Source organism: Vipera ursinii, assembly GCF_947247035.1.
Source record: "Vipera ursinii genome assembly, chromosome: 11".
NCBI classification, from domain to species: domain Eukaryota; kingdom Metazoa; phylum Chordata; class Lepidosauria; order Squamata; family Viperidae; genus Vipera; species Vipera ursinii.
This window is the reverse complement of record NC_139524.1, coordinates 18792798-18855977: the sequence shown is the minus strand read 5'-3', so window position 1 is coordinate 18855977 and position 63180 is coordinate 18792798. Positions and strand designations below refer to the sequence as shown.

Genomic DNA, 63180 nt, shown 5'->3' with positions numbered 1-63180 from the left:
AATTTCCAAGCTATAAAGAAATTTCAGCCGGACCTTGGGCAATGTTTGAGAGAGACGTAAAGAAGGGAAGGAACAAGGAAGTAACCGGATATTAAGGAGGGGCTTGGAAAAGATATTACATCTTCTAGAGATGGAGGAAAAGGTGAGAAAAAAACTCAAAATAATCCCCCTTGATTTTGTTTGGTATAAGCCAAGAACTTACCAAGGAGAGAAGCAACCTAGAACTAAGGAGAAATTTCCTGACAGTGAGAACAATCAACCGGTGGAACGGCTTGTCTTCAGAAGTTGTGGGTGCTCCATCACTGGAGGCTTTTAAGAAGAGACTAGACAGCCATTTGTCTGAAATGGTATAGGGTCTCCTGTTTGAGCAGGCGGTTGGACTAAAAAACCTCCAAGGTCCCTTCCAAATCTGATGATATTCTATGGTCTAAGGCGAGATGGAGAGAAACATGGACAGGGTTTCAAGAATCTGTTAACAAAGACCATTCTTGGACTCCCTAAAATCTGCTTTTTGGGCTGATTATCTCAGGAAGGGTTGTATAATTTCTGAGACAACCAAGAGAGAAGCAGGGGTTGTCCACTCTCCAATGAGCAACCTTTTATAACCTTTGCTTAACAAAAGTGGTCTTGTTTGGCCAACTTGCTTCCCTAGAGCCGTGGTTCTCAACCTCAGCCACTTGAAGACATCTGGACTTCAGCTCCCAGAATCCCCCAGTCAGCCATGGACTTCAGCTCCCAGAATTCCAAAGTCAACCATTCGCTTTCTGCAAATGGACGTGTAGCTTAAGTAGGCTTGCCAAAAACCAAGCCTTTGGATTTTGTTAGCTGTACATTTGGGACCATATTGATTTTGCAGCTGCTGCGTGTGTAAAATGGGCTCAGCCTTGGGTCCCCACCCCCCGCTGTAAAGGCAGCTCGTGGTGGAAAATATAAAAAACCTTGTTGCTGCGCCCGTTTCGCAATTTGTATGCTTGGGGTTGAATTCTACAAAGTGAAAGACTTTGAAACTATTGATAATCTGGCTGGGTTTGCCTGTCTCCTTTCGTTTCATGTATTTACATTCCCTTTATCCCAGTCAAAGAAAAGAGGCTGAATTTAATTTGAAGCAGAGTTCACCAAAGTACATTCTGAACTGGAATGGCGAGCATTATTTTCATATTTATCTTAAATAGCCCAAAGAAAAGACAACACTTTGGGGAAATAGGACACGGCAACTGTCTATTCAAAACAGTTGGGGGTATCCTGGACTTACAAGTGTTTGTTTAGTGACTGTTCAAAGTTACAACGGCACTGAAAAAGGGACTTATGACCTCTGTTCACACTTACAACCATTGCAGCATTGCCAGGATCACATGATTACAAAATTCAGCCCCTTGGCAACTGTCTCGTGTTTATGACGGTTGCAGCATCCTGGGGTCATGTGATCACGTTTTGCGACCTTTTGACAAGCAGCATCCACTTCACGACCGGGTTCCTAACTAAATAATTGCAGCAACCACTTAACAACTGTAGTGATTCACCTCACAACTGTGGCAGGGAAGGTCATAAAATGGGATCAGAACTCACTTAACAAATCTCTCACTTAGCAAAAAATTTGGGGCTCGTAAGTCAAGGACTGCCTGTCCCTGCGTTCATGAATTAACCTCTTCTGAAGCTACATGTCCACTGTAGCTTCCCCCCCCAAAAAAATTAGGCAGGTAGTCCTTGACTTAGGATTTGTCCTCGCACTTATGACCGTTGCAGCGCCCCCGTGATTCTCTGATCGAACCTCAAGCGCTTGGCGAGTGGCATGGGTCAGGTGGCACCCTTTGGTACTTTCCCAGCTGGCTTCTGACAGGAAAAATCAATGTGGGAAAGGCAGATTCGCTTAATGGCCCTGTGATTTGCTCAATGACCGTGACGGACAAAGGTCGTAAAATTGGATGGGACTCACTTAACAACCTCAGTCTGGAGATAGCATGTGGAAATATATATATATATAATGTGCAATCAGCCCAGGTTCGAATCTCAGAAGGGTATGGCTGACTGATGAAAACAAATAAGTTTGAAATGCACATCAGTCTCCCTTTAATTCTTTGTTAGCAATCTAAAATTTACACACACACACACACACACACACACACATATATATATATATATGTGTGTGTGTGTGTGTGTGTGTGTGTGTGTAAATATATATATATATATATGTGTGTATGTGTGTATATTTGGTCTCCTGGGGAATTTCAACATTTGCCTGTAAAAACTGGATGAATTGCATGTGTGGTTGAAGCTGGTCTGACAAAGCCCAGATCTTGGCTCACAACCATGTCAGGAATGCGGTTTTGCTGTAAAAAAAAATCTCATAAAAGGGCAGGGAAGGGGGTGGACTGCAGCAGTTTGTGGATGGCTGTGGCCATTGGACCCTTAACTTAGGTGAGATCTTGACATCCTTTACGTGGTTATTTTACTCTCCACCTCCCTGTGTGGAGTAAGGTGGAAAAAACAGGATTTCTATATATCAGAAGAAAACCAAACAGAAAAAAAAAAGATTCTTCCTGGAAAATTTGAGATGAAAAACAGGATGTTCTATATCCGGTGAAGGCTCATTAGGAAATGAATTTCTCCCATTTCTGCTTGGGCCGCATGAAAAAGCAAGGCTGAAATCCTTCTTCCCCACCTCACTCCGTACGGTCTTCTCCAGCTGGGTGGCTTGTCAAATGGATCAGGTTCCAGCTTCCGTAACGGTGGTTAGTGTAGCCCAGCCACGTCGGCAGGGGGAGTTGAAAAAGACCACCTAGGACTAAGACGATCATTCATTTTCTATTCTACCAGTGGTAGATGAAATTATATAGCCATACGTTCTGTCTCTGGCCCGTATTTTAGGCTTGCTGCTAGTCCAGGAGAAGTCAACTCTGATGCCAAGATGATGCCATGTGTTGATCTAGGATTATTTGCAGTTATCCAGGATATTTCCTGGAGTTATCCAGGAATTACTCAAGGACATTATTAACTTTATAAACCAGCCTGTGTATTCCCCTTGTCGGATAGAAATAAGCTAGAATCAGTGTTTCTCAACCTTGACACTGGGTGAACTTCAACTCCCAGAATTCCCCTGGCTGGGGAATTCTGGGAGCTGAAGTCCACCCAGCTTCAAGCTGCCAAGGTTGAGAAACACTGGGGTGAAAATAAACACTTTGGCTTCAAAGCTGTATCCCTGAGTTCAAAGACAGATTCCAGATGTTTCCAGCTGTAAAATCTGAAGGTCAGACAGATAGCTTTGCTCAGCTTTACAAGGCGCCTTCTCCCCCCTCCCCAAGAATTTTCCACATACCCACAATTTTTAAAAATAACCGGCTTTATTTTGATGTCCTTTACAAAGTTGGCCAAATTGCTCAATTAGCATGAAGCAACATGGGAACATGGAGATGTTTTTCCAAAATGTTTGGGCATCTCTTTAAACTGACCCGTGGAAATCTGTGCTTCTCATTAACTTTTGGGATGTGTGTGTGTGCACCTTGAGGGTCTCTTTGTGCTCCTGAAATATTGCTAGCATTCCTTGAGGATTTGTGGAAGACCAAAGCAGAGGATGTCATGTTCTGGAGGATTTCTTGGCAGTGGAGAAAAGGATGAAGGGATGCTTAGTGCTGAAAAGTGAACCACGGAGAAAACATCCGATGGGTCCACCTCAATTACAGCATGATCCAAACACTCATCAATCCAGCCCGCTCCTTCATATAGGTGCTGGCTATAACTTGTGGGCAAAGATCATCCAGATGTTGCTTAAGTCCTTACAGTCAAAGAAAGCCTACCTTCTCAAGGTGGAGTAGTCCACTGTAGGAGAATATTTATCCTTCAGATGTATCTCCTCATTATCTTTCTTTGCACACATTGCCCAATTAAGGGAGATAACCCATGTTCTGGATTGACACAAGGCTGAGTATCCATCACCTGGTTGGCTCTGCATGAAGTACTCAACCACCCCAAATCATACAGTCACACTTAAAACAAAACAAACGCATCATACTTGCAACCATATGACAACAGTCCATGTCAACTATGTTGTGTGTATGTAGCTTCTGCTTCTCTGTTTTTTTTTTCACCCTTGAGAAGACCTCTGCTTCCACTGCTCTAGGACGGCCCATCAGGTGTTTGTAGATGACTTTCATGGATGCTGGCTTCCCTACTTGGCTTTTCTGCATGCAAAATGTACTCCCCACCCCACTCAAGACTATTTAAAACAGAGAACCTCTCCGAAGCTGTAATTGTAATATTGTAATCTACTGCTAGGATATTGTATATTGTAATCTACTGCTCCTATTCAGAGACTTGTTCAGAAGAAGAAAAATCTGGATTTCTTTCCTTCTTTTTAGGCTTGGGGGAAGTCGTAACACAGCTGTGAATCGCCGTAGGATAACCAATTTATAAATAAACACAGATATAATATTTGCAAAATGATGAAATTGCATTAAATATGCATCCCCTTCAAAATAAGGGCTGAGCATTTAATTATGCCACAGCTGTTGATTCACGGAAAAGCAGAAGTAAGCTTGTTGTATAGGTAGATGGAATAGTTTTTTCCTTCCTTCCTTCCTTCCTTCCTTCCTTCCTTCCTTCCTTCCTTCCTTCCTTCCTTCCTTCCTTCCTTCCTTCCTTCCCTCCCTCCCTCCCTCCCTCCCTCCGTCTCACTAGCTTAGTCTAACATCTTATTTCCTTCCTTCCTTCCTTCCTTCCTTCCTTCCTTCCTCCCTCCCTCCCTCCCTCCCTCCCTCCCTCCCTCCCTCCTTCCTTCCTTCCTTCCTTCCTTCCTTCCTTCCTTCCCCTTGTTTTTTTTTCTTATTTGGGGATTCTTATTTCTAATTCCAGATTTCAACCACGGCCTTTCCTTAGATTTTTTAGATCTGTGGAGAAACCTATTTCTCCCTCTGAAACCAGAGTTAGAATCTCTTTAGGCTTCATACTGGGAGAAACAACATTTGTACTTCTAGCTAACTTCTACAAACAACTTTTCAAAAAGTTTCCATGTGGGGAATTCCTGTCAGGAGTTGGAGCAAGTGATTCAGAATGACAGAAATGTAATCTAGAACTGTGCCATGTTTGGCTTGTTGGAACAAGACACTCGAGCGCGCTTATTCTCTTGTGGGATCAACTGACATTTAATCACCTAAATACAAAAAAAAAGTTTCTCAAAGAGAAAGAAAAAATATATATCCTGACAGTCTTTTGAGAACTTTTAAGCTGTCTGCATGTTTTAACTCTTGTTTTAGGAAGTGCCCTGTTTTGTTAATTCCTAAGATCCAGGATGATGAACATCTCTGTGCATAAAGAAGCCTGTGAATTCTGCATAAAACCCATTTTCACTTCCATGATCTTCCAAAAGCTGGGATTTTGCCCAAGTGTACATGCTGCTTTTAGCCGCGTTTCTTCCCTTTTCTATTTTGCCTCTTTTACTTTTGCAATTGTTCCACTTTCCCATACATTTATGATGGCCTTTGCTAGTCAACAAATCTTGCCACAAACCTCTTCCACCAGCTTCTGGATATCACAACTGGTTTTCTTTCGAGTTCTCTAATTTCAGCTGCAGACCCCCAAGGACTCTGTGGCGTCCATAAAGACAGAAAAATAGATCTTTAAAAAAGCTTTAGTTCTCCTAAAGAGTATCAGTAGTTTATGTCACCCTCTGAAGCAGGGATGGGCAACTATGGCTCCTTTACAACCTGTGGACTTCAACTCCCAGAATTCCTGAGCCAGCCATGGCTGGCTAAAGGATCCTCAGAGTTGACGTCCACAGGTCATAGAGGGACCATAAGTGCCCACCCCTATTCCAAAGGCATCATTCCCACTGAATAAATATCTTGGAAAGCACCAAAGCTTCCTACTCTTAAAATTTTTTGGTCTCTTCTACATAACTGCAGATAGAAGAGAAAAGATGGCAGGAAATGAAACTTCAAAAAATGGTGGCACTCTGCAGAGAGACTGATGGCCCGTTTAGTGTTTGATTCCAGTACTTAAACCCAATATTGGCTGTTTTTCAAAGCTGGGTTAGATGTCCTACAGTACTGGAGCAATTCTGGATCCTGTTCTCTTCCCGGCCCTGATCCTTTTGAGTTGGATCCTGGTTCTTTGGCCTCCAAGGTGTTGATGGTGGTCAGAGGTATGCTTTGACTAGGATCAGTCTTACGGAAGGTTTCTTGGTCCACCACGGTTCCATTCTTGTATTTGGGGGGTGTCCCCTGGACATTGTGCTTGCCAGTCTTGTTCCGTTTGTGGAGATAGAAGAGTAGAGGTAGGATCAATGCCAGGAGCAGAAGAATGAGACAAATGGGGAGGATGATGCTGAACATATTGGCTTCAATGAAACCCAGCAGAGAGCTCTTTTCTGTCTCAGATGTTGCTCCTTGGCCTGACCTGGTTGTTGGGAGGACCTGGGACTTGTTGGAATGAGAGTGGGGCATTTTGGATTCATAAGGCATGGTTGTAAAAGTCTGGAAGGGTGAAGTTATGCTCTGTGGGGTTGAGCTATGGCTGCTTTCCTGGGGACCTGGCATATTGATCAAGGTGGCCTTATAAGGGGTTGAGGAGTTGAAAGTCTCAGTGGTGTACACCATCCAGCCCAAGGCCGGGGGAACACCTTTCGCAACCAGTTCAAATTGAAAGCGGTCCTCTTGGAGATTTGACCCCGAATCCTCTGTCTCCCATATTTCTAACCCAACTAGCCCTTTCTCAAGATCATCTTGAGTGAAAGCATTGATGGAGACAGGCTGATCCTTGTTGTCTCTGGAGACTTTCACCAAACTGCTCCCTTGAGGTGCTTGGAGAATTCTGAACTCAGGGAGGCTGTTTGTCCTGTTGGCCAGATCGTGTGCATCAAGGATATTGGTATTGAGCTGGATAGTGGTTCCTCTTGGCCAAAGGATCTCCTGCTGGGTTTTGACCAAGGCCTTGACTGTTACATTCACAACCCCTGAGATATTGATTGCTCCTGATGTGGCAAGGAATTGAAATTCATCTTTGGAAGAAACCAAATGTGTGAAAGTAAAGATCACATCCCCATTGTCCACCTGTCGTTGTGAAAAACTTCTCACGGGCTTTCGATTGACTTCCACCTGCCCATACTCTGGGTCTCTGATGAGCTCATAGAGGGTATTTTGCCCTCCTTGGTCTAAAGAGCCTAGAAGATGTTTGTGAGACAGTGAAGCCATGTTCAGGTCTTGGGGTATTTCCAAGATGGTCTGATTGGTTGCCCATATGGTTGCTGGAAGAACTATGATTTTCAGAAAAGTGGAAATGGGTTTATGGAGTCCATCTGACACAACAAGCTCCAGGATTCCAGTAGAACTTGTTCTATTGGCAATAAACATTAGGTATCCTGCATTAATATCTGCTTGTGTGAATTCGGTTATAGGTACCGACATATTATGGGCCTTAGCTACCGATCCAGTTGAAGATCCAGAACTAATGTGGTATTGGATTTCTTCAGGGAAATTATCTGGATCTATGACATTCAAATGTTCTTGGGAGATCACTGCGGAGGAACCTTGGAGAACTTGTAGGACTTTTGTTTGGCTGACCAGTTTTGGTGGAATTTCATTACTGTCTCTCACTGTGATATTGAACACCTCAGAAATCATAATTTCATCTCCGTTTTGTGGGGGCTGAATAGATTTCACCGTGTTGTGTCGGAGCCAAGCATCAAATCTGAAATAATCATTCAGGAATCCAGGACCATTGTGGAAATATTCCAATCCACCTGCAGCAAGGTCAGATTGCAGAAAATAAGGGTGTCTCTTATTAACTGGACCATCTGGAAGAGAAAGGGTCCCATATGTGGGCAATTTGGTCACCAGAAAGACCACGTCATAGGAGGCTCTTGTTGGTTCCACTTCTTTAGTTAGAAGGTTGGATGCATCAAGTAATGAGACGTTGATGGCTGCACTTTGAGCTTCTGGGACAGTGAGGCCTGAAAGAGAGAAGAAAAGGAGAAACAAGAGGCGGTCATCTTCCTGAAACATGCCATTGGTTCAAAACAAGGAGGCAATGTAGAAGCTGCTGTGGAAGAAAGAGAGAATGGACAAGGGAAGGAGAAATGGAAAAAGCGAAGAGAAGGAAGAAAGGCAGATTAAGTACAGCTCAAGAAAGTAGCATCAGAAGGTGCCAGAGGTCCACCTGACCTGTACTTAATCTGCCTTTCTTCATTGCCTTCGATTTATGACTGGTCCTTGGCGACTTTTTGAAGTTTTGATGGATCTCTCTGGGGGCACATCAGGAGCCACTTCCAAAGTTTCAATGGCTGGCCCCTCCTGAGGTCATGTGAGTGGGCAGGCTCATTAGGCCACACGTTGAGGACTTCTATAACCCCCTTGTATTCAAATAACAACAGAACATTTCTTTCCCTTTCTCCAGGGCTTCTGTTCCTGCCACCTGCTCTCATTTCTCAGAAGAAGCGCTGCTAGAAACGGATCGATCTCTTTCATTCTGCTCCAGTCCTGTTTCACAACCGCCTCTTCTCAGTGTCTACATTTTTAAAGGCATGAATATTTGCACATAAGCCTTGAACTTCTTTCTCCTCTCCTCCACACCCACGTTATCCTAAACTCTGACTTTTGTACGCATGCCTTCCCCATTTCATTTTTGTACCCACCCAGAAGTTGAGATCTTTTGTTACCAAAAACAAAGGAAAAAATGGAGAATTGCGCAATTGGTTGGATAACTGTGTTCTGATTCATGGATCAGCCCAATCGCAGCAGAATAACTCCGCTCCCTTAAAAACCTTCCAGTCTCCTAGCAGCCACCGATCTGCTTTCTGAGCATGTCTCCTCGTCTCTGCTTCCTACCTTTATTTCTCCACAGCTGAGAGTTGCTCTGAGGACAGCTGGCCTCGAACGATATCACCACACCAAAGACAAATAGGTCTGTGGTCACCGAGGGAGAAGCAATTTGGAAGTGGAAATTATCTTCACGGATCCAGAAAGGTTCTGGTGGCATCTCATGGTGGTATGCAATGATTCCAGCATCTACCTGTTTGCCAAAGACAAAACATTCATTAAAGTGAAAAGACTCAAGAACATTAGTTTGATTGGATCCTCTTATTCTCTGGACCTTTGGGTTCTAGGTCGGTCTACTTGTATCCATGCAAAAGGAGACTTCCCCAGTTGGATTTCTCTAGATATGATGGACATCAACTCCTACAAAACCAAGTCAGCATAAATAATTTTTTTTCTGGCTGGGGGCTGGTGAGAGATGAAGTACATAAGAACATCTAGTTGGAGAAAGTTAATATGTAGGCTGCCTCATCACTCCAACCAAATCCTCCTCTTTTTATCCTTCTATTTCCCCCATGGAAGCGCTGATGGTCTGTAACCACCAGTTATGCTCTTTCATGTCCCCCCTGATGTTGTTTTTCCAAGTGGGGAGAGATCAGATCCTTGTTATGATGTTTGTCCTCCACTACTTAATGTTGGTGCACTCAGGTTATAGTAAACTGACTTTACCCCCCTGAAAAAGTGAATGAATTTTGTGTTCCTTTTCTTCTCCCATTTTTTGCTCCTTGTTCCAAAAACCTCTCAGGAAGAATATTGTAGACCCAGTTTCCACGTGATTAAAAGGAAACAGATTCATACCACATCTGGTCCTCTCTCAAACCAGGAAGAAATGAAAATGATTTCTGCCAACCCAAAAGATTACTTCTTTTAACCCTTCCTCTAGAGTTGAAGGTCAAAGCACATAATTAAGATTGGTGTCCTATGTCACACAAAAAAGACCCAAACATTTTAACCTCAGCTTGGGTGAAATTTCTCAGCTCTTCCCCCTTGTTCTTCTGGCTATTCAAGAGCTTGCCAAACTCTGGAGGTTGCCGTATGATGTAAAATAAAGACTTTTCAGCTTCTTCTTGATTGGTCACTGCCTTCAGGTTCTGACTTCTGAGTGGCTGAGAAGATCCTTGAAAAGTAAAAGACAGGGAGAACCGTCCCTTAGGATGCCACACAATGAAAACGTTGCTTATCTATGAAAGAATCGGAAAAGATTTCTCCAGGTTCTAAAGGCTTGATGTATTCCGTATGCACATCACGTTCACCTTCACAGCGCTTCCATGCGTTGACAACACATGAATGCACAAGTGACTTGCATGCAAAGGAGAGGAAATTTAGTTTAACGGTAGAGCTGGGGACACAATGGAGGGGACATCAGGAGACAGATGTTCCAGGAAGGGTTTCATAGCAAAGCTGGTGACATAACTTAGTCATAACTTAGACTAGCCTAACCTTTCACAAAGAATAATGTTGTCTCTGAAACTGAAGACATCAGTAGACATCTTACCTGGGCACACCATCAGATCTTGCTTATTTTTAAGACTGATGATGAGTTTCTTTTGGGCTTTCACAGCAAAGAAGTGTCCCGGAGACATGTTCTCACCATCAGATAGATCAAAGGAAAACCCTCCCTCCAGAGGTCCTAGAGACGACAACCAAAAAGGAGCTTAGAACACAAGGACACACGGTACGGTCATTCATACCCTAACTTCTTGACCTCTTCTACTTTTGGATATTGGACACTGCAAGTGGGGCCTGTAGAAAAACGTTGGTGTGCAGTTTTACTTCTTGGTAGGACTAATTCTGCTTAGGCTCTCCTGTTGGGATACTCCAATGCCCTGCTTGCTTTTCTTTTTCATTTGATGTTCACCCACCACTTTTTCATGGGTACCTGTTTTGCCTGGTGATCTCTAAAACAATCTGCTCTTTAATCTGCACTTTTATTGGGGATTTCTGATTGATTGTGCTGTCTGCAAAAGTTAGGATTTCCTTATCTTGTCCTGTCCACGTAGAAAGTGGCACCCCCTGCTGAATTTACTGTGGAAGTAGGCATAATGCATGTTTTGGATTGCAAGCTTCCCTTGGACATAGTTTTCACTCCCGAGGTGGCCTTGGGCTGGTCTGCAAATTAAGGATTTAAAAATCAGTATGTCTCAGCAGGTGGAAAGAGCTGGCTAATCTCGTGTAGGCTTGGAAACCAAGCAGGACTGACCTTGGGTAAGACTGAAGTGGGAAATTAAACATAGACTCGACTGGAAATTTGAAGACCAACCCAGGAGAAGGCAAAGAGAATCCAACCCTACCCTGGTTGTTCTTTGACATTACTCTGCTTTTAGATATCTCCCATAGGGAATTGAGAAATATTTCTTTCATCTCATATCTTGGTCTGGAGAAAGGTCTCAAATACAATCTTGGCATCTTTGGGGAGGACTGGGTGGGTGGGTGGGTGGGTGGAACCCATATCTGAAACTCGGAAGAACTGACGAGGCTGAGCTAGTTAATTCAACCATCTGACTTGGCCGAAGTTAAGAGTTCTTTACTTTGTCATCTCTGCTCCCAAACCTCCTGCTCTCCTCCGCTCTACCACGGACCTTCATGGATGAACTGAACGAGATGGCTGTTTATCTGGGCCTGGGTGAACCTCTGGACTGGACTGTCAGGTGATGATTCCAACACCACTTTCCCATTGACCGGGGTCCTGATGGAATAGATGACTTCTTCTAGAGGGGTGTCTTCATCTTTACTCTGGAGAATTTCTGGGGTAATCTCGGCAGTGCCCCCTTCTTCGACCTTGCAGAAAAGATGCGAAAACACCGGAGTCAGTCACCAACCCAGCTTTGAGTCTGAATAGGATATGGATGAGGTTAAGAAATGCTTCAGTTGAGGAGAACTCAGAAACATCCACCTCTGACCTCGAAAACTCATTTCACGTTTGTTTGTTTCAATTTGTTTTGCTCGCGGGCGCTAAGCAAGAGCCGCAGTTTTGGAATAAATCCTGAGTTGCTACAAGTCCTTGAAAGCCAAACAATCTTTTTTAAAAAAGAATCACAGGAAAATTCTGGCCCCTGCGTGATCTTGTTGAGCATCTGTTCAACAGTGAGATCATACAGAATGAGGACATCGCCTTCGGTCATTTTGGATTTATTCTTTCTTAATAACATCTTCCCCCTCAATTTTGTTCTCCACAACATCCTGTCTCTCAAAATAAAACTAAACAACAACAACAAAAAACCCTCCATGTGGACTTTGTCCGCCTTCCTCTGCCATAAGGTCTTTTGTGCTGGCCCAGTGGAAAATGTCCTTCAGGAGTTGGCCTTTGACACCACTTATCCTGATCTGCTTGGAGAAGGAGAAGAAGGAGCAGTTTCATCACTGGAAGCTTTCAAGAAGAGACTCCATCTGTCAGAAATGGTGTAGGGCAGGGGTAGGCAACCTTGGCTCTTTTATGACTCATGGACTTCAACTCCCAGAATTCCTGTGCCAGCTATGCTGGCTCAGGAGTTCTGGGAATTGAAGTCCATGATTTATAAAAGAGCCAAGGTTGCCTACCCTGGGTGTAGGGTCTCCAGCTTGGGTGGTGGTGGACTAGATGACCTACAAGGTCCCTTCCAACTCTATTATTCTAATTCTAATTCCATCTTTCCTGCCAATGGCTCTCTGGAATTTTGCATCCCAGATTTGGTGTTTTTAAAATTCTTCAAGGGATTAATTCCGGGATCTGTTTAGAGCAGAACTGACTGAAGGGTTCTTGGCAGTCATCAATACCTAGGGACTCTGCTGGCCAGCCTTTGCCTGCAATCATTATTCCTCATTTGGATTCACACAAAGCTCTTTGCTAAGTCATCACAACACTAGATGTTCCATTCTTTATTAACCCCAGAAGGAAGGATGAGATCTAGAGAGTTAAAACTGGAAGGGAAGAAATTCCTGATGGTAGGATTGGACTGGCTGCAACACACCTCCTAATAAATAAGAAATTCCCAGAACCTCCAATCAAGAAGCAACGCTCTAGTGATTGAAAACTGCCTGCCTTTGAGTGAATGTTTTCTTTTTTCCTCTTTTATATTTAAAAAACCCCACACATAACTTGGCCATAACTTCTCTTGCAAGTTGGAAATTGTTGCATGGATTTCTACTGCCATCTTGTGACCAGCGTCTTACACTGCCAGGCAAAAGATGGCAAAAGGAATGAGATGGTATTTGGGCACTCCTTTGCAGGGGATGTTGATTCACTTATTGACCGCTTTGGTTAGTGATGGATATTCTGGTCCTAATTGTGGTCGAACATTAAGGACACCTGTAGGGAGAGCCTTACTAAACTGAAAGATGTTCAGTCTTGGTAAAATGATACCCATTGGGTCATAAAGAGCTGGAGACAACTGAACAACTGAAAATAATCCACAATAAATATATTTTTTAGAGTTAGACTACTTCCCCTGGTTAGACCAAGACTTGTAGGTGTCTCCATGACCATCTGAAGCTTCTACTTAATAGCTATAAGTAGAATAATACTTTTGGGGACAACCCATTTGAATAACCTCAAAATTCCACCCACCATTCCTGAAGTAAATACCTGCAGTTGTGTGTTGACCGTTAGCACTGGTGCCTCATCGTTGACTGGAGAGATGCTAATGGAGATGGTCTTGGGTTGGCTCTGTTGATTAACTTCAGAAACATTGGCAATGACTGTGAATCTGTCAGTCAAGGACTCACTTCCATCGTGCATGTACTTGATGAGCTGATTCTCCACCTAAATGCAAGGAGGACGTTATGACAAGATTCCTGGCTCAAATTCTACCCCTCTCACATTTATTTCAAACACACGATGGGGAAATTAAATCTCAAAGAAATTGGCTCTCCATCAAATCTGAAACCTGGGTCCACCAAGATGTTTGTGCAAGCCAATATTCCTTGATGTCTAATTGTCACAGAGAGTACAAAGATATAGAAGGATCGTTCAGTGCCATGGAGGGTTGGGGAATCTAGAAACCCAGAGATGTGGTTTATTAGATGAACAATAATGGGTGTGCGCTGTTTGAACCAATGGACAGTGTTTAATTTGGTAGCTCTGTTTGCATAACCTGCTTAGCAGGTCGTGTTGAGTCACGAGGAAAACGGGATCAGTTGACCCAGCCAATTAATCTTAAAGAGATTAGACATTATCCCAAATAGCATAGGAAGAGGATGTCACAAAGAGGGCCGGCAAAAGGCAACTTTTTATATACCAAGTCTGCATCCAGCAAAGGTGCGTGTCCATATTCCACATAATGGATGACTATCACCTATGCATTTCACATTTCCTCTAAAAGGTGTCCATATGATTGGACAAAAAATGACAGCTGTTTTTTAAATTAAAAGAGAAATGCCCTTTTATTTTCCTGGTGGAGATAGTTTCCTTTTGCACACAATGATAGAATTGCAGATCTGCAGATTGGAGAACTAGGGTAGTCCTTGATTTATGACTGTAATGGAGCCTGCCCATTATAGACGTAAGTTACAAAGACCTAAAGAATTAGGGTTTATCCATTCAGCTTGAGCTTCTCAAATGTGATAGTAAATCCTGCATTATTTCTAAGCCAGCAGAAGTGTTTCAAGAGGCCTGGAATGAATGAATGAATGAATGAATAAATAAATGTATTTATTTCAAATAAAAAAAACTTGAAGAGATTGTGTTGCTTCCTACCTCATCCCAGGAGAAAACATTTAAGCTGCCTTCTTCAGGTCTTTCCATATTCTGGAAAGTGCCATGTTCTGGTATCTCCACAACCACAAATTCTACATCAAAAGATGAGGAGTAAGTGGTGGGAATATTCAGGATATCCATGGAAAGCACCTGGCTGTGTCCTTCAGTCACTGTGAAATTGTGAACCTCCAAAGGGACTGAAATGGGAAGAATCTCTAGGTCCACCACTACCCCTTTCAGAGCATCTACTCCATCAGCAGTAACATCAACCATGAACTGATCACTCTGAATCTCAGGGCTGGAATGGAGGAAGAGGACTTTGCCTTCATTTACATCTTCCTGGGTGAAGGTATGGATGGGATCCAGGCTTGGAGGTTCATCTGAAGCATGGTTTTCAGACAAAGCCACCAGAAATCCTGAGTTGGGAGAGTTGACGATTGTGTAGATGATGTTTTGGGGTTCAATTTCGTCATGCTCGACCTGCAAATTGGATGAAGAAGGAACAGTTTAACATTTCTTGGTTTCACACTGATCACATCTGATGGTTCTTCTTGATAATAAGGGGGACTCATGAATGGAACCAATTGCTCTCATGGTAAGCTTAATAGTAAACATCTGAATCTCTTAATGTAATAAACTCTGGTGAGCTTAGGTGGCCTCCAAGAACTTCCAGCACTTCTACAACTACACATATTACAAGATCGCTATCTAAATTTCCTTAAACAATGAGTCTTAAAGACCCCTTAATTCTCAAATTCACAGAATGTTCCTAGTCCTCTTGCTTGTTATTTTAAGGACTATTTTTTAGTCTCAAAGGTGCTTTTCAAAGGGCCACTGGACTGTGTTTTTTTCCTCGAGGGAGAAAACATTTCGTTTCTCATCCAAGGAGCTTCATCAGTTCTGACTGTATGGTGGGGAGGATGGAAGGATGGAAACAGAACTGATGAAGCTTCTCGGATGAGAAGCGAAACATCTTCTTTCTCGAGGAAAAAACACAGTCCGGTTTCCTTTTGAAAAAGCAGCCTTGAGACAAATATAACTTGGATGCCTGGATCTCCTTATAGAGTTTTTGTTTTTAGTCTTGAAGGAAGGAAGAGTAAATATGGAAACCAAAAAAGTTAGGGCAAGTATAGCTTACCAGCAAGTAATCATTTTTAATTGCCATTGCTTCTCCTTGGAGGATGTGTATCTTCTCGTTGTGAACAAGATTTAGTGGGTCAGGGTGGGAATCTGCTAATATGGTAACTTTCAGTGTCTCCTCCACAGACACCTGGTTTGCTTCAACAGAAAAGTGAACAGTATCTTGAGAATCTCTGCTCCCATTGTGATGATAAATAATATCTCCTGCCAGGAGATCCCTTTTTGTAAAAGATGTTATTTCTTGGCCATCTCGTAGCAACATTCCCCACAAGGGTGGGGCCAGGATACGGAAGAGGATGTCTTGGTCATTCCTGATGTCCATGTTGGTTTCCATTCTGAGGACAGAGGAGTCAATGGCCTCTTGGCTACCTTGGTGAACAACCAAGCCAGTATGGTTGATCTTGAGGTAAGGGTCTGAAGCTTGCACTTCCAGAAGTGTTGTGATCTGGTGTAGACCATCAGAAACCTGGAACTGAATCCAGCCCCGGTCAGCTCCTGAGTGGACAAAAAGGATTTTTTTCTTCCTCAAGTCATCTTGAGTGAAACGATACAGTTGGCTACTTCTATCGTCTGCGGCAATGATGCTACCAAAAAGAATATCTTTTCTTACCAACACCAACTGTGTGTCTGAGAAGCCCGAATCTTCATCGATAAAGGCGATGTCTTCTGTGGTCATCAGGCGCTGACCTTTACGAACTACATTGAAGACCTTGTTGACCACCTGAACGGGGGTGTGGTCATTGACAGGCTGAATGGAGACCCTGAAGACACCTCTCACCTCCTCAGCCTCCGAGTCAAAGCTTCCTTCCACCTGCTTGATGGCTACAAATGGGATGTCATCTTCTAGAGTCTCGGAATCATCATGCTGGTAGACAAGGCGACCTTGCAGGATGTCTTCATTGGTGAATGTTGCTATTGTCTCCTCCCTGGTTGACCCAGGCTCAGGGGTTCTCCAGAGAAGCTTACCATGGTTGGGACCATCAATCACCTCATATATGTAGTTCATGCTGTTGGCACTCTTGACAAACAAGTAGTCCTTGGTAATGATGGCCTGTCCTCCTTCTAAAATGGACAAAAGGACATTAGTCAAGACAGGGGTATCTGGATCTCCCCCTATCTCTATTTTGTAAGTATATACAGGGGAATAGTGGGGTTTAGCCATGACGCGGAACTGGAATACATCTTCTGTTTCCTTGGAATCTCTAACAGTTGCAACGTAACTCAGTTGTCCTCTCTGCAAATCTTCCTGGGTAAAACTCAAGCCCTCAGCCAGCCGGGTGTCCTGAAGTTCAAGATTTCCCTTTTTTGGAGTCTGAAGGATCACATAGTGGAAAGTCACTTGGTTAGAACCTGCTTCTTCCAAAACTGCCTCCAATTCAGCAAATGTGATGTTTTTCTCTTTCTCGTTTTTCATCCGGAGGGGGATCATGGTTTTCATCCTGATGGCAGCCCTTTTAATTCTGATGGGGAAGCTGTTGTTGTTCAGGATCTTCTGGCCCACCTGGATGGTGAACTGCAGCTTCTCAATCGTGTCTTCTACTCGATGTTCGTCATCTGTGCTAGCGTAGCGGACGCGTCCTTGATCAATATCCTGCTGGTAAAAAGATTCTGTCTTCTTCCACTCTCCACTCAACCCTCCTTGCTTCTGGATCTCACCATACTGGAGAGAGGAGGTCAAGTGATACAACACAGGCACTTTTTGCTGGACTGCATTAAGATCCACAGAAAGGTTGGCTTTGGTTATTGAAACCCTGTCCCCCTGTAGGACAAAGAGTCCTGTGTTGTTGTGGACTTGGATATCTGGCTCCACTGCTTCTATCCTCAAGGTGGCCACCGGGCTCATCACCATGCCATCGGTCACTTGGATGGTAAGAGTGGATACAGGCCCATCTTGATGGACATAGACCACGTGGCCTGCTTCCAGGTCTCTACAGGAAAACTCTTCAATTGGGACTCCAGGGTGGGAGTCGTACTCCAGATATCCTTCTTCCATTCTTATCCCACCAAGCACTTGGAATTGCAAGCTGTCACAGGGGGTGTCGTCATCATGGGCTTGAAGGATGGCTGGGTGGAGATGTTTGCGTGTATGTTGCAGGATGACCATGTGATCTCCACTTGGAAAAACCACTTTGGGAGCATCATTGACTGGGTTGATCTTAATGGGCAGCAAATATATCTGGCCTTGCCATAAGCACTCTGGAATATCTCCTCTGGCAGTTACAGTCACCTCCAAGAGCAGCTGATCCATGGGGCCCTCAGAGCCATCATGAACATACTTGACTTTCCGATTCACAATGTCCAAGAGAGTGAACTTGCCTCTGCTCCTGACTTTGGAGAGGTTTAATTCCAGCTGCCCATGTCTTGGGTCTGTAGTGACACTGAAGAGCACTTGAGATTGCCTGATGTTCGCATGGTTGAGGTCAATGGTCGGCTGAGTGTGCCACCACTCCAAAAAAGCTGTGCCCCCTTCAGCAACTACCAGGGGACTGATGTGCAATAGTTTGGTGAAATTGGTAAAGACTGGTGGCAAGCTAGGATCTGGGCGACAGGGCTCCATAACAGGGCCTTGCCAACTGTCTAGAGGAGAGCTTGTGGTGGCCTCATCCTGTTCATATACGTTCTCATAATCTGAGTACTGGTCTGATTTTCCACAGCCAGCATTTATGTCCTTAGTGACAAGAGCATCTTGTAGGCTCATCCTTTCCTCATTAATCCTCAAGTCCTCTATACAACCCACAAAGGAGTTATTGAAGAAGCTGTCTGCGGGTATAAAGCCCAGTCCACGGCCTTTCATTCTGCTGGCAGCCTTCTCATTCAAACCACCAAGAAAAAGAGGTCCTTGAAGATCAAAGTAGCCATGGATCCCCTTGCTTGAGGTCTGTGAGACATAGTAGTCAACCAGGATCTCAAATTTTCTATTGTCCATGTAGACCTTGACGTAGTGATCCTGCTCGTTGCTGAGGTAGATGTTGTTGTGAAGCAGCACCAGGCCATTCCCCTTCTCCACCACACCTCTTAAGTGTCCATCAACGATCTCCAGGTAGAAGAAATCCTTTTCCACCCCTGACTGGTAAAGCAAAGGGGCCTGTCTGACACTTGTGGTGATCACAAACTCTATGGTTCCTCCATTCCTTGCCTCCCATCCAGGAAATGTGATATAAGAGTTTGATCCTAAGAAGCCCAAAGGAACCTCAGGACCAGCAGAGAATTGTTCACTGCATCCCTCACGGGTGCCATGGGATGCTTTGATGCCAGTGCTGGTTGCCAGTGCAGAGAGGACATCATGATCATTAAATGTCAGAGTATGGAGACAGCCCCGGAATGACAAACTCACTCCAGCGAGATATGGCAATTCCAGGTTTCCTGTACCTGCCACGTAGAGCCCATAATCAATGTCCAGTTCTTGAAGAGGTTCTGGAATGTCTGTGGAGGTATTAAAGAGGCCATCCACAATCAATATCATCTTGTCATCTGTCACCAGGAGATCAACATCATGAGTCACAAGATTGTTGAATTGCAGTTCTGCTGGGGATCTGACAGACAGTTCTCCGGAGCCCAGGTCCATTCTGGCCTGCACAAAGAGAAGACAAAAGACATCATAAACACATTGGACAGTCAGATCCCATCTTCTGAAGGGTGAGGAGAACTTTGCCTTTGCTAGCTGCCTTGACGAGGGTGAGATGACTTCACCCTTGCGGAATGGTACAACCAAGAAGGAATAGTCTTGGTTCAAACTCCTTTCCGCATTAAATTTATACCATTCCTTTCCAAAGAAAGAAACAAAAAACATTGTCCTCCTTCTGACATTCAAAATTTAGACATTTTCCTCTCCTGCTGATGGAAGTAAAGCTCTGTTCTTCCTCCAGCTTAATCCCATAATTGCATCCCTGCTCCCAAGGGCTTCTATTCCTTCTATTCCTCCCCTGCCTTTATAGCTCTAAGCAATGGGGATGGCAGCAGAGTGGACCTAGGTATATTGTCCCCTGGGCTAGACTAGAAGACCTCCAAGATTCCTCCCAACTTTATTATTCTATGTTCTAAAAATTCTTTTTACCCCCTTTCCTCAATCGGGGAAATATTTTGCTGACCTGTAGGACACCAGCACGAAGCTCTAGAAGAAGGTAGTCCTTTTGCCCAGCAGCCAAGAAGAGGAGGGCACTACGATAGCTGGTGAGGAACTGCACGTGAAGATGGATGGTGCTGTAGGTGTGGATCAAGGGGATCTCCACATGGCCATCTCCAAAAAAAGACACTGAAAAAGAAGCAGCGTTGAGGAAGATGTTCATCACCCCGAGAATTTCTTGCAAAAAAAAAAAAACACCAACCAGATGGATTGGACAATTTAAATTTTTTTTTGATAGATTCAGTGAGGCATTTGGGAACGTTTCCTGCAAATGCTACAGAGAACTGATTTTGCAAAGTGGTTGGCTGTGGGAAAATCAAGAAAACCTTCAAGGAGTAAACATTGTAGTACCAATTACAGACATTAGATGGGGGGATAACTCCATATCATCTAATGAAGACCAGTTTCTTGAACACTCGCTGGTCCATCTGAACTCCAGGTCTAGGTTAGCTGCTGATGGAACCTATTTATTAGTTGATTGGATTTACAGTTTACAAAACCCGCTTCTTGCTTAATTTGTGACGGAGCTCAATTTTCAAGACCTGAACAGAAGGACAGACCTGCAACACAACCCAAGGAAGACACTACAGGTTGAGCAACACTAACCAAAGAATCGTCACACACCATGCATTTGGGCAGGAGTGGAGAACGTCTTTTTTCTGAGGACCATATACTTGGGATTAAAAACAGTCTAGAAGACCAAAAGAAATCTATCAAATGGGAGAGTTGCATGCTCCAAAAATGGTGGGCTTTCTTTGGAAGAATCTGTCACGTCAAGAATGAATCTTGAAAGCTTTGTGATCATCAGCGTCAGTTTGCGGGAGACGTGGGTCTGTCTGTTCTTCTAGCGGGATGACCAATCACAGAACCCCAAAGTTGGGGAAAAAAATCTTGGAGTTCTATTAGTCCAAGTCCTGACCAGATCAGGAATCCCCAGATTGCCCCAGACCAGTGCTACTCAACCTTGGCAACTTTAAAATGTGTGGACTTCAGATCCCAGAATTCTCCAGTCGGCTTGCGGGGAGTTGAAGCCCACACATCTTAAAGTTGCTAAGGTTGAGAAACATTGTCCCAGACAATGGACTATCCAACCTTTGCTTGAAAACATCGGAAGGCAGGTGAAGCCATCCACACCACCCAGAGAAAAGGTATTTTAGCTCTCTCCTCAATTAATTACTTCATGTCCACTAATGCCCAGCTACTTTCTCTGAAGAAGAGAACAGCTTTATGTTTCCTCTCTCTACAAGATAACCGACAGATTCAGGGAGCAGATTCTCAGGGAGAAGGGATGAACTGCAAATACAGCAATTCATTTTGAGAGTGGGTGTGCTGACAGTGCAGCTTCTTGGTCAGATTCCAGGCAGAAGGAGGACAAATGACCAATTTTCTCAAAAACCCTCTTCTTTCTATTTAAGGAGCACAGAAGAAATTAATTCTATTTACATCTGATGCTGCAGTTTTACTCAAACATGCATTCTAGTGCCAATATTGTGACATGCGACGCAATTAGCTTTTGTAAGCTGCACTTTTCTCAATTGCGTACTCTAATTGCCCAATTTTAAAGAATGTGAAGATTTTGCATGACTGGGGAATTCTGGGAGTTGAAGTCTATTTATCTTAAAGCTGCCAAGACTGAGGAAAGACTGACCTCGATTCTATCCATCTTTGGCCTGTTTAAACAATTCAGAGCTTGTTTGCAAGATATGCACTTTGGGCAAACAAACTTTCTCCTTCTCCTTCTCCACCCTCCTCCTCCTCCTCCTTCCCTTCCCCTCCCCCTTCCCCCCTCCTCCTCCCAGCTGATCAAGATGTCCTCAGAATTCCCTTCAACTCTCTCTGCTCCTTTCGCCTTTTGCAATCTTTTAATTTAGAAAGCAAGGAGATGTCAAGATCTAGTGGAACCTTGTCCTCATTTTCAAATCCTCTGTCACCAGGCCATGGGACTTCTTGCTTGGCCTGAAGATTGACACTTGGGTCAGCGTCTGGAGCCTCAAACACACCCAGCCCTTTGCAAAACGCAGGGATTAGCTTCCCTTTTTATCCGTAGTAGAGGACGTTGAAGGTCAGCCTTTGGTTATAAATCTTCTGCTTCCCTTTGGTGAAAAGGCAGCTGCCGCCCCTATTAGACTCAAAAGAAATGACATCTCCCAGAGAAGCAGAACTCACCTGAAAGAGGGAGCACATTGCTTTTTCTTAGCATCATATCTTTTTTTTCCCCCCTAAAGAATTAGAGCACTGCGTTTTAAAAATTCAGCAAGACCGTGCCTATCAGTTTGGATTAAATTGGGAAAGAAGTGTCTTCCAGCACGTTAACAGGAACATGTTGGTTTTCTATGTTTAATAATTTGCAGAATTGCTGATTTCCAAAAACAATTCTATTGGCCCTCCCGTAATTATTTCTGCAAGTATTTTGACATTTCGGTCTCATTCCAGGTTTTAATTAAGGCATATCTTCATTTCTCAGAACTGCAGCTTTCATTTTATGAAAAATAGAATACCACATTTATCGTTCCCCTGTCCTCTTTACAATCCCGGGAACAAGTAGAATTTGAGAAGAACATTGCATTTAAAAAGCCATTTTTTAAATGTATAAGAGAGAGTAAAGGAAATTATTTCTCCTTTAATAAATGCTCATTGTCTACATTCCCCACTCTGGTATAAAACTGACAAGCTCATTTATTGATTTCCAGCATGTATTAGAGGAAGCACTACAAATGGTATGAAATGGATGCAGGAAAATTTGAAACCATTATATCTATTTGTACTGACTTCATATCAGATCGAATGCAAACTGCGTATTTCAAACTCGTGATAAAAATTATAGCTCACTAGAAACCCAGCCAAGAGCTGTCATTTACAGTTCACGTTTTTCCCCCCAAGTGGGCTGGCAAGCCAAGATCCATTCTTCTTGTTCATCTTCATAGCCACAGTCACCCTAACCATGACAACAGGTCAGACTGAGATGGTGCCTTGCCATAATGTCTCCCTGGCCTTTTTCATATCGACTCTTTTCAAACATTGCTTAAGAAGTGTCTATGGCAGGGGTGTCAAACTCAATTTCATTGAGGGCCGCATCAGCATTGCGGTTGCCCTCAAGGGGCCGGGTGGGTATGGCCAGGGTGGGCGTGGCCTACTGGGTGGGCGTGGCTAGAGTGCGTATGGCCTACTGGGTGGGCGTGGCCAGCTCTACATCACTGGCATCAAGGGTGCCTGTGGGGGGACCTGGGCAGGAGTGGGACAGATCTGAGGGTCTCTGGGCAGAAGGAGGGTCTCTGGGCCAGGGCCAAGGCAATGGGGGCCGTTCCCTCACTGTTTCCAGGATGGCTTCGCGGGCCACATGAAACCACCTCGCGGGCCGGATCTGGCCCCCGGGCCTCGTGTTTGACATGTCTGGTCTATGGAGATTCACATCCATGCAGTTGCTTTTTCAAAGGGGAACTGGGCTTTCCTGCTTTTTGATTGAAGGCGTTGAAGATGTTTTTGCTTCAGAAGCTTCTTGGATGAGAAGCAAAACATCTTCAAGCAAAAAAAAAAAGAAAGCCCAGTTGCCTTTTGAAAAAGCACCTCTGGGACATTGCTTGACAACTGGAAGCAAAACATGGAATCGGGCCTGTTCTAGTGCAGGGAAGGCGAAACTTTTAGAGACCGAGTGCCTAAACTGCAACCCAAAACCCACTTATGAATTGTCGGGTGCCGAGTGGGTGTGACCAATTGGGTGGGCGTGGCCCATTGGGTGGGCGTGGCCGCGCTGGTAATGGCAGACTAGGTGGGACTAAAAAGTGCAATCAATTCCAACTTTGCGAGATCTTTTTTTTCCCCTTGAGAAGTTGAAATTGATTAATTGAACTTTTTTTTTTTTGCACACGGCGGTGAAGGCCTAAAGCGAAAAGGTTTTATAAAACCCAGCTGAAGGCCTAGGACCGGGGCAACGGAGCGCGTGCCCACAGAGAGGGCTCTGCGTGCCACCTGTGGCACGCGTGCCATAGGTTCGCCACCACGGTTCTAGTGGGTTTTTCCTTCTATGTTCTTCCTGCATGGGTTTCTATCAACATTTAACTAGATAAAGGGAATTAATGCAGTTGTAGAACACATGGAATCAACCAACCTAACCAGTTGGTTTATATGCCATGCTAAATTACACACTGTCTCCTTCCCCCATCAAAGTTGGCTAATCCTAAAGGAAATCAATCCTGATGGTCCTTTGGAAGGACAGATACTGAAGCTCAAATACTTTGGCCCCCAAATGAGAAGAGAGGACTCCTTGGAGAAGACTCCTGGTGCTGGGAAAGATGGAAAGCAAAAGGAGAAGGAGACGGCAGAGGAGGAGCTGGTTCTATAGGGCCATCGACGCAATGAATGTGAAACTGGGCAAACTCTGAGAGACAGTGGAGGACAGGGGGACCTGCTGTGCTGTGATCCATGGGGTCATAAAGAGTTGGAGATGACTGAGCAACTGAACAATAACAACAAAGCTAACTAAGGTTGGCATGTCTTGTTAGGTCTTTCATGACCTGATCAATTGTCTGGTTCAAATTTGGCCTTTGAGATGAGCTGTTCTGGGTCTCATTTACTCAGTTAGAACTAAAATCATTTGCACTCATCATCAACAGTCTTCCAGATTTCCAGAAAATTGTCCAACCTTGGAGATACGAGAGTTTGGATCTTAGACCATTTTTTCCTCAAGATGAGACTTAACAGTGATTGCAGGGAGAGAGAATCCGTGTTTTTTAGGGCTGTTGTGTGGTTCTTTCCCCTCTTCTCCAACTTACCAGCTCTCCAGGCTGCCACTAGTTCTTATTCCCAGTTTCAAACCTCGGTTAGATCTTTCTGCTTCATCAGAGCATATGATGAGTATTGGCAGGGCAATCAGACAGAAGAAACCATGCAATGTTTCCAAACTCCCAATTTGCACAAACAATAGTGGCAATAATGCGGCTTTCCCCCCTCAGTCCTTCTTCTATAATGGTGTTCCTCAATCTTGGCAACCTGAAGTTGGGTGGACTTCAATTCCCAGAATTCCACTAGAATTTAATTCTCCTGTACATCACATTTGGATGGAAAGCCAAATACGAATTTCAAGGCATATTTTGCTGCAGCTTGCCCTCCAAATACACAAAAGTCAGGTTGTTATTTCTCTAAAGAAGAATCCAAGGCAGGACTGTCCCTCCTCTCTGGCCCCCAGGCCATCTCATTTTAAAAATAGTTTAGGCATTCCATTTCTCTTCTCCCAAAGACTCATTTTCTAAGGCATCCCTTGTGTTGCAAATGGTAAGCAACAACACCCCCATAGATAGATACGGTCCATGACCTTTGAACTTCAGCCCTTCCTTGCTTTTCAAAACTTCACTCTGTTGTATTTGAAGAGCAAAGAGTTGCATCTCAAGCCCCAAGAAAGCTGGAGAGGTGGAGGAAGAGAATGAATCTTGCAAAAGATGGAAAGAGCCATCCAGGATTCTTGTATATTTGATTGCCATTGTGTGTGTTTTGTCTCCAAACAATAAACAGTCAGTGCCAGCATGAACTTCATTTGTACTGTTAGAAGTAGCTCATCCAAAAAAAGAGCCAGCCAGCAAAGAGGAACTCCTGAGTCTAGGAACAAAGAAATTAAATCCTTTGAAATAGTTTTTAAGCTACCTCGCTAAAATGAATGGCTCCCAGAGAAAGAGAGAGAGAGAGAGAGAGAGAGAGAGATGAAAAGCAGCAGGGAGGATGTGTTTGCTTACTTTTATGCTATTAAATGTGAATTAATTCGATTAATGAATTATGCATTAATTGCCTAATGGTCCATGGTAGATCTAGTCATTTCCTATCCTAAATCTTAGTCATCATTTCCTGCAGCACAAGGTCAGCAAGATGGTATTATCCAGCTGCTATGGACTAAAATTCCAAATTTAATTTTTTTAAAAGAAAAATATTAAATTTTAAAAAAGGACGTCGCTGTTTCCAAAACTAACCTAGCCATCCTTAAGACTGGCTGCATAAATATTATTTCTGCTATCCCGACAGATACATAAATGGACAGATGCCACAGGAGAAGTTAAGACAGCCATCTGGGCCGTGCTGCTATTGCGTAGTGGAGCAACCAGAGCCGAGATACGGAATCCAGTCGGGATCTTTGAATCGCTTGAAGAGTTGGGGGAATTTTGCAGGGTCTCTCAAATGGAGTTAAATCTTCAACTCAGTTTGACGGTTGGAAGCTCGATGGGTCGGCCCATCCTTGGGAAAAGAGCTTTTCAGCAGAAAGGCAGGGTGTTTTAACAGGGCGGATCCAGCCGATAGTAAGATAATATAGGTTTCTGAGGAAGAGATCAGCAGGAGTTTGCTGTGTTTGTGTGTGAGAGAAAAAAAAATGGCAGGTGTGCCAGAGGAAATCGGTGGTGTGCGCAAGATTTTATTAAAAGAATTCTTTAATTATCTATCAGCGCACACGGAGGAGTTCTCACCCTGAAAGGGACCATCTGTTCTTGCCCGTTTCTGGCTGCAGTCGCGCCGTTTTCTTAAGGCAGAAAAACACATGGGGGAATGGTCCGCCTTGCTGTGCCGAACAGCCGGGGCCTTGTCTGCTCGTGTTTGTGGAACGTGTTGGGAGCTAAGCCACCACACGAGATCCTGAGGCCGAAGGCAAAAGTCAAAGCTGCTTTCAAAGAAAATGACCTCCCACCATGGCTAATGAAGAAGACAGCTTCTCTTCTCTTCTCTTCTCTTCTCTTCTCTTCTCTTCTCTTCTCTTCTCTTCTCTTCTCTTCTCTTCTCTTCTCTTCTCTCCTCTCCTCTCCTCTCCTCTCCTCTCCTCCCCTCCCCTCCCCTCCCCTCCTCCTCTCCTCTCCTCTCCTCTCCTCTCCTCTCCTCTCCTCTTCTCCTTCCTTCCTTCCTTCCTTCTTTCCTTCCTTCCTTCCTTCCTTCCTTCCTTCCTTCCTTCCTTCCTTCCTTCCTTCCCCTTTCTCAATTCATAGAATGAAAAAGCAAGCAAGTTGTGCTCATTCCGATGAACCTCCAAGGGCCCAAGAGTCCCACATTCTTGAGTCAGACCATCCCTGCAGCTTCTTTGCCCTCAACTCCCCAACCACCAAACTGGAATCCAGACTGGGCTTCCCCCCAGGTCCTTCTGTGTGGGGAAGGGCTGTCCTTCAAGAAGATCCATCTAAGCAGGCATCTAGCTCCCCTTGCCAGCTGCACTAGGAAAAAAGGATGTCAGCAAGAATAGCACCTATTGCAGAGCAGGTGACTTAACGTTTCTTCCAATTATTTTTTTCTTTTTGCTTTGGGGAACAAAGAATGCCTCCATTGTATGCAGAGAAAGGATCATCCTGAAACTGTGGATCTCAATGTTTTATTTAAGGAAAGCCAAGCGGGAATTCTCAAAGGGAAACTGGATGGAGAAAAGGAGAGGAATCACCACATTCCTGAGCACATCTGGCTTGACTAAGTCCATTATTTCTGGGACTTGTATGCACAATTCTTACAGGACGAGAAAAGTTAAAGCAGGAGGAACAGAATTACGTTGGAAGAAACCCAACAAATCATTCTTGGTTTTCATAGGTCCTATGAAATGGGAGGGGGGGCTTTGCATTCCCAGGGAAGAGGGGTGATCAAGGATTTGACACACTGAACAGCCTTGTTTTGCGGCTGTTCTTTTAAGAGGAATCTAGATGTTCCATTCCCTCCCACATGCCCTATTCCATGCATGCGTGGAAGCAGAGGTTGGAGGACCTTAGACAGTAGAAAAAACTTGGTGTACTCCAAGCCAGCTGTGCACCGGGCCAAATTCTTCTGAAAGGCAGAGGCCCAGATGGATGGAAGAGGGCATGATCCTTCCCTTTTTTTTTGCTGCAGTGGTGGGGCGTAATGCAGGAGAGCAGAGAAAGAGAAGAGGTAGGTTAATGCAGACAAATTCTCTTGCATTTTTCTCCCCAAGGTCCACCATCAGATGAATCTCAGACTTTCAGAAGAAAAGAAACGGGTCAACCGTTGGGCAATGAGATCGGGAACAATTGTCACTTAACCTTTTCTCCAAGGATCTGCAGCCTTCTTGGCTCCTGACCCTTCCAGTCTAAGGAAGACCACCTTAAAGGATCTCTTCCCAGGATCTTATTCACAAGTAATATTGCTAGGGATGGTTGAAGGATTTCGTCTGGATCTGAAGACCTTCAAAGATTCATCTACCTGGTTGTTTTGTCCACAAATCTGGGTGGAGAATTCTGAAAGACCATTTGTGGGCAAGCTGGAATCTAGAGACCAGAAAGGGTGGTGGTACCCACATTGGTGAAGACAGTAGAGGCTCTGAGACCCTCGTCTAAATTACATTTTTCCAGATCTCCAGTTCTGCTTCAGTACAAACACATCTTCTTTAGAGGAATGCATTCCCCTCCCACTTTCTACACATGGAAAAAGAGTCAATTATATATAAACCCACCAGGGACCACTCTGAGGCTCCCACAGCTGCAACCTTTAAAAAGGGGGCTTTTATTCCTTGCTTTTAGCTTCCATTTACTCTGCCACAGAAAAGGAGAAGCTTAAGAAAGGAGAAGCTTGTTTAAAATGTGTAATATTAAGGGGTTTTTAACTGGCAACACCCAACTAGTATAAACAGCCTTTACTGGACCTGTCTTCCAGAGTGCAAGTTAACCATGAATACTTGCAGGCTTCAACAGAATTTGTCAAACTCTGGATCAAAAATCACCATCCACTAGGCCTGTCTTACCTTTTTCGTCATTTTGCAAAGATGTATGGATAGTGGTAGATAGATAGATAGATAGATAGATAGATAGATAGATAGATAGATAGATAGATAGATAGAATTATAGAAATAGAGAGATAGAGATAGAGATAGAGATGGATAGAGAAATAGAATAGTTATACAGAGATAGATAGATGACAGATATGAAAGATATTTAGATTTAGATATAGCTATAATGTAGATGAGTAGAGATAGATAGATATACAAACAGATGCTAGATACATACATAGATAATAGATATTTTTATAAATATTTAATTTCTATAGGCACTCAACTATGGATAGATAGATAGATAGATAGATAGATAGATAGATAGATAGATAGATAGATAGATAGAGGATAGACAGACAGACAGATTTAGACAAAGATATAGGTAGGTAGATAGATCAATTGATCAATAAATTTAGATATAGATATAGATGATACAGATATGGATATATAGACATATAGATTAGGATGCAGCTATATATATATATAGTGATAGAGATAGACCTCTACACTATACATTACACTCACACCCACATAGCATTTCAAGTCCATCCTGCCAGGTAATGCAGCTGGCATTCATGAATCATGAAGAACTTTGCCGAAGAAGGGTGGGAAGCCCATGGCGGGCCCTGCAGGAAATCACTGGATGGGGTCCTGCCCCACCAAAAGGTTGGTAAATCTTTGCCAACCAACCTGTCTCCCTGCACAGTTGGCCCTCCCGATTTGCTCCGAGGAAAAGCCACTCCTTTCCCAACAACAGGAAGGCTCTAGCCAGACTGCCCGCCTGCCTTTTCTTTGCTTCTGTTGCGCAGGATGAACAATTTCCTTCTTTTGCCCAGTCTGTAAATAAATCAGTGGCAATAATAATTATAACAACATCCACTCCATGCCTGCTTCTGACTAACAATAACAGGGCTATTCCTCCCCCCCCCTTGCTCAGAGCAAAAATTTTGATTTGGTAGCTTGGATGAGAGAGACAAAGACCCCCATTATGGAGAAAGAGACCTCAAGAGGCTTGATTGGAGAAGTCAAGACCTCCCAAGACGGGTGGGGCTCTGAAGCTGAGCTTGTGCTGAATGCGTTGCAAAGAGACTTTGTGGCAGCAGACCAGCTAATCCTGTGCGAATGTCCCTTTCTTGTAATAGGTGCTTTCTTTGGGGAAGCCAGAAGAATTGGACGATGGGATCAGAGGTCCCGAATGGAACTTGAATGATTGCAAAAATAGAATGGGAAATTTGGGAGAAAGGAAAGTTAAGGAAGTTCATGAGCTTCTCCTCAATAATTCAGGATGGAATTTGCTTAGTGATGGTGAATGTTGAAGCATGCTTTAAAGCAGGGATCCCCAACCCGCCCCGTCTGTGGACCGGCACCAGGCAGTGGCATGCCAGCAACCGGGCTGTGCAAACAAGTGAAGTCCCATCCATGGAATCCAGGCAGCATGCGAAACCAGGCCCCCCACTCCAGTCTGCGGAAGCAGTCCCTGGTGCCCAAAAGGTTGGGGGGGCTGCTGCTTTAAAGAGAGGAGGAGGAGGAGGAGAAATCGAGTGTGTATTTGTAAAGATGCCTTTCAGCAATCTCACAACTTCAAGATAGGTAGAGTTCAGCTCCGAGAATTCCCTAGCCAGCATGCTTTAAGGTGGGTGGATCTCCTTTCCCAGAATGCTCCAGCCAGCATCCATGCAATGTCATGATTTTTTACAGGAAGAGGCTGACACCTCCAATGGATGCCCTAAAATGGTCTACAGCCTGCCTTGATTTCTCACTCTCAAAAGAGAGTCCCACACCTCAGCCTTTTTGGGAGAAATGGAAGAATGTGGCTGAGAGAAAAAGACAGTTGCATCCGCCGTCGTCCCAAACAAAACCAGCTGCAAAACCTTGTCCAGAGAAATACAGGGAAAAAAATATCTCTGCAACAAGTTTTGGACTACGACTGACAAGCTCTCTTTTAGCAACAGAAGAAGACATGCGCAATTGAAAGGCAGACCATGGCTTGGCCTGATGCCCATCGAGAGCAGACTGCATTGGAGCCAGGAACGGATCTTTAGCGGGCTCTTGAGTGGAACAAATGAGGATAAGTTACGTTCCTTCAACGTCCTGCCTTGGAAACCTCTCCCCAAACAGTTGGAAACGAAGTCTGAGGCTGCACAAGGATAGGGAAGTAAAGCCAGAGAAGGGAAAAGACGGCGTTTTTCTTAGTCTAAATGAAGCCTTTGTAGTGTGATTCAGCTGCGCTCTTGGGGTGAGCCCTGCCAGAGCGAATTTGGCTTGGAAAGATCATCATAGCCCCACAGGATGTGGTTTGCAACTTCACCCACTGCGCTCTCTCTCTCTCTCTCTCTCTCTCTCTCTCTCTCTCTCTCTCTCTCTCTCTCTCTCTCTCTCTCTCTCTCCCCTTCTTTCTATTTTACAGCGTGGACATCCGGACTCCACCCTGACTCCCAGATTTCTCTATCCTGTAGGGAAGCTTCTGCAAAAAAAGGCATCTCCATCCTGGATAGGAGTCCTGGTTGAGAGGAAGCAGAGGAGAAATTGTGAAGGTCTACAGCCGCTCTGGCCCAAACCAATTTGGAGAGGCACCAACCAAAGTTGGTGGGCTTTCATTTGATGAACTGGTCTTCCCCCTTTCGTGGCATGGTGAGGAAAATAATTATTCTGTCATGTACAGACAACTAGACCAAGACGAGTTCTAACTGGCTACTTTATTGTTCTCTGCCTATAATACAGGAATCTTCCCGGACTGGCAACTTTCACCTGGGAAAGACTAGATAAGGCTCAAAGGCATTCAGTGGGGTCGGACCTTGCCCTGTTGTGTTTATGTAAGGAGTCCAGACTAATTCCTCACTTGATCCCTCCTCCTCTCTGGGATGACTGCTCTCCAACAGATTCAATGGCACCAGATTCAATTGGGAAGAAAGCAATCAATAGAGAAATGCAGCCATCAATAAGAGGCTGATGTACTTGTGACTTTTATCTATTCTTATAATATTCAATCAATGAACATTAATACTCCAAGTACAACCACTGGTACTTAATTTCCAGAGAGGTAGCTATATTATCTTTCCTTACAATGAATAGCCAAGACTCGCTGTATCTGAAAGGGTGACAAATCTTATTATGCTCGACTCTCAAGGAAAGCGGCTAATTAGTAGAAGAGAGAGAGGGTGGATGAGTAAATGAGAGCTTAAAAATTAGATTGCTTTTGTGCTGCCTGGTTTGTCCAAATGTTGGCCAGAATGTTCAATCAAATTTTAGTTGAGCATTAGAACAAGTAATTGTCTACCCGGGAATGGGATTTTCCCGTGTCAATGAAACATACCTGGTAGGGATCTCTTGAGTGTGGGTACCCAAATATCAAAATGGTGACATGATGGTGCCATCAAAGATATGGGTCACAGTTACAATGTGTGAAGAAGAGGTGGGGCTAGGATTGCATGCCTTCTTGGCTTTTTTGACTCCCTTCCCTCCCCCCCCACTTTATTGAGGAAGCAGAAATGTAACGTAGATTCTAGATAGGTGGCAGAGGTTCTTTGCCTATCTCTTCCTTCATACAAAATGTAGTGATATCTGGGCATGACTTTAAGCAACAAAGGGCAGAGAATGATCTGATAAAAGGCTGGGGAACCCACAGCTGAATAACAGGAAGTGAAAAAAAACAAACGTGGAGAGGATCTGTCCGAGCTCATCAGGGCGGAAAAGAAGACGATGGGAGATCTACACTTTCAGATTTGCAAGATTCTGTCAATAATAAAGTAAGATTATCTCATCATGTCGTGTTTCCAGTCTGGTCTACTTGAGGGGTTGACCCAAGTCAAGTGGTAGCTTGGAAACAGCACATTGTTAACGTGCATGAATGTAGAGAAACAGCAACAGCTTCCCCCCCCCCCGCTCCCTGCAAGATGTTGACCCCAAATTGTCATCTCAGCCATGTAGATTTGGGCCACGGAAAGTCACAGAAAAAGGAAGTATGAAGGTGAAAAGTCTCTTCTGGGAATGTGAAACTTCCTGTTCTGGAGGAATGATGCTAAAAGGGGGATCAGTAGAGCTCCAGAGGCATCAGCTTTGAAGAATGCTTTTCTGGGGCTGACTCATACATTGTTTTCTCGCCGAGGGAAAAGTCTACAAGAATATCTACAGTTGAACTGCTGTCCAGAAAAAAAGGGGAATCCTGTAAATATTAGGAAAAAGAGAAGGGACAAAGCATCTAAGTCTCTGGGCATGCTAAGACGGATCAACCTTCTCTAATAGAGATGATGTTGTAACTCATGAATGAAGGCAAATACAAGCTGGGTCAGTGACTGGGACCAGAGGTTTAGTCACCTGGGCTTTCGGATTCATGGTGGAGCCCATCCAACCTCTAGAATTTCACTGGAGCAAAGCTCTAATCCTGTGGGTCTTCTACAGCCATTTGGACCTCAGGAATTCCCCACCTTTGCTGAGGCCAGAGCTGCATTGCTCACAAATCCAGAGGACAGGTTGTGTGAATTCAGAGGACAGATTGTGTGGGCTGAAAAATCAATTGTTTGCAGATCCCATTGATGAATTTCTCTTAGGAATCCACTCCCTCTCTCTTCATTCATTGCAGCTGCTGGCAAGCCACCAACTTGCTTTTTGAACCTCTCCCTGGAAGGTTTCTGGGGGATCTCTTGGCCTTGAGACAACTGTGGGAAGCCCAGAAGGGCCTCTGATGGAGGACCAGCAAACTCCATTTGACGTGAAAGGGGGGGGGGAGAAAGCAAAATAAAGAAAGGAAAAGGATGACTCAGAGCTATTAATAGTGAAACTTTGGCAGGTGTGGAAAGCCAACTTATTATTAAGTCTCTACTGTGCAATCCAGAACTCAGCTGGTCTCCCCGTTGTAACGTTTGCACTTGAGGTGTGTCCAGCATACTTATTTCTTCCTTCCCACATCACCTCTTCTTATTTCTGGTGGAATTCCTTATCCTTTAACGTCATCTGAAAAGACATTTGTACCATACTCGAAGCTGGTCTCTGTTGGGTGTGTAGTGCTGTTGGGCCAGGGGCTCTTCATGGCCCCCTACCCAATTTTGGCAGGTATCTCTGCAACTACAGGAGGTGGGCAGGGCAGCAAATGGTCAATTGTGGAGTAAATTTTGAAGGGATGAAGTACAACACCTTCCCACTATAATTTCAAAATGTGCCTTAAAATAATATTTAATTACATTTCCTTGTATGTCACGGGATGAAAAATTCATAGAATCACAGGGCTGCAAGGCACCCTGGAGGTCTTCTAGTCTAGAGGTCCCCAACCTTTGGGGCTCCAGGGACCGGTTACATGGAGAGAGGTTTTTCTGTGGACCAAAGAGTGTGTGGTTTTGTGTGCTGCCTGCATCTCACAGATGGGGCTTTGCTTGTTTGTGCAGACCTGTTGCTGGCAAGCCACAACCTGGCACTGGTCCACAGACTGGGGGTTGGGGACCCCTGTTCTAGTCCATATCCTATATGTAGAAATTCTTATACCATTCTGGACAAATTGTTGTCCAATCTGTTCTTGAAAACCCCCAACAATGGAGAATCCACAAATCCAGGAAACAAGTTGTTCCATTGATTAATTGTTCTCACTGTCATAAAATTCCTCCTTAGTTCCAGGATGACTCTCTCCTTGATCAGTTGCCATTCATTGCTTCTTGTCCTGCCTTCAGGTGCTTTGGAAGGTTGACCCTCTCTTCTCTGTGACAGCCACTCAAATATCGGAAGACTGCTATCAAGTCACCCCTACTCCTTCACTTCATTATAGATATTCCCGGTTCCTTTAGCTGTTCATTCATTTACTTTATGTATGGTCTGTTGATGCATGTAGTTGTATCCCATGTCATACTGTGATTTTTGGCATTGATGTAATATAGTCTGTGAACCCAACAATTCTGCCCTGTAAGCCATCATTTATGACTTAAGCTATTGTACTATGCCAACTCAGCCACAATGGGTTTGTTCAATAAGCCAAGATTAAGCCATGTCTTAGTATAATATAGGAACCCAGGATGTTTATGTATTAGGACTACTGAGAACTTCTCTGAGCCAAAGTTTCAGCCCCCTGTTTGTAATGTTCAACAATTCCCACCTTGGCCAGCTCTCTTCAGAATTGCCCAGGATAGAACTTCTGTGGGCAAAGCTGGCGCCCACCCTTACCACAGACTCATTATGGTCTACCCCTAAAAATAATGTAGGACTGCAGTCCTTAACATTCTAAACACAGAGCTGCATTAAATTAGGAACACAGGAAGCTGTTTTGGTCCCCTCAAGCTGACTCAGTCGATGGTTGCCAGATCTATTTGAAGATGCCGGGGACCGAGTCTAACAATGGCCCTATTTGGAGATCTCTAGAACATAAGGAGAGACCAGCAGGATCAGGCCAAGGGCCACGTTAGTCTAGCATTTCGCTTCTCAGCAGCAGACTTTTTTTGGATGGGGTGTCACAAGCGGACGTTGGAGATGTTCCTCTCTTGTCATTATTCCATCCATTGCTTGGGTTTTGTAGGCCTGTCCCCTTCAGCTTGAGGAGACAACTAGCTCTGATTCCCCATACCTCTATTAATTTATCCAATCTCATGTTAAAGCAATCGGAGTTAGTCAGACCACCACATCTTATGGTAAAGAATTCCACGGATGCTTCTCCTTCTCCTCCTTCTCCTCTCTGCAAACCCCACCTCCCTTCTAGCAGTGATGATGTTAGCTAATTGGGTCATGAAATGTCTGCAAGAAAACCACCCAGCTCAGAGAGCCCCAAGGACCCCACAGTCCTCCTCTCCACAACCCCCACCCCCACCCTTCTAGCACTGATATTGTTCCCTAGTTGGGTCATGAAACGTCTCCAAGAAAACCACCCAGCTCAGAGAGCCCCAAGGACCACTAAGGGATCTTCCTCCTCCTCCTCTTGCCCACACCCCTTTCCCCCCTGTGGTAAAACAAATGCTCATTTTTCTTAAAAATAATTGCTCTACTTAGAAGAAAACGCATTTAGACCATCCCAACTATCTTCTGGAAAGAGGCTGACAGAGGTTTTCCTTCTCTTCCACCCCACCTGAAAAACCGGAGAGCTTCTTTCCTCCTGTGGTTTTGTGCAGGAGGGGCACTTGCCAAGTTTTCAGGACCCAAACATATAATCCAGTTTTCTTCTCCTTTCGAGAACAAGGTAGGGAAGGCGTAAATGATGGCTCTCCTCAACCCTAACCCCAAGATAGTTTTAGAGGCGGTGAAGGTCGCGGAAACAAAGGCAGAATCAGAGCCTCGTCTTCTCCGTTCTGCCCGCCCACCTTCCTCTCTCGGCCAACACGGTCTTCTTCTCAACCAGCCCCCGCCTCGGTTCTCAGAGGAAATGACACCAGCATCCTTGAAATTCTGTGGGACAGGATGCATAAAAAAAGACCACCAAGCATCCTTGCTTTAGAAAAGCAAGCAGAGAAGAGAATGGGCCCGTTCCTCGGGGAGCTTCCTCGCTCCCAAAGGCAGAGAGGGAGAGATAGCCTCATTCCTAGGTTTAGTCTGTTGGCAAGGAAAGATCTGCTTTTAATTAATACACTCCATTTCTTGGCAGCCAGCCTCCTTTTGCTGATGTAGAACGCATCATCTTCAATCTGTCCCCGACGGCCTCCCCAGATTCTGCATTTGTTGTGCGGGGCCAAACAATAATTTAAAAGAAATGAGGCATCAGAAAGGGCTCTTATTTAGGGGAGTGGGTGGCTGGATAAGGGAATCCTTAACAGAGCTGATATTGTGTAGTTAATTCTCATAAATTTGCTCAATTAGAATTGAGAAAGCATTGTCTTGCTGGAGTTTGTGGAGATTATCCGTTCATCCAGGTCCTGCTTGTCTCACAGCTGCTTTTTCAAAAGGGACCTGGACTTTCTCGGTTTTCCTTGAAGACCTTTTTGCTTCTGAAGAACTGAAGAAGCTTCTTGGATGAGAAGCGAAAGTCTTCAAGGAAAACCGAGAAAGTCCAGTTGGCTTTTGAAAAAGCAGCTTTGGGACATGGATTTTGGTTACAAGAAGCTGCAAGTCTTGTATGTTGCTTGCCATCTTCCTGTGCTCATTTAGTTCAAGACTTAATTGGGGTCTCTTTGAGGGTCTTTTTGAATTTGGGAATTAAAAATGAGAAGACAATGGGCATACTTTATTGGATCCTTTGGTGATGCAACAAAATGGAAAGGGTTCTCGTTCTCGGTCCCTCATAACAAGATCTTGTAAGTTTTGAAGAACCATCTCATCGGCTTCAAAAATGCCCTGATGATGTTCTCTAACCTGGTCATGAGATGTCTGCAGAAAAGCAACCATGCTCAGGGAAGACCCTCCCCCACCAAAACAACAACAACAAAAGGCATCTACTGCATGGTGTCCCAACTGTAGGACTTTTTTGAATGGCTGGCCTCCTTCCCTTTGCCCCCTTTGTTTCCGATTGTGAAGGAAACAGATTTAAATATCAATTGTGGGATCGTATGTGTATTCTTGTTCCCCACTGAGGTGTTAGATCATGTTGTGGTTGACCAAGAATGAGAATGGACCCTTTGTACTTTGTGGTTAATTCGTTTGAAGCCTCCTTCCACACAGTGTTCTGGATTGCACCACAAATGAAACTCAATTAAAGTACAATATGAGACAACACAAACAGTAACAGAATAACAGAATTGGGAGGGACCTTGGTGATCTTCTACTCCAACCCCTTGCTCATTTATCATATATCATTCTGGAAAATGGCTCTCCTGTCTCTTCTTAAAAACCTCCAGTGATGGAGCATTCACGACTTCTGGAGGCTAGCTGTACCATTGATTAATTGTTTTAACTGTCAGGAAATTTCTCTTTAGTTCTAGATTGCTTCTCTCCTTGATATGTTTTCACCCTTGCATCTTGTCCTGCCCTCAGGTGCTTTGACCCCCTCTTCTCCATGACAGCCCCTCAAATATTGGAAAACTGCTATCGTGTCACCCCTAGTCTTCCTCTTAGACATTCCTGGTTCCTGCAACCGTTCATCATATATGTTAACCTCCAGTCCCCTAATAATCTTAGTTGCTCTTCTCTGCAACATTCTTTCTCTCAAGGATTTTTCCCTCTGTGCGATCCAGGCAAACACATTTCTGAAAAGCTGACTCATCAGTCGTTCCTTGGGTATCCTCACTGCCCCCCCTTTAAAGCATCTCCCTATTCTTTGTGCCCACATGCCCAGCCCCACCCCATCCCACCCCACCCTTCCCCATTGCTCAGTCTAGCTGCAGCTTTCTTTGACTGCAGCCAGAGAGAGAAATCTCTCTCTCTCTCTCTCTCTCTCTCTCTCTCTCTCTCTCTCTCTCTCTCTCTCTCTCTCTCTCTCTCTCTCTCTCTCTCTCTCTCTCTCTCTCTCTCTCCTGTTGTTTCTCAGTTTTTGCCAATCCTGCCCAGCAGCCAATGGTGCTGTAATATCTTGGGGGTGGTTTCCAGCTGTACTGCACAAGCTGTCCTGAAAAATTATATATATTACAACGAGTGGATCATGCCTTAGAAGGGAGGAGGAGTGGAAAATATGTATTCATCAGCTGAAAATAAATATTCACCCTTTCCATTAGTCGGAAAGGAATTGGGGGAAAAAGAAAGGAGAAAGAGAAGATGACTCTGATTCATTTGAAGACGCGGTTGTTAGGACTGGGAAAATCTCCAGGGTGCCCTAAAACTAAAAAACAACAACAACAACAAGCAACCAAAATCACTATAGATCTCCCCTGGCTTCTGTTTCCTAGTTGTTCTTGCAGCCTCTGGTTGCAAGGAATACAAAACACCCCCCTCCTGTGCCTGTTCACCGCTCCCACCCCCCCAAATCTCCTCTCCAAGGCTGCATCAATCAAATTACAACCCTTGGTGCCAAACCAGCATGTGATTTATTGGGATTTGACGTTGGTGAGGTTCACCCATCATGTTGAGATATGTTGGTTTATCTGTCTCTGTGGAATAAACCACAATGGGCTGGCTTGCATGACGGGGTGGGGGGTGGGGGCGGGGTGGGGTCTTCAGGGTACAGTTTTTTTTTAAAAAAAGTCACGATGACAGCTGAAGTGGTGGGATTGAATGGAAAAATCTGGGTTGCCTAGAAAAATCTGATGGAGTCTGCTTACCATGTCGAGGCCACCATTTTGACATCTTTTTGGATCATATCTTGTGGACATCCCTGTGGGTGACACATTAATAGTCGCAAATCCTAGTTGGTAAACTGGATTCACACAAGGGCCTAAACCCAAACAGATGGAACTGGGAAACTGTCTTTGTGGTGTTGTGCATCATTTCATGTAAGGGTGACCTTCCTTATCACTTTTCTATCTCAAATTCAAGAGTCTGCTCTAACCTCCCCCCCCAATTAATTCAAGTTAAATCCAAACTCTGGGGAAACGTACAGTAGCAGTTTGGGCATATTAAAACTGCCAGACACACATTTTCCACACACCCCCAAAATTCCCCTTGAGTTGGATGGCCTTTCTTGAGAATAAAAGGCTTGACGATCTGAGTTTTCAGAGGACTGAAGACAGAAGGAGGATGGCTTAATGTCTCTATTGAGAGTAGATGGTGAAAGTACGAATACTTAGAGATTTTTTTTTCTTGTTAAACTTTCCCTTCTCTCTTTTTAACGTTGCAGGTATGTTATAGTGATAGATAAAACAATTTTAAGAGCTTTGCCAGTTAAAAGTCATCACTGTAATCTAGAACTCACTGGGCACACTTCTGCTTAGACCTGGCTTGAGGCAACACAGTTGGACTAAATAGGAATATGTACATATTCCAATACAGGAGAAATGCTCACCCCTAAATCACAATTATGTCCATGAAGTTCTATTAAAAAGGGATTAATAGAAATTAAAATCTTCAGTCTACGCTTGAATCCCAGTATTTTCAATACATTTAGAGCTAAGATTTAAGTCCACATTTCCCCCTATTTTGCTTGGACAAACTATCTATCTGCAAAATGTTGGACATGGATCCATCAAGGATCTAACTTTGCTAGGGCTTGCAAGAGTCCAGTCCCATTCAAACAGACATCAGGCGAGTTTTTGACTTAGGAAAAATGCGTGTGGCAATTTAGCAACCGAGCCTTGTAACTTGGATCAAATCAGCTAGGTAACATCTTTGGGATAGTGTCTCTTGAAGACCCTTGGTTACATTCTATTTTTTTTGTTCTATGCATGATAATTTTGTCAAACCATTGATGAATATATAAATTAAAATATATCATTTTTAAGGGTGTGAATCCCTATATTGCAGCAAGCTATTAAGTGCTCAGCCATGGATGTTGAATAAAGCACAGCTGGTTAGGCTCACAGAGAAAGTGAAGATATAAACCATAGTTATAACTCAAATAGCCAGCTTTATACTGTTGGCTAAAACAGAAACAGGGAAACCGTATAATGGTTTACTGCAGTGTGTGCCTGTTGAGGCAATTTATAGCAAAAACTGAGCTATATAACTTCTAACAATATTGCCAGGACTTGAGAATAATTGGCTTTAAGCTTGTTTGCAATTCTCCTATGGAGATGCAGGTCTGATTTAGTTCTAAAGAACTAGCTTTGCCATTAAAAGTGAATCAAGTTCTAGATAGATAGATAGATAGATAGATAGATAGATAGATAGATAGATAGATAGATAGATAGAGACACAGGATGATAGATAGATAGATAGATAGATAGATAGATAGATAGATAGATAGATAGATAGATAGATAGATAGATAGATAGATAGATAGATAGAGACACAGGATGATAGATAGATAGATAGATAGATAGATAGATAGATAGATAGATAGATAGATAGATAGATAGATAGATAGATAGAGACACAGGATGATAGATAGATAGATAGATAGATAGATAGATAGATGATAGATGATAGATGGATAGATAGATAGATGATAGACAGACAGATAGATAGATAGATGATAGATAGATAGATAGATAGATAGATAGATAGATAGATAGATAGATAGATAGATAGATAGATAGATATCCTAACAGGACCCCTCCCCACCCTACAGATCAGGGTAATACAGCAATACCTTTACATTTAAAAACTATAAATAAGATTTTCTTGCATCAGTCGGTGCAAGGAAGGCAGGCAGGCAGCTACAAAGCTGGGCTGTGAACACAACTGAACTATTTCCAAACTGTGCCCAACTTTGGAGATGTTAGAGCTCAGCTCGTAACTCACTCTGAATTTCACATTGTGTATTCTTTAGTTCTTTGCCTCCCTCCCTCCCTCCTTCTAAAGCTTATGCGTTACTCAGCTGCCTTCCAGGAAGGAGAGAACTTTTGCAGGCAAGATCTCAGAGAACCTGAAGCATCCTGCAACAAAATGAACAATTTTGCCATTGCTCTTTGGTTCCAGTGGGGGGGGGGAGAGGGGGGAAAGAAAGAAAATAAACTTTGTACTCATTTTTTGGCCCCTCGGAAGAGTAAAATTCATCCAGCTTTGGGAAAAAGGATGGAGGCTCCTGCAGAATCTACATCATCCTTCCTTATCTGCTGATGAAACCGCATTTCCTGCTGACTTTCAATCAGGCTACAAAAATAAAACAGATTCCAGCCCCTGGATTAAACCCATTTTTAACCTTTGTGGGGAACATGGCCTTGTGAATTTACATTGGGTTGCTAAAAATGAGACTGAGATCAACAAATCACTCTTAGGTTCCCATGATATTGGTGGTTCTTTCCTCATCTGTCTCAAATCTTTTTTATCCCCTGGTTCCCATCAGCTGGAAGTTCCTTTTCTCATCTGTTTCAGGACAGCAGCCTTAAAATAAGCCAGGCGGCGAAGAAGAGCGGGGGCAGACGGGATGGGGAGAGAAGGAGTGAATTACTCAGATAGTTCCAAGTAGCACAGAAAATTCAGCCAGATAGATGCCCTGCCAAGGGTGTTGCAAGGGGCTGTCCTGACTTTTGAGGTTAAGAGGCCTGTAGAAACTGAAAAGCAAGTTTGTAAAGTTCCCTCTAGAAATGTCCGTTTGCTAAATGATCAAAATCCCAAAGCCTTCATCACCAATGATCAACCACATCCTTGAGATCAGCTGGACGTGTTTAGGCAACAAAGAATGTAAAAATGATGTAGAGGCTCTAGAAAGAGTGCAGAGAAGAGCAGCAAAGATGATCAGGGGTCTGGCGGGTAAACCATACAATGAACGGTTGAGAGAACTATATATGCCTAGTCTAATGAAGAGAAGGTAGTGACAGATTTTATTTTCCTGGGCTCCAAGATCACTGCAGATGGGGACTGTAGCCAAGAAATTAAAAGACGCTTGCTCCTGGGGAGGAAAGCCATGGCAAATCTAGACAGCACACTAAAAAGCAGAGACATCAACAAAAGTGCGTATAGTCAAGGCTATGGTCTTCCCAGTTGCAATGTATGGCTGTGAAAGTTGGACCATAAGAAAGGCTGAGCGCCAAAGAATTGAAGCCTTTCAACTACGGTGCTGGAGAAGACTCCTGCGAGTCCCTTGGACTACAAGGCGATCAAACCGGTCAGTCCTAGAGGAGGTCAACCCTGACTGTTCTTTGGAAGGCCAGATCCTGAAGTTGAAAGTCAAATACTTTGGCCATCTAATGAGAAGGAAGGACTCACTGGAGAAGAGCCGAATGCTGGGAAAGGTGGAGGACAAGAGAAGAAGGGGACGACAGAGAATGAGGTGGCTGGATGGAGTCACTGAAGCAGTAGGTGTGAGCCTAAAGGGACTCCAGAAGATAGTAGAGGACAGGAAGGCCTGGAGGAACGTTGTCCATGGGGTTGCGATGGGTCAGACACGACTTCACAGCTAACAACAACAACAACAAAATGAAGAGAAAGATTAGGAGAAATGTGGTAGCATCTTCCAGTGCTTGAACGGCTGCCCCAGGGAAGTGTGGTCAATTTCTTTTCCAAAGCATTTGAGGGCAGGACAAGAAGCAATGGGTGGAAGCTTGTCAGAGGGAGATTCAACCTGGAAATAAGAAGACATTCCCTGACTGTGATGACGATTAATCAGTGGAACAGCTTGCCTACTGGAGTTGTGAGTGCTCCATCACTGGATGTTTTCAAGAAAAGTTTGGACAATCACTTGTCCAAGATGGTGCAAGGGTTTGGACTAGAAGACCTCCATCAGAAAAATAATAATAATAATTTGGCTTATTTCTCAGACAAATCCTGGTCAAAGTTTTAGCCTGTTATGGAGCTGATTCCCTGGGCTGGTCTACCTGGTGGGATTGACAAGTGGATAGTGAATTAGTAGTAGGATGAAGAGGAATTAATCTGGTAAATTCAGATGGTCAAGTGACAGCCAGGATCAATCAATTCCTGGATATAGCTTGGCTCTTTTGGGTGAGCAACTCATTGGTCCAAGAACCAAGGAAAATATCAGGAGAATCCAGATATTGTCCTACAAAGTGTGTCTAAACTCACAGGTTCCAACAGGAAATCTAAACTAATGTCAAGAAATGGCAAACAGCATCAAAGAAAAATAATTACATTTTACAGTTCCTTTCAGCTTTAGCCACACCCTAAAATTCAATTCCATGTGCTAATAGTGTGCAACGGCAAGTCCCGAGAAGAATGCTTTCTTTGAGGTAGCTGGAAGCTGTCCTTTTCTTCTTCTCAAAAGCCAGGAGGAATATTGACTCAACATCCCTGATATTTTGCTGGACCCAAGTCTGATGATCCAGCTTTTTTTTGGAAACCATGCTCTTGTATGAAACTTCACAGCCAAAGCTACAAAAGCCAATGAGATAATCAGGGGTTATGTCTGGTTCAAGTTGATCTGGGTGCAAAAACTGGGAAAAGAGAAGATCTTAGCTAGTGGAGAGAGAAAAAAGAACCCAGTTTGATGGATGAAGAAGAGGAGAAGAGAATTTGGGTGACATGATCAAGGGTGAGATGATTGCAGCCAAAAGAAGGGGGAAAATGAGAAACTGCACACCTTTAGTATAATGTTAGAACTGAGCCAGCAATTGGTTGTATCAGCGCGAAGGTTTGTCAGCAGATGGTATAAGAAATATGGTGTCAGAACAGATGTGCAAGACTGTGGAATTAATGAATAGCACAATTGGTCGAAGAATTGTACAGAAATGCACACATTAGAGAGTAATGTAAAATATTCCATAATGCTATTTGGCTGATTAATCTGAGGTACTACAATTAATTGTATTTATCATCATGCAGTTATTACCTCAGAAATGTTTCTCACATTAATGATCTACTGATTTTCCAATAATAAATACATAAACAGTTCTTTTGTTCTTCTGATGATCTCTCCATGATAATGAATCTATTAATTCCACATTAGCTTTCAAGAGAAAATAAATTACCGTTAATCAGGCTCATTAAACTGATGAGCAAACAAGCTATTTGAATCCATGTATATGTAATTTAATTCTATTCTTTTAAATGCCAGAAAATACCAAATCCAATAGCTCAATCAATTAAGCAATTAGCCAGTGACAAAACCTTTCAAAGTGTTAGATATACACATATCTAAGCATACTATTTATGGTCCACTCTGTTTCTCCAAGAACTGCAATGAAGATTAGCTTATCTATCAATCCCAATATATCTCCACAGGACTAAATATTGATTATGAATTCATAAGGCAGCCATTCTTGATAGTCATCAAATCAATTTTCCTAGGGCACAAAAAAAAAACCAACCCAAACCCAACTACTTCTGCTGTCTCTGGGTAATTTTTTCCACCTCTCAGATACAAAGAGCAGTTCAACATGTGGCACAAAACCAAAATACCATCTCATCATCATCATTTTTTAAAAAAATTCAAATCAGTGTGTTTTACAGAAAGCATGATCCATGGATGATGCCAGAACAAGCATGAACAATAATGGAAAAAAATAGTCATGACAGGTACTGACCAAAGAAACTCAATAATTTCCAATGTAGGGGTGAGATGTTGGAAAAAAATAATCTGGCTTTCAGCAAATTCAAGGCTGTTTGAAGAGTTCTCCATCTTGCAAACCTGATCATCCTTTAGAGATGGAGAAGAGCAAATAAAGGAGCAAAGTGGGAGATATGAATTAAGGAGAATTCTAACCTAGAATTGAAGAGAAACCTCCTATCATTTAGTGGAGTGGAGTGGAGTGGAGTGGAATGGAATGGAATGGAATGGAATGGAATGGAATGGAATAGAATAGAATAGAATAGAATAGAATAGAATAGAATAGAATAGAATAGAATATAGAGTAAGAAAGTAGAATAGAATAGAATAGAATAGAATAGAATAGAATAGAATAGAATAGAATAGAATAGAATAGAATAGAATAGAATAGAATAGAATTCTTTATTGGCCAAGTGTGTTTGGATACACAAGGAATTTGTCTCCAGTGCAGAAGTAATAGTGATATATCATCAGTGATTAATGATCAGTGATAATAATCAGTGATCAATGATCAATTCATCAGTGGAACAGCTTGCCTCCAGAAGTTATGGGTGCTCCATCACTGGAACGTTTTAAAGAAGTAATTGGACTGAAATGGTCTAGGCTGGGTTTCTTGCTCGAGGAGTGAGCTGGACTTGAAGACCTCCAAGGTCCCTTCCAGTTCTGTTATTCTGTATTCTACTGCAACAAAATATTCAAGCAAGAGCCAGCGGGAAGGGGAGGGACGTCTAGGATGGTCAGAAGAATCCAGCCTTACGTTAGATCCAAATGGACAAGGCCCTCTCCTTCATGATTTAGGGGGCTGTTCTAGCAAGGATAAGGATGAAATAGAAAAGACAGTACAGCCAATGAGGGAGAACTGCCAAAAAATTTTAGGGCCAAGTTATAGAAACCACCCAGTGGATAAAATGTGGTCAACGCCCTCTGGAAATTGGTTGGCATTCTGCATGCTTGTTTGTCCTGCAGAATGAATGCAACTGTTCATTCTGCAGGCTCGGATCCCCACCCAGATGGCACCACCTGACTTCACCTTCAAAAAAAACCAGGGAGATTCAAAAGAGATGGATTCATTGGCAGGGATTTCTCTATTTCTAGGCTGTGGGATGGGCACTCCCTGGTTTCTCCAGTCAAAGTGGCACCACTCCACAAACAGAGGAATATTTCAGTAGGCTCCAGGGAGCCCAAAGCCTGCAGACATACACAAGATATTTATGGAGAAATGGGGAGAGGAACCTTCCCCCCATGTGTTTGACTTCAACCTCTCTCATTGTAAACCACCGCGATCTTTGCTGGCCTCCAGCTTTAAGTGTCGTGAAATATCCCTGATACCATGCACGGTGGATCATGCATACTAGGCACAAAATAAACCCATGGAGGAATTATTTCAAAGGTTATTCCAAGGGGTGAAGAACTTAAGGGCTTCTAGATATTACACTATTATAATTTCCATGTAATCAGTACCTGGTTGGTGATGAGGGAGTCTGGAGATTGGGGATCAGAAAAACATGGACATTTTCAGGTTGACCATCACTAGCAGACATCTGATACAAAAGTTATTTTTAAGTAAATAGTCCTAGCTACATAATTTAGGAATTGTGACTTGTGGCTTCTGTAATTAACCCAAATCCCCCTGTCTGTCTTGGACCCTAAAGAGTGACCTTTAGTGGTTCACCTTTGACCAACATCCATGACATTTGTTTCCTTCTTCATTCATTCATTCATTCATTCATTCAATCAATCAATCAATCAATCAATCAATCAATCAGCCCTTCCTAATTTTAAGAACCATGAGGTTTTTTTTGTCTCTGATCCTAAAAGCATCTTTCCTCTTGTTTCTAGTTGGTTGATACTAGTACATGATACTAGTTAATGACAAAAGAAGACTTTGAGGTGCAATAAACCTCAAACTCTTTGTTTGTCATTAACCAACTAGTATCATGTAAATAAGTGTTTCTGCATTCTGGGCAGCTTGATGATTTTCTTTTCCTACATGGGAGTTCAACTCAAAGCTGATTTGTTGTCTAGGCAACCAAACAGCAAAGGCTATCAGAAACTTCCCTCTCATGAGCAAATAAAGGATGCATGTACGGTATGCCATTTTTTTGGAACCTAGGCCAACCCAACAAAATAAAAATAGATGCATTTATTTCTCCTAGGATATTCCATTTGGAAAGATAAATAAAATATGGGCAAAATACTTCTGCTATATAAGGGCAAGAAGCACATGGCGTTGTAAATGGGCAGCAACGATAAATCGGTGCTTCATGAGGTCTGCAGTTAACATTCCGCTTCCTTTTGACTTCACAGCCTTTATTGGGTCTGTAACATTTTCAGTTTCCTCTTGACAATAATGAAATCTAGGGTCATGCTTCTTTTCAAGGAACTGCTGACTAGCTCCATGGTGGAGAAGCAGTTTCTCTGCATAGTAAAAGAATCAGCAGTTCAGATTTTTTTTTAGAGACCTAGGATTCCTTGTATCTCAAGAAACATTATTCATCACCCAATTTTTAGCTAGATTCAAGCAACTAGGCAGGTGGTATGTTCTGATTCAGCAGTTGGCCCTCAAGATCTCCATGCCTCTTCCCTCTAAGAAGTCCTCGGAGCAATCTCAGCAGGAGAAAAGAGGCCGAGAACCTTGTTATGCCCTCTGTAAGAAGACCTGAAAAAGATACTGATGGTATCTCAAATCCCATAACTTGGTAGGTAGAACACTGACCTTCAGACTACGTTCATTTCTTATCTCCCATAACAAGGTAAAGAGAAGCCAACTCCTCTCAACTTTCCACCGATGAGATTCATTTCATAGCCTAGCAATCACCCAACCTGTCATTGGTGCAAACTGGGACCTTGAGACCATCTGGGCCCACATCTCACATAGTTGAGATGTCCACCTCAGATTGGTGCTCTTGTCACCCTCGGCTCCAGCTGATCTCTGATTTGATCTATTCAGTGGAGCCTGCCTTTAAGAAGACTGCTGCTACTTGAAAATTGGAATTTAAGTACAGTCCAGAAGGAACTTTTACTAAAGATCACCAAAGGCTAGGCTTGAGAATTCCAAAAGTTCTAACTGGAAAGATAGAAAACCAAAAACCGGTACGTCTCTTCAAATTTCTGGCTCACTCCTTGCCCCCATTCCTTTCTTTGCGAAGCTGTCAGACTAGTGTCAGCCTCTCTCTGTCCCTTTGGGATGGAGACCTTCTACCATCCAATGCATTGACTTGGCTCGAAATGTGAATTTTGCTCATTCTTGTCTTTGGCTACAGCTCCATCATCATTGCTTTTTGTCCCCTCAAATCCAGAAGAACAAGAAATGAGGAAAGGGCGAAGGATGACTTACCTCCTGACTCTGGATTGGCGCAGTTAGGAAGAAGATGTAGCAGAAGTTGGAATATTGGCCAGCAAGCCCAAGTCCCTCGAGGAAATCTAGATGCCATGGTATTGCCTACAAGCGTGGCCCGTGGCTTCAGATCATCCCTCTCGCTCCGAGAAGGATCAAGTGGGTGAGTCAGGCGTTAGAAACAGAGGCTGTCTGTTTTCAATTGAGTTTTCAGCTACTACTATATTTAATAAACTTGCTGCTGGGACAGGGAGGGACAATCTGAATTTCCTCAGCAGTCGCAAGCAGGCTGGGCTAGAGCAGCACCTCTCATATTACAGATGAGTTCCCCTCTTAAAGGGAACGTCAGTTCCTCCCCATCTCTCAACGCAAAGGCACAGAACACTCTCTTTTCTCTTTTCTTTTCTCTCCCCAAATCATTTGGGCCTCCAAAGGAGCGGTTGAGCTCGTTCCAGCTTTTACAGTGACAGGAAGATGCTTCACGAGGCAGGGAAGAAGAGTCGAACTTAAAACCTGAAGGCGAACTTGTAATCCAGATCTGGTGAATTTGCACTTGAAAAATCATGGACCAGTTGTGTGTTTGTCCAGTTTTTCTTTCACTTCTTTGGGAGTGTGGAACATTTCTTCAGCCTGAGGAAAGCAGTTTGGTAGATATCTACCCATTGATAAGCACTCCGGTCTCTTCTTGGAAACCTCTAGTCGTGGACTACCCATCACATAAATGGCCATTTTCATTTCCAAGGGCTATTTGTAACACGGATGTATGTGGATGACCATCAGATCTTTCTGAACATACTTGGGCATTTTAGGGCCCCTGGGCCATATCCAGCCCATTGGCTGTCCCTGTTTGGCCCACCTGAGGTCAACTGGAAGTTAGAAATCAAATCTAAATAAATGGACGCCATACAACTGCATTGCTTTTGAGAGCGACTGCTATATTTCTTTTTCAATTTATATCTCTCTCTCTCTGTGTGTGCACCTTCACAGCCCTATTCATGTGGCCCTTCCAGTTTTGTATGTGGCCCCTTAGGAACCTGCCCACCTCTGACCTTGAGGGTCTTCAAACCAAAGAAGATGCTTCTGGTTTCATGCTCTGGAGTGACGTTTCTGGGTGGGTCTGCATTGTACAACATCTGCTTCTGCAGCTGGCTTTCTTTCAATCTAGCAAGCTTTTTGCTGGTGCCCCCATTTGCACAAGTATTGCTTCTTTCACAAGTACCCCAAATTCACACTAGGCAGCCAGGGCCTTTGATCCAGCCTGGGGACTTGCTTGGAGGTTTGCTCTCTCCTACTTGAAAGTCTGACCTCTTGTTTGAATCAACAACTGTGGTGGCTCCCGTTTGGACAGGAACTATGAAGTGGAATTAATGGGTTGTTTATTCGTTTCCGAGATCATTAATAAAGATCTTACGTAAATGTAGTGCTTGCTTGGCTCTGTGAAGACTTTTATGAGCCTCTCCCTCTGGGTTTTAGTCAATTCATTGTTTAATTGAATTAAGATTCTGGAATATCTTCTTTGGACAAACTTGAGTGATTTGGACTGACTGGATTCTGCAACAGATTCCTTTCTATTTCTCCATCGTAGCTCCGCATGGTAGGTCAGGTGCTTCCATCCTTTCCCCTACTTTTCATTATTGTGAAGAAGGTGACAAATATTCAAATATACATACATCCCAGATCTTCTCAGTATCCCTCTCTGAGTACATTAAACTGCCCATCCACCAATTGGGACCGCTAAGATGTTTCTCCTATCTTGATGGCTTTAATGGAGGCACAAAGCTGATTATCTAACATGTGCAGGGCAGAAGAAGAAGGCCGACTGCATGAAGACATATGACTCTGTCAGGGAATTGTCCAAATAAAGTCATACACGCTGACACGAACTTGTAGGTTTACATAAATAAATATATTTACAGTATACAAGATAGTCAGGCAAACTGGAGCATCGTGAGGTAAATCCACACAGGAACGTCATTCTGAGGTAAATCACAGAGCACACAGGAGAAAAAAGGTGGGAAACAAAGAAAAACCAGGTAAACGAGAGCTGTGGTGACAGAGGCAATATGTGAATATGGGCATTATGATTTGTACAACATTATGTGAAGCGGTCCAGACAACTGATTTGCATACTGTCCTATGCAACTACAGTTGCTTGGCTTTGGCTTGCCGTGTTGAATGAACCCAGCCAGTTTGTAAGTCATGGTTTATGGCTTCGCATTGTGTTTCAACTCAGTAACTAGGACTTATTCAACAAACTATTTTGAAATGAACTATGGCCAACCAAAAATGGAACCAACGAACCAGCAACCACAGTTGGACCAAGCCAGTAAGATTTATTAATGGACCGTCTCTTTTCCTACACAACTATTTCATGCTCCAGACCCACAAGTTCTCTTTTCACCCAACTGACAACCGCCTGGACAAACATTTCCTTCATGCAAGGCCTACTGCTCTGCCCACTCTGCGAGTCCTATTTATAGGCTGGCGACTGGCAACACACCACAACAATGCAACGTATAGATCATTGCTCTGGCTAAGTCCTGTTTACATCATTCCTTTCCCTTCCCTTTCCTGGGACTGTTGATGCCTATAGATAGCAGCACTTCCAAGAGGCTGGATATAAAATCGCCAGCACTGTGCAAAGCCAAGATTTCCAAGCCTTATTTATTGGCGTTACTGATTGCAATCCTGCCATGGGGAGAAGGAAAGCAGGCATAACTCACAATGCCTATTGGAGCATCTTCGCAGGGTTCAGCTGGGAGTGAGTCTTGGTGGAGAAACCTTTGCCCAGTTGAGCATCAGGAGTTAAGATTCAACAAAGTCTGTTGGGATGGTTCTTTCCAGTTTGGTTGCTCCTTCTAACATGGTTGGAGGAAGGGAGGGAGGGAGGAAGGAAGGAAGGAAGAAAGAAAGAAAGAAAGAAAGAAAGAAAGAAAGAAAGAAAGAAAGAAAGAAAGAAAGAAAGAAAGAAAGAAAAGAAGGAGGGAGGAAGGAAGGAAAGGAAGGAGGGAGGAAAGGAGGAAGGGAGGAGGGGAGGAAGGGAGGAAGAGTGAAAGGGCAAGGAACAAGGGAGGGAGAAAGGGAGAGAGAGAGGAAGGAAAGAGAAAGGGAGGGAGGAATGGAGGAATGGGGGAAGGAAGGAAAGAAGGAAGGAAGGATAGATACAAATAGCAAAAAGTACTCCATCTTCAAAATCACCTTTTGATTCTGTCCCGCTACAACCTGATTCTAACCACTATTTACTATAGATCTGGCCCGCTTCCACCCACCTTGTAAGGAGACCATAATGAGCTGCAACCAATAATCTTCTAGATCTCATTTCAGTGAAGGGCAGTTCATCAGCTCTGCCGGCTCCCTCTATCATGTCATCACACCCTGCGAGTGCCGTTTCCATTTGAGGACCTCCTTAATCCTCCTATCAGATGATCGTCGAACACTTGACCGTGTTTGTGTCAGACCCAAAAAGAGTCTCTTTGTAAAAGCCAAGGGCAAAAGCTCTGAAAGGCCTCTGGGGGAACATGTGGAACCAGTTGTCATTTTCATCACAACAGCAGCAGGACAGAAGCCAAAATAGGAGTATGGGAAAAACAAAGGGTGGGGGAAGGTTTGCTGGGAAGTTTGAGGGGGGGGTACCCTGAGTTTGGAGGGCTTTGACTGGGTAGTTAGGGCGGCCCACTTGACTTTTTTCAATACTCCTCCTAAAGACACTCCTTAATGCAAGGGTATCCTCCCAAAATGGCTCCTCCTTCTCCTCCTCCTCCTCCTCTCTGTGAGCTGCACTCTCTTTTAGCTCTGATGATGTTATCTAGTTGGGTCATGAAACATCTGCAAGAAAACCACCCAGCTCAGGGGGGACCAAGCACCCCACAGTCCTCCTCCTCCTCCTCCTCCTCCTCCTCCTCCTCCTCCTCCTCTCCACAAATCTCCACTCCCATCTTGTACTGATGATGTTATCTAGTTGGGTCATGAAACATCTGCAAGGAAACCACCCAGCTCAGAGGGCAACGAGGCCTCGAACCTACAAATATCCTCTTCTATCGGTATTAATAAAATAAATAGCTATGCCTGCCTTATGGTATTCTGGGAATACTTAGGCTCTCCTGTGTGAAGCAGCCCTCCTTCCAGCTGGTTTCAACCTGTGCCTTTTCACCCCCCATTTGCCCCCTAAGTCTGATTCCTGTCAAAGAAAACATTGGGATGGACCAGCGTCAACTCGTGATGAGATGGGCGGCAAACAAATGGAATAAATAAATAAATAAGTTATATAGGGCGCTTCGCTTCATAGCCATGTCCCCTCCCCCTGGTTCCTTCAACACCAGAAAGGTCTAAGGGAGCTGCAGCCATCTCTAAAAAAATTCCAGCCAAAACTGCTCTCAGTGGAAACGTTTTGTTTCTCTGCAGCTGTTGGCTTGTCTTCCTTTCCAGCTCAACATCTGGATCCATGTGGGGGGGGGAGAATCAACTGCAAGGGATCTGAGCCACCGCGGGGGGCTTGACTTCCTGTGTGGCAGACAGCTACGTATGTCTTCAACCTCAGTCTGTGTCTTCCATCCAAGGATGAGATGTTGGCCATCTGCCTACAAGCCAAACATCCCTATTATGGTTGCAACAGATTCTAGTTCTCTGGCGTTCTTCCTTTGAGAAGCTCAGAGGTGCTGTTATCTTTCTCAAGAAACATGGCTGGGGAGGGAAGAACCTTTGTCACCAACTGCTCTGGGCTCCTTCGGCCACTGATTGGCCCTGGCCAAGTTCTTCTTCTCTCCCTAACCCTGTAGTCCACTCACGATCATTCGAGTGTCTTCCTCCCCACCCTGGCACCCAAAGCAGAGACTGGTGTGTGAGTCATCCCACTTTTTCTTCACTTCCAAGCAAACTAGCAAACCATGCTTTTAGTCAATGGGGTGTACGCTTCAGAAATTGTTATTTTGACAGATTTTCATTCTATTTTTCTTCAGGAGTTGGGGGCAGCCGACTCAGAAAAGATGAGCAGATTCTGGAAGACTCTGGGCTTCTACAACCCAATACTAACCCTCTGATCCATCCATTTTCTTTTACTCGAATACCCACCACAGTATGTAAGGTAGGATCTTTGAACCTTGCTTCAAGAGACGAACATAAGAGGCACTTCATTAAAGCTGCCCCATGGATTTCACCCCAAACATAGAATCATTGGGGTGGAAGGGACCTTAGACCTCCTGCTAATAGTAGGAGCCTCATGCCATCCCCAGTCTTTTCTTGAAAACCTCCAGTGATGGAGCACGCACAACTCCAGGGGACAAGCTATTCAATGATTGACTGTTTTCACTGTCAGCAAATTTATCCTTAGTTCTAGTTTGAATCCCTCTTTAACAAGCTTCCACTGAATGCTTCTTATATCCTGCCTGCTGACCCTTTATCATCCATTAAATTACTTTTTATATTTGTTTCCCATTAAATGTTGTCCATCCAAACCCACCCCTTTTCTTTGTGTGGCTCAAAACAGCATCATTGTCAGGATGATGTCCAATCATCAAGGAGGAATCAGTGAATTGTTTTGGCCCTGAACACTCTCAAACCTGATGCGTACATTTGCAGAGGAGCAGGATGCCAACAATTCCACCCCAACCCATCCATGGAGCAATGGTGTGGGGTTTCCAAATCCTGAACACATAGGCTCCTGCCTAAAAAAAATCTCACCGAATTGCGATGCATCTCATGGTTGTTATTTTTGGATGGTGCATCGCCCACCCAAGTGGTTAAAAGAAGGGGGAGAATCGTGATCACTTCTGCAAATCTCTCCCTGAGACAGGGATAACGGCAAATTTCCTATCTACCACAGCTATCAACCTTTTCTAGGCAGTTTACGATAAGGCCATAAAACCAAGGTGAAAACCATGAATATGAAAAATGAATTGGAGCCATCCACAGTTAAAACAAACTCTGCCCAGAATGTCACGTTTTAAGAGCTTTTTGAAGAGTCAATAAGCAAATTATATCTCGCCCCTGGCGTCCCACAATGCAGCATGGAACACCTGCCATTTAAAAACGGTCCCAGTGGGTCATCTGCAGCATCCAAGTTAGTCCAACAGCAGCTAAGTGGAGCTGAGAATGAGAGCAAGATGGGCAGTATCAACATTTGATGAACAAACAAGTAAATAATTTCAATACTTCCCCGCGCTCATTTTTCTGGAATGGCTTCTTCTAACTTTAATCTCTCCCTCCCTCTCTCTCTCTCTCTCTCTCTTTTCTTCTCTCTCTCTCTCTTCTTCTCTCTCTCTCTCTCTCAATTTATTTGCCCTTCCTGTTTTCACAGTAAGACAGAGCAAAGCTGCAGTGGATATTTATACCACGCCAAGCCATTGCTGTTGGAAATGTTCTCAAGGTGTGCAATTTTCTGGTTGCTATCCCTTCAAGCAAAAATTGTCCACCACAACTGGACTTCAAAGTCCATCTTAGGGTTTCCATTTAATGTTTGCTTCCACGAATGTCCATTTCTTGCTTTGGTGGGACGTATGATAGGAGTCTTCAGTCAAGATGTTACAGGATCCAATCTGGGTCCAATCTGAGAGAGGTTCCCTAAGGATGGACTGAAAGCTTGGAAGACTAAATCTCTGGTCCCGGTGACTGACCTGGATTGGATCCTGCCATCTCAAGTTGTCTGGTGTGGCTTAGGCTTCCTTCTCTTGACCTCTGGCTGTTCCTCTTGGAATATTGTAGAAAACGAACTCAACGCCACGGCCTCTCTTACTGCAATAGAGGAAACTCTAAGCCATACCACCCAACATCTGGACCAACATTTAGAGCACTTCAAGAAGAAGAGTGAAAAGAGAGAAACCTTTTTTTTTTTTTTTGGAAGGAAGAAAAATAACGGGGGCTATTCAAGGACCAGAATGAACTCTGCAAAGCTCCTGTTCATTGCAAGGAACAGGCCCAGCCATGAGCTCCCGATGCAGGCCAGTTTTGGCCATATTCTGCCAGAATCATAGTAAAATGAGGATAACAAGTTAGCCTTCCAGCCTGCGTTATTGTTGCCTTAGCAACCAGGCAGCCAATGGGCAGAGGAGGAACTGTTGATGTTCCACAAGGCAGCTGGTGGGCGTTTGGATCCAGGGGAAGGGGCTGGGAAGATGCTCCAGGAGTGATTTATTTCCAATCGACCACCCGCTTCATCTCCTGGCTAGGCCGAAAAGCTGCTGCAGCAGAGTACCCCAAGGAGGCAAAGAGAGGCTATTTTAATTGGTTGTCATAAGAACAACCCCAGCTTCATCCCCCATTAATGTTACGAGAGCCATCTGGCTTCTTCCATAGCGTAAGCCTCAAGGTCTGTTGGGTTTCCCAGGGATCTCCCTGCCCAGCCTTAGCCAGCTTCCAGCTGGTTGAATTTTCGGAGATCTGTCAAGGTTGGGTAGGTCAAGATGGCTGGGAAGGGGTTCTTTCCTCATTCAGAGTTCCAAGATAAAAAGAAATGTCCACTTCTTGTCTTTGACACTGTCCCTCCCTCCCTCCATCCTTCCTTCCTTCCTCCCTCTCCCTCTTCCTTTCTTCCTTCCTCCCTCCCTCCCCTCCCCCTCCACTCTCCCTTTCTTTTTCCTTCTTCCCTCCCTTCCTCCCTCTTCCACCCTCCCTCCCTCCCTCCCTCCCTCCCTCCCTTCCTTCCTTCCTTCCTTCCTTCCCTCCCTCCCTCCCTCCCTCCCTCCCTCCCTCACTCACTCACTCACTCCTTTCCTTCCTGAAAAGAAAGAGAATTAGGAGATTGATTTTTTAAAAAAAATGTTCTGTTTGGAGATCTGTCAGCTCATGTGATGGCAACAATTTCCATTGTTGAATTCTGAGCGGACGCTTCTGATCCCGAGGCAGCAGGATGTTTGATGTTCCCAACTGAGAAACTTCCCTCCGGATTCCTGTCAGAGCTGTCTCTCACGTGGCCACGATTGCTGCTTTCATCTAGTCATGTTTTTGCTTTGCCTTGATCCCCCGTCTTTTTCTTCCTTCATCTCTTTCGGGTCGTCGTCATCCGGGCGTTAGCTTCTGTTAATGGCCTTTTTTGAGAGGATGCGGTGGGTTTGCCCTAAGCTGCTAGGAGCAGCTGCAGGATGGGCAAAAAAGTCACCAGTCACATATGTGTGTGTATGTGTGTGTATGTATATGTATATGTGTATGTGTATGTGTATATGTATATGTATATGTATATGTATATGTATATGTATATGTATATGTATATGTATCACACAGCTCAGTAGGTACTTCCAGTATAAATTGGTTGGAGAATGAAAAAGGGAGAAGTCAAATACTTACTTTTCCAAGCTCCCCTCCCTCCCTCCCTCCCTCCCTCCCTCTCTCCTCCCCTCCCCTCTCCTTCTTCTGCCCCTCTCTCATCTCCTTCAACCTTATGGTTATTCACATTTTTGAAATTATATTCAACACCCATGTAAATCTTTTTCTTCTTACCTTATCTACATTCATCGTCCATTTATCTGAACTGATCTTCAACGTATCTGAACTATCCTAGTCTAGACAGTTACTACTTGATTCCAGGGTGCCCGGCCCATATCTGTAGCTTATAATGAAAGATTTGCATCTTGTAATGAACTCAATCAATTACTTGGAGATTGGGTGGAGTCAAGGGGCAGTTAAGGAAGCCCGAATCTTTTGTGTCGGGTGAGGATTTGATCAGCATTCTGGCTGTCATCTTGCTTTTGTTGATCCCTTCTGCCCTGACCCCAGCTTCTGGGGTTCCAGATCTGCATGTACTCAAGTCATCTCAGTTTCATTTTATGCACAGGGAACTTAGTGGTGCATTACCTACAACCTCCCTCCTCACAGAGCGTAGCGTTGTTATTCCAATGGCAACATCTGCATTGAAAAAAAGCGATCAGAAAGTTACCTACTTCATCAAGCCTGGTTCGTCTCCGAATCCAGCTACAGCACCAGTTGGACCGAAAAAGTACGCCTTAATCAGTGCCAAATATAAAGGTGAGTTGGGTGCCATGGGAAAAGAAAAGCTGATGAAATAGAAGAGTGTTCCTAATGATCAGGAGAGGAGAGACTTGATGTCTCCACAAATAGAGAATTGTCAGCCTGCAGTCACTGGATCCAATCTAGCCCACTGCTTTATTTGTGCATTCACCTCATCTGCCCAGCTCAGATTTATGGGATGAGACCACTAACAAACTAAGTACAGGAAAAGGAAAGGAGATATCATGTTTATTTTCTGGAAAGCATACCGTACTATAGACTAATACAACTCTCATTGTGACTTCTAACTGGGAAAAACAGTGCGTCATAGGGCAACAATTTTTTAATCAAGGTACCTCAAATGGGAAGCCACAATCTGGGACCCATGACTCCTGAGGGAATGAAATTTGGGGAAGTTGTGGCTGCTTCAGTGCTACTGGCTGCTGTTGCACTGCTGCTGTGATCTTTGTTTTTGACATTCTGTGACAGTTTCCCAGCCAGTCATGCAATCCCTCATTTCCTTCCCCATCTAGCGGCAGCCACTTATCTGCCTGCCAAGAAGGGAAGGGAAGGGCAGGGAAGATTTCCAATGTTCCCTGCCAGATTCTCACAAGGAAAGTCAATGGGGAAGCCAGCGGGAAGTTGGAAGTCACTCTTGCTCCCACTGGATTTTTGCTTGTCTTTGGTCATTCTGTTTATTTGTTTAGATAAGGAAATATCTCTGAAATGATGACCCAACAGGGCACAGTGTTGCCAAAATTGAGCTTGCAGGAAAAGTGAGATGTTCCCTAGATAACTTGGATGATGCTCCCTAAAAAGAATGATCAGATCAATTCCTGTTGCTTTCTGCCAAGACTTTGAGTGTGACTACACTTGTCCTGTTGTGTTTCTAGGAAAGCATTCTCTGGTTCTCTGGTTGTGAGTTCCATGATCAGCTGATGGTTTTGACTCCATTTTAGGTCCAGGACCTGGGAAGTATAACCGACAACCTTGTACTGGTATTAAGAATCACGACTGCACTAAGTATGCTGAGCCAGCTTTTACCATGCGGGTGAAGTCCAGCCCAAAAAGTAAGCAGAGAAAAGGATTCTGGATCCTAAAGAAACTTACAAAGGATTCTTATTGATTCATGCTAATCATGAATGCATGTGTCCTAATCACCACACCAAGCAAACTTTGCCTGTATTGTGCACTTTGTATTCCTGAGATGTACTATGTTTTCAGGCCCAAAATGAACCGAACTCAGAAGATCTGTGACCAAAATGCCTTTGTTCTTTTTTTTTTAAAGTCTCCATTTGAATGGGAGTAATAGCCCAGGACATAAACTACATCCTGTTATTCTCATCTTCATAGCAAAAATCAAAATAGGACTTTGGGGGTTTAAAAGACCCAGTCCAGAAGCAAACATACAGTGTCAAACCTTTCTGTCATATGTATTTCAAACAGAATCTTCAACTAATCCTGAATGAAATCAGATCAATGACGCAATTCACACATTCTAAGTGGCTCTTTTCAACGCTTTAGAGAAAATGAGGTCTTAAAGACATGGTGGAAGACTCCGTTGGGGCTTCTTCAGAAGGCATTCTCAGTGTAATGAGGTTATGATTGAAGTGGCCTTTATTCATAACCAAATCTTGCATGGCTGAAATCCTAGAGAAAGACCTCTGAGTTTATCTCAGTTAGTGGTCTCCAAACTTGGCAACATTAAGACTTGTGGACTTCAACTCCCAGAATCCCTCAGTTAGCAATTCTGGAAGTTGAAGTCCACAAGTCTTAAAGTTGCCAGGTTTGGAGTGATCTAAGTGAAGGATGATCAACCTGTGGCCCCTCTACCTGTTGAACTTTAGTTCTCACCAGCAATTCCTAGCTTGACTAATGCTAAGGGTTGACAGGAGCTGCAGTTCACAAACAATTGGAAGACTGATCAGAATAATCAGGGATCTGTGGGTGAGAGCAGTCCATATTGATTTAAACGGGATGTTCAGTTGGACTTGGCAACAGAGTAAGAAAGTGGTATAATATTGAAGCCATGTGTTCCATATCTTTTGATGATTAGCAGTGGCTATTTTCCCAAAATCGTTTCGAAAATAAAGTCCTACTGAGAATTTATTACAGCAGACTTTCTAAAGGGCTGGGAAAATGCTCGATTCTCTTTGCTAGAAGTTGATAAAAAGATTGGATGGCCACCTGCTGGGAGTTGAGTGGACTGAGTGGTTTCCTTTCTTGAGCAGATGACTCATAAAGAGCTGTTTTGATTCATTCATTTCCCGAATCTGCAGTTTTAGGACGGTAGCCCAGCTAGAAGTTAATTGCCTCCTGAAAGACTGTGACCAGATTATTTGGAAAGCGGCCTTTCCTGCTTCCTCAAGCATTTTGGTAGCTAGATAAATGGATGGTCATTAGAACCACATGAAGTAATCCAGAAAGCCAGGTCTGGCTTCCTAAGACAATTCTTCTTTCCTTTGCAAGCAGTCATGGTGCTGGAGAGCCCTGGGCCTTGTTACTATGTGGATCCTAGTGTTTCCCGCTTAGGGATATGGAGGCCGGTATCATTCTTCATGCAACAGCGAGGAAAGAGCACAAGTAAGTTGCAAGTAGCAGATGCTTCCATTGATGGATGGGGTGAAGCTATGGGGGGAGAGAAAAAATCCTGAGAATGAAACAAACCTTTTCCCAGCCAATGTCAAAAGTGGCCAGTCTTCGAAATCATGGTTGCGATGAAAAGATACGTAACTTCTTGCTATGCTGTTCGTCAAGAGTTCTGGAAAAACTTGGGAACGCCAAGCTCAATCTTAGTCAAGATGGGGAATCCCCACATTCACTTCCTTTGGCCTCATTACTAGTTCCAACAACAGACCTAAGTGTTTTTTTAAAAAAAATCCCATTTATATCCCGCCCTTCTCCGAAGACTCAGGGCGGCTTACAATCTAAAGCACAAATCAATGTGCTTAGCAATAGCCTTCATTCTATGTATACGCCTGCTTATTAGGGCTTTCGCCCCCCCCCCACCAAGCGGCATTATTACAAAGTCAGCTTAATTGCCCCCAACAATCTGGGTCCTCATTTTACCTACCTCGGAAGGATGGAAGGCTGAGTCAACCTTGAGCCTGGTGGGACTCGAACCTGCACTAGTTGCAGGCAGCTGGTGTTACTTAAGGAGGCATTAGCCCACTGCTCCACCAAGGCTGTCCTCTTTTACAGGAACTAGGATCGTTCTTTTAAATGGGATTGCAGGATTCCAGAATAACAGAGTTGGAAGGGACCTTGGAGGTCTTCGAATCCAACACACAGCTCAAGCAGAAGACCCCGTCTCATTTCAGAGCTTGCGCAGGGGGTTAGAAGACCTCCAAGGTCCCTTCCAGTTCTGTTATTCCCTTAGAGTCATTGCCAATAGTAATAATAATAATAATAATAATAATAATAATAATAATAATAATAATAATAATAATAATAATAATAATAATAATAATATTCTCCGGCTTCCTAGCTATAGAGACAACTCCCGCTCCGAACGAGTATCACGTGGAGAAGTTGCACCCCATTGATGAACCGAATGCTCCAGTGTATACCATAGGTGCTCGAACGCCCTATTGGCTGAATAACCCAACTCCAGCTCCCAACAAATATGCACTGCCTGGGACTGTGGGCACCAAGGTGCCCAATAAAAGGGCAGCTCCCTGCCTGTCGATCACTTCCATTGCTCCCGGACGAGATTATGTGGTGAGGAAAGGGCCTGGTCCAGCCGCCTACACTATTCCAGAGCCAGATGTTTACTTGCGACATCAGCCTTCCTATACAATGTCTCAAAGGTTCATTCCTTCCAGCAAGGAGCATACGCCGGGCCCGCTGGACTATAGCGCAGAACGGGTCACCCTCCACAAGCCCAGAGCCCCGTGCTTCAGTCTGGGCATTCGCCACTCCGAATATGCCCATGGCACGCCTACGGTTTGCCTCATCCAGGAATGAGCGTGGGCCACAAGTGGAAGACAAGAAGATCTTCAGCAAGGTTCAGATGCCGAAGGTCTCATCCCGGGAGAGCTTCGTGTGCTAGGTTCAAAGCAGCTGCTGGGCAGGGTGAGGTGAGAGTGTGTGTTAAGGAGTTGTGGATGATGGTTCTTTTGGAGCTGCGGGTCATTTTTCAGTCTATGGAAGCAAAGTTCTCCTTTGCAAAATCCTGGCCAAGTTTCTTCCCATCTTCTTTCTCATCCTTCTGGAATCTAATGATAATATTTTTTTCAAGAAAGTGACTTTATCTATTGTTTTTCCCTTCCCTGTGGATTTATGGTTGGAAAAGGTTTCTTAAGAGAAGGGAGACAAATTGTCCTTTTTCTGTGATCATTTAAAGTGCAATAAAATAATTTGTAGATAATAAGTCGGTAGCATGCCTTCTTTGGTGCAGAGGTTCTCCTGGGCCTTGGGTTCTGCTGTCCATTTCGGGGAAGGAATTTGATTATTTAATCTAGAGATTGAATTGAATTGTTTCATCTTAAGGTTCTGTCTAAATGCATAAACATCAGTTGAGGAATAACAATAATAACTTGGGGCTATCTGCATGCCCAAAAGTTGAACTACAAGAAGATGCTGAACTACATTTCCCAGCAGCCCACACCATTGGCCAAGTTGCCTTGGCCTCCTGGAAATTGTAGTTCAGAAAGTACACTCAACACCAAGGAATATACAATATGAAGTTTACTGTTTGGATTACAGACCTTGTCCAGAAGATGGCACCCTCGTCTTACGATTTTGGACTAAATCTGGACAGCTTCCACAATCTCTACCTTTTGTAGGTGATAGCAACCCAACATGGCAAGAAAATAAGGAGAGAGCAGAGCCTGCAGAAATAGCCCCCCACACCCAAGGTAAAGGGATGGGGTCAGTGTTTATTCTGTGATTGCCCAGAAATGCAAATCCTGAAAGAAAGGACAGCACAGTATCCCAAGCCAACCTTATTCTTTAGTTATTTATGTTCCATCCGATGTCACCCCATGGTTCATCAACTCCTCCATGGGTGGAATTCACATTGACCTTATCTGGGAACTAGGCTATCTTGATTTAATTCAGAATTGGGGTGGTTGGACTCACCAGTTGTCTCCCGAATCTTGTTCTGAAAAGGTCACCTGGTTCTGGCCCCTTTTAGGTGCCTCTCTTGGTATGACAATAATGCTGATCATAGAAATTAGACTTTGTATGTTTCCATTACTGACATTTCTCATTGTCCTACACTTAGAGAAGAAGGTCGCCCTCAGACCTGCCAACTTGTTTTTCTTTCTGTTTTCTTCATATAAATCAGGGGTGTCAAACTCAATTTCATGGAGGGCCACATCAGCATTGCGGTTGCCCTCAGGGGGCCGGGTGGGTGTGGCCAGGGTGGGCGTGGCCTACTGGGTGGGTGTGGCTAGAGTGCGTATGGCCTACTGGGTGGGCGTGGCCAGCTCTACATTGTTCGCATCAAGGGTGCCTATGGGGGCCTGGGCAGGAGTGGGACAGATCTGAGGGTCTCTGGCAGGAGGAGGGTCTCTAGGCCAGGGCCAAGGCAGTGGGGGCCGTTCCCTCACTGTTTCCAGGATGGCTTCGTGGGCCGCATGAAACCACTTCGCGGGCCGGATCCGGCCCCCGGGCCTTGTGTTTGACATGTCTGATATAAATCAACATGGCTTGTCATGGAAGACTTCTTCTGAAGATATTTTTCTTCGGCCTTGAACTCTCCAACCCTTATGTTAATTCTCCAAGCTTCCAGCTGCTCTAGAAATACAGAGTCTCTACTCCATAAAGCATATTTTCAAGTCTGAGAGAAAAAGCTTTGCCGTGGGATACCTCAGTCTTGCACATTCATGAGAATGCTTGGAATATTCAAATCCTGCCTGCACACATTAGGGAAGGTGTTTGCCAGTACAAAAGACGCATTTAAGTGTGCCAGATAAAGTGTTACACTTAGGAAATAAACTCCGTAGATGTGTGTGCCTTTGGTGAACTTCGTTGGGTTCTTATTTACCATCATGAATCTTGATTGCAGAGCAACTGAACATCACAAATTGGGATTAGTTGCATAATATATGTACACATGCATACTCATATTCCTGTCTCCCTGTCTATCACCTATGTATCAATTTTAAATAATCTTACGGCCCAGAGAAAAATGAACAGAGAACTATGCATTATCAGATGGTGGAAAAGATGAATACAATGATGACCATGATGGTGAGGAAGGAGGAGGAGGAGGAGGAGGAGGAAGAGGAGGAGGAGGAGGAGAAGAAGAAGAAGAAGGAGAAAGAGAAAGAGAAGATCATGAAGGATCAATGGACTGCACATCCTTACTCTGTATAATGTACTGAACTTTGTGCAAAAAACACTTTGGGGAAAAAATGACTGAATCTGTTCCTAAACGAAGTAATACTATAGAGAAACCTCCCACTAAATATACAGGCTAGATGTTGTTGGATCCTGCTCCTTTTGGAAAACTTTGCAGGTTTATGCTCAATAGTTATGCAACTGCATGAGGATGTCAGCCATGTTCCAAAGCCACAAATTGTTAGGAGGGGCCGTAATTTTCCTTGGATGTGGGTCTGCTGGATTTTGAC

General features: G+C 43.9%; 2 protein-coding genes across 2 annotated transcripts; one reads left to right on the top strand and one right to left on the bottom strand.

The window, feature by feature from the left end:
- Positions 1-4862: 4862 nt before the first annotated feature.
- On the bottom strand, positions 4863-47765 carry CSPG4 (chondroitin sulfate proteoglycan 4; the record flags this gene model as incomplete). The annotated part of the gene is made up of 10 exons (XM_083371669.1): positions 4863-7939; positions 8814-8997; positions 9755-9918; positions 10297-10431; positions 11381-11579; positions 13363-13539; positions 14473-14952; positions 15611-19183; positions 19701-19864; positions 47669-47765. The coding sequence occupies 10 exons, from the start codon at positions 47763-47765 to the stop codon at positions 5988-5990; spliced, it is 7125 nt and encodes a 2374-aa protein (XP_083227795.1). The 3' UTR covers positions 4863-5987.
- Positions 47766-56490: 8725 nt separating this feature from the next.
- CIMAP1C (ciliary microtubule associated protein 1C) lies at positions 56491-60568 on the top strand (the record flags this gene model as incomplete). Its single annotated transcript, XM_083371094.1, has 4 exons — positions 56491-56620; positions 57562-57672; positions 59072-59185; positions 60090-60568. 4 exons carry the CDS (start codon positions 56491-56493, stop codon positions 60566-60568), a joined length of 834 nt encoding a protein of 277 aa, XP_083227220.1.
- Between the last annotated feature and the right edge of the window lie 2612 nt (positions 60569-63180).